This window comes from Schistocerca americana, chromosome 2 (genome assembly GCF_021461395.2).
Source record: "Schistocerca americana isolate TAMUIC-IGC-003095 chromosome 2, iqSchAmer2.1, whole genome shotgun sequence".
Lineage (NCBI taxonomy): Eukaryota > Metazoa > Arthropoda > Insecta > Orthoptera > Acrididae > Schistocerca > Schistocerca americana.
Genome location: NC_060120.1, coordinates 53108721 through 53180809, shown reverse-complemented (window position 1 = coordinate 53180809; position 72089 = coordinate 53108721).

Here is a 72089-nt window from a genome sequence, read left to right as displayed (position 1 = left end):
TTCAGCAGTTCTGTGGTGTGCTCCTCCCAGTTGAATTTATTATCAAGCTGTAATCCCAAGAATTTAACACTGTCCACTTCTTCTATCTGCTTGTCATCGTATGTTAGGCATATACTCGTGGGACACCCTTTACAAATTCTGAACTGCATATAGTGTGTTTTTTCAAAGTTTAGTGACAAAGAATTGGCTAGGAACCAGTGATTAATGTCCACAAATATTTTATTAGCCGATCTTTCTAAGACTACACTTGATTTGCTATTTATTGCAATGTTTGTATCATCGGCAAACAAAACGAACTTGGCATCTTTTAATGTTACTGATGAAAGGTCATTGATGTACACAAGAAAAAGTAAGGGCCCCAAAATGGAACCTTGTGGGACCCCACATGTAATTAGTTCCCAGAACATCTTCGTAAGACTCTCGCACTTTTTGTAAGATCCCGTGACGAACCGTGCCGCTCTTCTTTTTCCTCTTCTTCGCTACGGTATCACTGCCACCCAGTAAGTGTTAATCTTGTGGCTAAATAGCAGCAAAGATCTTCCCACTTTTTACCGGTTTGCATAATGTGAAGGAGCAGCGAGTGTGGCAGATCATCTGAAATAGAACTACTGATCTGCTTATTCACCAGTGAAATAACAGACGGCTTTCCAGGCCCGACTAAAGACGTTACTTGTCTCCTGGGAGGCTGAGGTGCGTACAGCTGCTGGACTATGGGCAGTGACGTCAGCTTGTGGAAACGTACAATGCAATATGAAGGCGCCGACAGTCACATTATCTGTAGCTACTTCATCTCGTTCTGCTGGAGTGGTGTTTTACTCATTACCTAGAAAAATGCTGTTCAATGAGAACACGAAGAGAATTTTTTGGGGCTGCGAATCTGATGTATGCACAGTTCATCTGATTAGAAGTTAATGACTTAAATTTTCATGATTTTTGATTTTCTGTGACTCACTCTGTAAAAACGGAGCCCTTATAGAAACACTTTATTGCCCGCCTGTCTGTCTGACTGTTAAAAACTCTTTTCCTAAGGAAGAAGTAGACGGATCAAGTTGAAATTTATGCCACATGCCACGGTCTACAATACCGTGGCAGTGTAAACATTGAGGTTTCTATGTCATTGTAATCAAAAGATACGACCATTATGTCACATATTTTGAACTCCCAAATTCACTCACCAAAACCTATAGAGTACTTCTCGTTGGTCTAGAATCATTAAATTTGGCAAGCAGCAAAATTTTACTGCAAAAAATAAAGGAGAAAATTCGAAAATGTGCATGTGTTATTACACCACACGAAAAACTTTTTGTCATTTGTTGCCTGACTGTCTGTCTGCACGGTTGTCTGTTAAGTCTCCTTTATCACAGGAGCGGGTACACGCAACGAGCTGAAATGTATGTAACATACTAAGGTTATGGTCCCTTGGCGGTATAATAAACGTTAGCTTGTAGGTCAATGCACTCTAACGATACGCCCATTTGTGTCACATATTTTGATACTCGCCAACTCACTCATTAAAACCTATGGGGTACTTCTCGTAGACGTGTTATCATGAAGTTTGGCAAGAATTAGGGTTTTACGGTCAAGCAGAGGAAAAAAAAATCCGAAAATTGTTAATTTGTAATTATATCACACGAAAAAAGTATTACTTTTATCAATTTTTTATCCGACTTCAAATTTGGAATTAAAGCAATCTTAAAAGTTTTGGAATCCCGGAGACCAATATGTTGCAAGTATCAATGTCGATAACAGATCAAAATCACCGAGATTCTCGATTCCCGGAATTGATGAACTGTCTACACGCATAAATAAGCATTTACGGATATCTCAGTGCGACAGTCCTAATTGCATCTGGACAGTTTTTTTTTTTTTTTTTTTTTTTTTTTTTTTTTTTTTTTTTTTTACGGCATCTGAGTTGATCTTACGCGATATTTTCTCGCCATTTAACGCTGAGCAATAAATATGTCAGCTTTTTCTTTATTTTTGAGACCCATTCCGACGTCACTAATTATCCAGAATGAGATTTTCACTCTGCAGCGGAGTGTGCGCTGATATGAAACTTCCTGGCAGATCAAAATATGTGCCCGACTGAGACTCGAACTCGGGACCTTTGCCTTTCGCGGGCAAGTGCTCTACCATCTGAGCTACCGAAGCACGACTCACGCCCGATACTCACAGCTTTACTTCTCCCAGTGTCTCGTCTCCTACCTTCCAAACTTTACAGAAGCTCTCTTGCGAACCTTACAGAACTAGCACTCCTGAAAGAAAGGATACTGCGGAGACATGGCTTAGCCACAGCCTGGGGGATGTTTCCAGAATGAGATTTTCACTCTGCAGCGGAGTGTGCGCTGATATGAAACTTCCTGGCAGATCAAAACTGTGTGTCCGACCGAGACTCGAACTCGGGACGTGCTTCGGTAGCTCAGATGGTAGAGCACTTGCCCGCGAAAGGCAAAGGTCCCGAGTTCGAGTCTCGGTCGGACACACAGTTTTGATCTGCCAGGAAGTTTCACGTCACTAATTATGTAGGGCAGTTGAACGAGGTGACTTATTCGGGCCTGGATGGGAAGCCAATGAGTTTCTATTTCAAGTCATCATGCACAGTGCCCAAACTTTGCCTAATATCCTTACGAAAGTAGCTTACTGCCTTTTCTTTGGCGCGAATGCAAATGGCGCCTACAAAGTTGCAGGATAATAATTCCTTTATGAAAGCAAGCAATATGGCACACATAACTGCCGAGGAAGTCAATATGAACTTTCTTTCGCAGCGGAGAGACTCGTTAAAATCACGATGACGTGGGAGGCTAGGGAACGGAAGTACGATAGGCTCCACAGATTTCGCTACGAAACAACAGTCCAGGAAGTTACACACGTGCACTCAGGGTCGGAAAAAATAGAAGAGCTTGAACAACTAGAGATAGGGCGTTCATGTTCTCAGGACATGTACATTAGTATGTTCCGCAGAAATTATTAACATTTTAACCATGTCGGCCCTCGGGTTCAAGGTCAACATCGATACTGCGGCGCGACACCACCTACCGGTAAAATGCGTGTGCGGCTTTCGTTGCCGCTATAAACCGGAGGTAATGGATCAGTGTGACTTGAGCAGACGTGGGGGATGCCTCGCAGACGTACAGGGTGTTTCAAAAATGACCGGTATATTTGAAACGGCAATAAAAACTAAACGAGCAGCGATAGAAATACACCGTTTGTTGCAATATGCTTGGGACAACAGTACATTTTCAGGCAGACAAACTTTCGAAATTACAGTAGTTACAATTTTCAACAACAGATGGCGCTGCGGTCTGGGAAACTCTATAGTACGATATTTTCCACATACCCACCATGCGTAGCAATAATATGGCGTAGTCTCTGAATGAAATTACCCGAAACCTTTGACAACGTGTCTGGCGGAATGGCTTCACGTGCGGATGAGATGTACGGCTTCAGCTGTTCAATTGTTTCTCGATTCTGGCGGTACACCTGGTCTTTCAGGTGTCCCCACAGAAAGAAGTCACAGGGGTTCATGTCTGGCGAATAGGGAGGCCAATCCACGCCGCCTCCTGTATGTTTCGGATAGCCCGTAGCAATCACACGATCATCGAAATATTCATTCAGGAAATTAAAGACGTCGGCCGTGCGATGTGGCCGGGCACCATCTTGCATAAACCACGAGGTGTTCGCAGTGTCGTCTAAGGCAGTTTGTACCGCCACAAATTCACGAAGAATGTCCAGATAGCGTGATGCAGTAATCGTTTCGGATCTGAAAAATGGGCCAATGATTCCTTTGGAAGAAATGGCGGCCCAGACCAGTACTTTTTGAGGATGCAGGGACGATGGGACTGCAACATGGGGCTTTTCGGTTCCCCATATGCGCCAGTTCTGTTTATTGACGAAGCCGTCCAGGTAAAAATAAGCTTCGTCAGTAAACCAAATGCTGCCCACATGCATATCGCCGTCATCAATCCTGTGCACTATATCGTTAGCGAATGTCTCTCGTGCAGCAATGGTAGTGGCGCTGAGGGATTACCGCGTTTGAACTTTGTATGGATAGAGGTGTAAACTCTGGCGCATGAGACGATACGTGGAAGTTGGCGTCATTTGGACCGCAGCTGCAACACGGCGAACGGAAACCCGAGGCCGCTGTTGGATCACCTGCTGCACTAGCTGCGCGTTGCCCTCTGTGCTTGCCGCACGCGGTCGCCCTACCTTTCCAGCACGTTCATCCGTCACGTTCCCAGTCCGTTGAAATTTTTCAAACAGATCCTTTATTGTATCGCTTTTCGGTCCTTTGGTTACATTAAATCTCCGTTGAAAACTTCGTCTTGTTGCAACAACACTGTGTTCTAGGCGGTGGAATTACAACACCAGAAAAATCCTCTGTTCTAAGGAATAAACCATGTTGTCTACAGCACACTTGCACGTTGTGAACAGCACACGCTTACAGCAGAAAGACGACGTACAGAATGGCGCACCCACAGACTGCGTTGTCTTCTATATCTTCCACATCACTTGCAGCGCCATCTGTTGTTGAAAATTGTAACTACTGTAATTTCGAAAGTTTGTCCGCCTGAAAATGTACTGTTGTCCCAAGCATATTGCAACAAACGGTGTATTTCTATCGCTGCTCGTTTAGTTTTTATAGCCGTTTCAAATATACCGGTCATTTTTGAAACACCCTGTATGAGTGAATGGTACCGTCAAATCAGTGAGTTTGAAAGAGGGCGCATTATTCTCGCGAGAGAATGTGATGCATCCATCCGGGAAATTGCTGCTCGCATGGGACGAAGTGTTTCGGCAATGCAACGAGTGTGTGCAGAATGGTTCACGGAAGGCTGTAGAACATGGTGACATGGATCAGGTCGCACCGCCCGGACCACCCGCCCGAGACGTTCGACACTTCATCCGAATGGCATTGCAGGACAGATCTGTGTCCTCCTCGGCTAAGACACAACAGCGGAACAGTTTAACACATCGTACACTATCAGGGGCGACAGTACATCGTCGTTTGTTACGGCATAGGTTCCGCGCGCGTCGTCCGCTTTTCCGCCTGGCTTTGACTTATATGCAGAAACAAGCTAGACGTCAACGGAGTACGGAACGACGGCACCAGCGACAGGAATGGCATCAGATACTGCTTTCGGAATAATATAGGTTCTCTTTGTTTGAAAATGATGGCTATATTTTTGTTCGTCACAGACAGGGGGGAGCGGTATCATGGTGAGTGCATTCGCACAAGACATACAGCGTCAACTCAAGGCTTTATAGTGTGAGATGCTGTTGGGTACAGCCATAAATCACAGTTGATGCATGCCCAGTGCACTCTGGCTAGTGTGACCTATGTGAATGATATCCTGCGACGCGTAGCCACACCCTTTTTGCGCAGCACCCCAGACGCCATATTTCAGCAAGACAATGCACGACTACATGTTGCTCTACGAACACCCTGGCCCGTGATCCGCCTGATCATCAGACTTGTCGCCAATCGATAATGTGTGGAAAATGGTGAAACGATGGGTGCAGCGCTGTGAGCCAGTGCCAACCACCACAGATGAAGTTTGGAACCAGGTGAATGCAGCATCGATGGCTATACCACAGGACGCCATTCGCGCCTTATACGCTTCGATGTCATCACTCATGGACCAAGTTATCAGGGCCCATTGCGGACCCGTTCCTTGTAGGCAACAGGACACATGCTGAACTGAGATGGTTGGTTCAAATGGCTCTGAGCACTGGGGGGCTTAACTTCTGAGGTCATCAGTCCCCTAGAATTTAGAACTACTTAAACCTAACTAACCTAAGGACATCACACACATCCATGCCCGAGCTGAGATGACAGAAATGCTAATCACTGCTGCAGAACAAACTAATGTACATGTCCTATGAATGTGAACATTCTATCTCTATTCGTTCAAGGTGTTCTGTTTTTTTTCTGATAATGAGTGTAATATATATTTTTAATGCCCTCAAGCGAGATACTAGTGGCCGTCACTTTAGAACGTACCGTGGCTTTTTAATTCCGTCACAGGCCTTAAGACATTCCTTAGAGGGAAACCAGCTATATTATCTCAAGTTGGATAGAAGTCAATAATAAGTACTTGGGAGGTTAGGTTAGTACGTCAAACGTCATAGTCAAGTTAACAGTTCTCTGCCCGAGAAAATTTACAATAAAACCTGACGCTTTCTGTGCATTCGATGAGCTTTTTTCTCTGGTATGTAAGTATAGCAAAGTTCAAAACATTGTGTATGAAACTTGTATGTCTGAAGAAATTAGGGTGGTACCACAAATTGCTTCAAATCTGATAGAGATGTGAAGTACATTTTACAAAAACATGTTTTGGACTTAGCCAAGCCAGGCATAACGTGCTACACTTGTTTGTCACAGGAAGAAGCTCAAATTTATCAAAAGTATAGAAAGGTTTTATCGTAAACTTTCTTGACCAAGACTATTAACTATTAACTTGGATATCAAGTTTTACGGGTTATCGTATTCTACCAACAGTTTTTATTGTAATGTATTTTTATGGTAGACTTGAAAATGGTATTTCGTAATGGAACTAGTCGTCAGTAAAGTAGCTTGGCACTGAAAGCAGTTTATGGTGGTAACATGAATTTCTCCAATAACAAGTACATAATTTATTTCGTAGATAACAAATTTACAGAAATGTTTTCTGGCGTTTGTTCAAGGTATGTTACACCGTTGACATCGATGGGCAGAGGCAAAAGTTTTATTGGTGTACGTACAGTTGAACGTATTTACGTGTTAACGTATTTACAGAAATGTTTTCTGGCGTTTGTTCAAGGTATGTTACACCGTTGACATCGACGGGGAGAGGCAAAAGTTTTATTGCTGTTCGTGCAGTTGAACGTATTTACGTATTAAAGTATTTACGGAAATGTTTTCTGGCGTTTGTTCAAGGTATCTTACACCGTTGACATCGAGGGGCAGAGGCAAAAGTTTTATTGCTGTTTGTACAGTTGAACGTATTTAAGCTTCAAATGTCATTGTAGAGTCTCCCTAACTGAAATTTCATCATATCTAACCGCCGTTCTTGCTCGAATTATCCAGTATTTACATGGTATACGCAGTGTTCAGCAAGTACCAGAATGGACAATGTATCTCGAATGTAGCTTCTGATTGTATGGGTAAGAGATGTTTACTACGTTTAACTTCACAGACGTCAGTTAAATGTTATTTTGGTCACTGTGAAAATTTTGTTTCTTACGTAAATGTCGATATGTGAAGCCCACACAGAGCAAAACCGTGAAGCTGAGTAATCTTTGACTGTTATTGCTACACCGCCTCTGCCTGAGAGCTCTAGCAAAGTTGCACGCATTCTAAGTTAAGCAGTGTTGAGTAGCAGGTGTGTTTTGGAGAATGGCAAGGAGATTTTCTTTGTAAGTGTGATATGAGTTTCATGAAACTGGAGTGTGAATATGTTTGATGCAATTATGACGAGAGAAGCTAAGGAGATTATTAATGTTGCTTTGGTGTCGTATGCTGTGCGCTGCTTCCGACAAATTTGCAAAAAAATGTTTGTCAAGACACGAGGTAAGTCAAAATACAGTTTAGGGCCAAGAACTTCTTTGTAACTTCAGTTGCGCATTTATTTCAGAAGTGAGGTTACATTCAGGATAGCACTGCATTTTAATAGAAACAGTTAGCTTCAGTCTGTAGACAGTGTCGAGCAAATCGTATTAAGTCATTGTATAATTCAATGTAGTCAGAGCTTTGCACAGTACACAAGTGCAACCAAGGAAGTTGTTTATTTGGTAATTATTTTTGAGAAGCTTTCGTGGACAGTTTTAGGAAAATTCACTCAGATAGAGAGAGGAAGACAAGCGGTTAAGTTACAGAGCTGCTTATGAGTTTCTCATCAAAATTCAAAAAAACTTTTAGCACAGCTGTAAATAAATTTTCTGTCCTCTGGAATCTCTAGAGATTTGTGAGGATAGTCACTGCTAACGATGCCCATCGCCTTCCCTGGTTTTCTCACCGATAATGTGGCCGATAGATTACGAACGTGGGGATAGCGGAATACGTAAACATGAAAACCCGTGGTGGGTGCAGCTGCTAATTATCTTACGTATCCAGTTGACTGCTTGTAAATTGTGTAGATCATTCTCAGGTGTTCCCAGGTGTGTCGTTTGATACAAAGATCAGTAACGTAAATATAACTGTCTCCCAGCTTTTCGGCACGAGAGGTTTCGTGTCATCTAGCTTCCACTTCAAGAGTAAATGTGAACACCACATGTTTCGGGGATAGTAAAGCGGCACAGTCACACAATGGTGATTTTTTTTTTCATTTCTGATGATGATGCGGTTATCAGCGCCTGTTCAATTTCCCAAACTTTACTCGGTCCAATCTCGCCACTTTCGTGAATGATGATGAAATGATGAAGACAATCCTAACACCCAGTCCGCGGGCGGAGAAAATCGCCAACCCGGCCGGGAATCGAACCCGGGACCCTGTGATCCAGAGGCAGCAACGCTAGTCACCAGACCACGAGCTGCGGACCTTTTTCATTTCTGTGCCGGTATTGGATGCTCTGTCATAAAATGAACACCTCTCCTGGGGGTGATGTGATTCATTTGTAGCCAGTGAAACGCCCGCTCACATGTCCAGTACTTTCGAGGCGGGTTAAATTTCACCTTTGGTCACATTGTAAGCGGAAACGCTTTTTCCCACCGATTCGCTTCCGTCTGCCTGTTCGCATTAGAGGCTTGTCACCGGCAGCAGTGTCTTCCCGAGCACCTGGCTTCGAAGCGCAGAGCCGCCGAGGCGCTATAGGAAGCGCCGCGCTGTGGCGGCTGGGTGCGTGGGGTCGACGCACGCCGCTCCACCCCGGCACGGGTGGCGCGTTTTTATGGCGTCCTCAGGGTCAACGCCTCCGCCGCCGCCTGCCGCCGCTCCCAGCCGCAGAGCCAGACGCAGGCGCCTGCCAGGGACATACGCTATAGCACCGCGATCTGCCGTTCCCACCGACCATCAAATACACTGCTTGACAATTGCCGAGGAACGACTGACACTTGCTAAAGAGCAACTGACAATTGCTGCGGAACAATCGACAGGCGGTGGTAAAAGGAAATGTAGAGGGCGGGACGTATTAACTGCAGTCAAGCCTCTGTGCGAACGCTCTGCACGCATTCCACAGGTCATACAGCACGGTATTTGACGCAGGCTGTTGTGGGACCGATTAGCGTGACATTCCGTGTGGCACGCAACATGTCTGCAAGACATCATTTGAGTGCTTACGATCGTGGTCTAGCAGATGAGCGCCTCGATGCCGATCAATGTGTCACTAATGTGACCACAGTAACGGGTGTGTCCAAAAGCGTCATCTCGCGATAAAAAAAGACCGCTGAAGGTCGAAATGCTGTGCGAAAGCATGTCGGTGGCCGTAGGTGGACCACGGAACGGCAAGAGGATCGATACGTATCCCTAGTGGCGATAAGGAACAGATATCTCACTCCTAGGAAGATAGCTACAAATGTTGCACGCGCGGCCGTTACACGTGTCTCTGGCAGAACCATTTCACGGCGATTGAATCAGGCTGGTTTGTATGCTTGGAGCCGGCCGCGGTGGCCGAGCGGTTCTAGGCGCTTCAGTCCGGAACTGCGCGACTGTTACGGTCGCAGGTTCGAATCCTGCCTCGGGTATGGATGTGTGTGATGTCCTCAGGTTAGTTAGGTTTAAGTAGTTCTAAGTTCTAGGGGACTGATGACCTCAGATGTCCCATAGTGCTTAGAGCCATTTGAAGCTTTTTTTTTTTTTTTTTTTTTTTTTTTTTTTTTTTTTTTTTTTTTTTTTTTTATGCATCCCACTTCAACCAGGCCATCGTCGAGAAAGAGTTCGTTGACGGAGGGAACATGAAAGTTGGGCTCAGCAACAGTAGTTCAGAGTGATTCTCTCCGACGAATCCCGCTTTTCTGTGGTAAGTTACTCTGACCACCAATTAGTGTGGAGCGAGACAGGAAGACGTTATACACCACAGAATCCTCCTTAACGTCGTCGTTATGGTCTAGGACTCTAGGCTATGGTGCGGGCAGCCGTTATGCACAATGGCCGAACACTGCCGCATATTTTTGCGCGAGATGCCGTCACAACACAGCGACTTTGCACGAAGATTATTCTGGATCATGTCCGTCTATTTAGGGATATCCACATAGGACCTCTGAGGTGTCATACACACTGGAAAGTGAAGAAATTCAACGTATGGAATGGCTTACATACAGCACTGGACCCAAGCCTGTAGACTATGCCAGAGATGCTCTTGGCAGTAGTGTTTCTCAACGAAACCCCCCTCCCAGACTGTGCAAGAACATAAAACCACCTGGAGAGAGGGGTCTCCAACGACTGCTCAACTGTTTGGTAGCCAGCATGAATAACAGGTGCAAAATGTTCCTCAATGCCCGAGCAGGGTATATTAGTTACTGAGAGTCCGATATCGACCTTTACGTTGGAAGACTCACCTGCATCAAACGTGAACGTTATAATCCTATTTTCCCATGTGATGAAATATGCACTACTTTTCGTTGTAAATACACCACTCCACCTTTTTACGCATGTACTGTGTTTCACGTCATCTATCATTGCCTGTGATTGTTCTTGTCCTACAATATCTCTGTTCCTTAGCAACTGACAAGCCGTGTATTTGCTGTATGCGATTAGCGTACTTGTATCGCGAATAAAAGCATGAAGATTTCCCTCTGCTCACTGCAAGAATTGATACCAACGCAGGTCTATTGCTGAACATTTTAGTGAACAAAACATTAGCACCAGATTTGTGATTCGATTCAAGACCTCCTTGCAGATAGAAATCAGCACGTCGTCCTTAACGGAACAAAATCGACAGATGTGAATTTCAGAGGTAACCCAAGGGAGTGTTACGAACCTCCACTGAGTTTATATGAATGATCTAGCGCATAAAGTCGGAAGCTCCATGAGGCTGTTCAAGAACGAAGCTGTGGTGTGTAGGATGGTGACGCCAGAGTGTACCGAAAGACAAGAAGGCGAGCAGGGACAGGCGGGTGACGCAGAACGTAAATACTCTTAAATGCAACGCATTCCGCATAAATAGGTGAGGGGATCCACTACTGTTCGATGGCACTGTTGGCGATAAATCACGGGAAGAAGTAACCGTCATAAAATGCCCGGGAGTATGCATTCGGAGCGACCTACAGCGGAATGATCACATAAAACGATTTTAAAAGATGCAAATGCCAGACTGAGGTTCATTGGGAGAACCTTAAGGAAATGTAGTTCACCCATGGTAGAGGGGGCTTGCAAGACGCTTGTTCCACTGATATCGAGTACGTTTGAAGAAAGTGTATACCAACAGCCGAAACTTTATTTAATGATTTTATTTAGCTACCAGTTTCGGTGCCTTATTGGCACCATCTTCAGGTCCTCAGGTACGTCATCTAAACGTTTGTGCTATTATAGGGACCACTTCATAAAACTGGTTTACATATACTTTTTCTCGGTAGACACGGACCCTTCACACCCCTAACGACAACTAGAGTTCTTAGTGGTCATTATAATAGTGCAAACGTTTAGATGCTCGGCGGAGCTACTAGTATCCTACCGAGCGCCACCACGGCTGACGGATAGGGGGATGCTCACCAGATGTGATGGGTACCGGGGAAATAAAATACATGAGGTGGACCAAAACTAGTACCAACGGCACGACGGTTCCACATGTCAGTGGTAGTAACCAAACGTGTTAGTAGCGACTGATTAATATCCTCTGTGGCTAACAACCACAGTTGTAACACGGAGCTAGCTCTACTCGATGCTGATAACCTCCGACAGGTAAACATGAAAAGATCTTCTAGAGAAAAATTTCCGCCGTCCAATACAGTAGGAGAGGAAAAGGCTACATCGGATTCAGTGCGTAGCCAACTGGAAGAGTCAAATGAATCGGAGCATGTGAAATCACTCAACTCTCATCAAGCGCATAATGCCAAAATAAAACATACACATGTTAACTACATTGCAACAAATAACATAAACTCTTTACTGAAAACTGGAAAGCTCAAAAACTTCACAGACGAATTGGACAGACAAAACACCGCAATAGCAGGACTCCAAGAAATGAGAAATACAACAGGACAACCATTTAACTCTCACGGTTGTAGAATTTAGAATCGAAAACCAGGACAAAGAGTTATGAAACAGTGCCCACAATTTGGAATAGAATTTATAGTAAATCTGAAAATGATAACTGATTTTAAAGCTATTTCTCCACGAATCGCAACTTTATCTCTGAAAACCACAAACAAGATCTATACTATCATAAACGCCCTGCCCCTACCAATGAGAAAAATTGCCTAACAAGACCTGTGGTAGTAGTAGAAAAAATTTGGTATCTTTTAATAGATCAGACAATAAATCAAGTCAATAAAAACAACGTAAAGATCTTAATAGGGGATGTAATGCCAAAATGGGACAGGAAAAGAATTACAGAGATGTAATTCGGAAACGGGCTCCACATAAACATCCTAATAGAAACTGACAAAGACTAGTTGAAATTTGCAGAACACTTGGGCTCACCTCTAAATCTACGTATTTTAAAAGAAAACCAAGCAAATTTATGACATGGAAACATCCTGATTGGACAAGAGGAGACTGGCAGCTGGACCATGTCTGCATGTCTCGTTTGTGACGAAATTCGAAATGTTAAAGTACTGAGAGGAAGAAACTCACTCTCACATCATTATTTGGTCAAAATCAAAATAAAATTGCTCCCATTAAGGAAAAAAAGACAAAGAGCAATCGGATATAAAAGAAAGTTATGAGCCACATAAAATAATAAAAAATGACAAATATCAGAAAAACACACAAAATACGATAGTAACGGATAATCTTGTGGAACTAGTACCAATTATAGAAGAACATGCTGAATAATCGGGCCCAGTAAATCGACGTAAAAGACATTGCATGGTGGACTACGGAATGTGATGAAATTCATGATGAAAGATATCAAGCTTGGGAAAAATTTGAAAGACACAAAACAGAAGAAAACGAAACTAACCTCAGAAACATCAGAGAAAAATTCTCTCAAATTATCAGAAAAAAGCGGCAATGTCAAAAGGCTGTACTGAGTTCTATTGAAGTAAACTACTATAAAACCAATTCCAGAGATTATTTCAAAGCCTTTGATAAACAATTACGTAATTACAACACTTTCACGCTATTGCTGAGAAACAAAGATGGATGAATAGCCCATAATAACAAGGCAAACGCAGATATCATAGCAGAAGCATTCAACAAGTTCTTGAACAGTGATGAACCTGAAAAGCTGTTAACAATAGATATGAGCACCCCTGTAAAAACCAACCCAGAAAAAGTGAGCTACCTACAGTACAAGAAATAGAAATTTCACTTAAAGAAATGAGAAATTACAAAGGGTGTTGTTAAAATCAAGCGTTTGCGGGAATGTGGAAGTATGCTGATGAAACAACTCAGACACATTTACATATTATATAACAAAAAATTTAGGAAACAGAAAAATTCACAGAAGAATGGACCACAGCTATAGTTAACCCACTTCATAAGAAAGGAGACAAAAGTGATCCAGACAATTATAGAGGAATTGGATCTTGGACTGTACCTACAAGATTTTTTCCAAGATTTTACACAATAGGATCAAAGAACAACTGGATAAGGGACTGGCAAATAGCAAAGAGTCTTCAGACCTTGGGAAAGGTTTGGCAAACAAATAATTACACTGCAATTAATCATAGCTTATTACTGCAAACGAAACAAGCCTCTCTTAGTTACATTTATAGATTTTAAGAGAGCGTATGATTTTATCCATAGACCCACACTGTTAAAAATTTTGAGACGTTTCGGACACCACCCAAAATTAATTAAATTGAACTTACATTAACAAATACAAATTCGAAGATTAAGTTCAGTGGGGAACTTTCTGAAACGTTCTTGGTAAAAACTGGTTTAAGGCTGGGAGACAGCCTGTCACCATTTCTTTTTAATTTATACATAATGAGGGAATGGTACAAGGACAATCCAAAGAACATTAAGGTTGGAACACAAAAAGATGACATACAGTCGAACTCATTAGGATTTGCTGATGACCTTGCTCTTCTCACGAACAACATTCAAGGAACCAACCAAACAACAAATACAGTCGAGCTCAATGTATTTGCCTTAACATATCTTTTGAAAAAACAGGAATAACGCTAACGGAACCGTCACTGGCAAACAAAATTAGAACTGGAGAACACGACATTAAAACTGTTGAAAAGTTTAAATACTTGCGAGAAATAATAATACACAACCTGAATGAGAAGCCATCATGGCAGAGTTGAATAAACAAATTGATTAAAACACATCATGTTACCATGAACAAGTATAACAAAAATACCTATCAATAGCCACAAAACTAAAAGACCACAAAACAGTCACACAACCGCAAATACATATGCTAGCGAAACTATGTTTAAAACAACCAACACTGTAGCAATAGGCAGATTACTCAAAATAGAAAGGATAGTCAGAACATGCATAAATAAAAAACACCAAAAAGACGGAATTTGTAGAATAGCTTCAAATGAAACAATTTATAAAGAAATAGAACCAGTGACAAGTACAATGTAAAAGAAACGGATCTCTTTCCTGGGACATTCGTTGAGGACAACAGAAAATAAAATTATCAGAAGAATAATTGACAAGTCATGGAATAATAAAAGTGGCATTAGATGGCTCGAAGAGATCAAGGAGGACGTGATGAAATTACAGATTATGAAGGAGGATTTGAAAAGCAAGACAAACGCGCTCAAGATACTTCAGGACCAACATATCACACTGCCAATAAAAATTAGCAAACAGAGAATGGGAAGGTTGATTTCGCATGAGGAGAGAGTGGCACGATCTGAAAGAGTGAAAAAATATTGGCGCAACAAAAAACAGAAGAACCTTATTCATAATACTGAATGAAGTGGTCCAATGTTGGCCATAAAATAAAAAAAAAAAGAACTAGAAGAAAACGTTTAGATGACTTATCTAAGCTACATGTATAGGGGCGTGAAGATGGTGCTAATAAGGCACCGAACCTGGTTGCTAAATGAAATTATTAGATTACTAAACAAAATTACATCTGTTGGTATCTGCTTTCTTCAAGTCTTTGACCAGCCGCAGTCCCACTCCATTTATACAAGATGGAATTACAGGATCTCGAGTATTTTTCATCTGTCTGCGACCTTTCCCATGTATAATTAGTAGAAGAGGTAGCGGACACCGAACGAAGAGCCGCACCTTTCTTGGCGCGAGAATGTTACAGAACTGCTCAAAAATCTGCTGGTACAGAAACTGCAAGAGAGATGTTGTACTTCATAGGATGTTTGCAGCTCATGTTCCAGGAAGTTTCGTACAATATAGCACTTCTTCCTATAACGTCTCTTGAGATTACCTTGGCGAGAAAATCAGAGAAATTAGAACTCATATGGAGGTTTATCGACAGTTGTTTTCCCACGTATCTTTCGTAAATCAAACAGAGTCGAAAAGCTACTAGTATAAGAAGTGCACTCTACTTGCGGAGAGTAGATGTAGAAGAATTATTGGTAGTGGTTAGTTCTATGGGACCAAACTGCTCAGGTCATCGGCCCCTAGGCTTATGCACTACTTAATCTAATTAAACTAAGTTACAGTAAGGACACACACCCCAAGGGAGGACTCGAACCTCCGACGGGGGAAGCCGCGCGACCCGTGGCAAGACGCCTGATACCGCACGGCTACCCGCGCGGCTAGAAGAATTAATATCGCTCGCTAAATATTATCGAAAATTCAGCAACATGAAACAGTAGTACGATATGGAAAAACGACAGCCCCGGAAATCTTATGAAATCAGACGAAGTCAGTTATTTAACGAATCACTCGCTTCGGACTACCACGTTTCACTACTTTTCTAAATCACTTTGGTTAGAGTTGACTTAGTTCTTGCAACAAAGCCACTGATGGTTGCCCGAAATTGCACGGCTAATATATCTTTCTCTCTTCCGTTTTTCATGAGGCAGACGTCTGGCGTTTATCCACCTCTCGTAAATCGCCGTTACATGCGTACTGAAGCAAGAATGATAGGGATTAGCTGTCATGTCCACGACGAGGTCCTAGAGATGAAGCAGAATCTCAGACAGGGCACGTCTGGGAAGGAAATTTGCAGACTCCATTGTCCAGCGTAACAGCTTCTTAATCTATTTGCAACATGCTCCATTACAATACGTATTTGTGTTTGTGATACTACATGTATTTATTATGTGTGTGTGTGTGTGTGAGCGTGTTGTGTGTGGAATGTAGTGTAAGGTTTGTGTTGTATAATGCAAAGTTTGTGTTGTATAATGCAGCTGCTGCTGATGATGTGAGAGAAGGGAGAGCGTCAAACACGGTGCCCGCACACAGTCTACTTCCGGGGAATCGCATAAAGGGGGCTGTCAAGCTTAACGTCACCGTTGGACGCACGAATCACTGTCAACGTCACATGCCCTCACTTCATCAGACACTGCGGAGAGGTTTGGTATTTAAACCAGGACAAGGCGCAAAACCTGGTGATCAGGAACTTTACGCCGCCGCCGCTCCTCCCCTTGCCCCCCCCCCCCCCCCCCCCCAAATACTGGAAGTGAAAACTTTTTCCACTACCAGCACTCGAGCCGGCTCACCCCCAGGTCGAGCAGCACCGCATCAGATTTCGTTAACGACCTCGGCCACGGAGAGCATCAGCAGTTAGAAAGAGTTAAACGACCTACGAGGGGCGTTTGAAAAGTCTGTCCAAAAATAAGAACTACTTACGTGTTTGAGGTAAACCTTTTTTATTTTTTCGACATAGTCTCCTTTTATACTTACACACTTCGTCCAACGCTGTTCTAATTTCTTGATCCCTTCCGAATAGTAGGAATTGTCAAAGTATATAAAATAGCTATTAATTGCTGCAATCACCTCCTCATTTGAATAAAATTTTTGTCCCGAAAGCCATTTCTTCAACTTTGGGAACAAACAGTAGTCCGAGGGAACCAAGTTTGTGGAATGGGGGGATGTGAACCGAGTTGGAATCCTGTTTCCATTAATTTTGCGACTACAGCTGCTGAGGCGTGTGGTGGTGCATTGTCGTGATGGAAAAGGACTTTTTCGCGGTCCAATCACCGGCGTTTTTCTTGCAGCTCGGTTTTCAAACCGTCCAGTAACGATGAATAATATGCACCTGTAATAGTTTTATCCTTCTCCAGATACTAGATGAGGATTATCCCTTGCGAATCCCAAAAGACAGTCGCCGTAACTTTCCGGTCGAAGGACTGGTCTTCGCTTTTTTGGTGCAGATTCTCCCTTGGTAACCCTGTGTTTAGATTGTTGTTTGGTCTCAGGAGTATGGTAATGTATCCATGTTTCATCCACAGTGACGAAACGACGCTTAAAGTCCTGCGGATTCTTCCTGAACAGCTGCAAACCATCCATGCAACACTTCAAACGATTCTGTTTTTGATCAAGCGTGAGCACTCGCGGAACCCATCTTGCGGATAGCCTCCTCATGTCCAAATTTTTATGCTAAATATTATGTGCCCGAATATTCGTGATGCCCACAGCACTAGCAATCTCATGCACCTTGACTCTTCTGTCACCATCACCATATCATGGATTTCTGGAGTCGTAACCCCCACAGGGTGTCCAGAACGTTCAGCATCACTTGTGTCCATATGGTCATTCCGAAAATTTTGGCTCAAATGGCTCTGAGCACTATGGGACTTAACATCTGTGGTCATCAGTCCCCTAGAACTTAGAACTACTTAAACCTAATTAACCTAAGGACATCACACACATCCATGCCCGAGGCAGGATTCGAACCTGCGACCGTAGCAGTCGCGCGGTTCCGGACTGCGCGCCTAGAACCGCTAGACCACCGCGGCCGGCCCGAAAATTTTGAAACCGCTTATAAACTGTTCTAATCGAAGGTGCAGAGTCACCGTAACGTTTATCAAGTTTCTCTTTAGTCTCCTGAGGCGTTTTGCCTTTCATAAAGCAATGTTTAATCACCACACAAAATTCTTCTCCGTCCATTTTTTGACAATCACTCGACTTTCCTTGATTCACACAAATGCCAAACACAAAGGAGTAGACCAATATGGCTGAAACTTGGTGTGCGTTCTTTCCAAAGATGCTACTAACTAAACATCACCTCCATACGCGCCGGTGGTGCCATTTCTCAGACTTTGCACGGACTTTTCAAACGCCACTCGTATTTCCTACATAATAATCTTATAGCTTCGTCGACATGTACAGGCACAAACACAAATAAAACCAGGACATTATTTTGCGGCAAATATTACATAACCTCTGGATTACAACACGTCACGTAAAATACTGTGTACAAGTCGCGTGTCTTCGCAAATCGTGAATCTATTAAAGCAATTTTTGAACATTTTTCGAAATTGTGGAATCCCAGTGGAGCTGAAATAAAGCAGCCGCTCTCATCCGTTAAGCTATTACTTTCTGCTCTGTGACATGACATGTGGAATGGATCTCGAGGACATCCGTCGTGTGAAGCCCAATTCGCGCTTTTCTCACATGCTGAAATCCATGGAGCGAGGCAGTCAGGTTGATGTAGCATTCGTCTCTTCCCAACAGCATTTAACTCAGTACAACAACAATGCGTATCAACGAAAGCACCCAAATATGGGGTAACATACGACGTTTGTGACTGGATTTCAGGAGTTCCCGGTAAGAAGGACGCAGCGTCATCGACTGCAATAGAAGAAATTCTAGGCATGCCCCAGGGAAGCGCTTTATTACCAAGTATATGTCGCTCACCGGTCATGGCTGGATACACTGCATCAGAAACGAAAAAAATGGTATATTACAACACAAATTATACGTAACATTACTAAAAATTAGAACAGCTTAAGCAGTTTAGTTCTATGACAGATTTACTAGTTTTGAAGAAATTCAGTAAACTTTCTTCACCGAGAGAGGTGGTGCAGTGGTTAGCACACTGGACTTGCATTCGGGAGGAAGACGGTTCAAACACGCGTTCGGCCATGCTGATTTAGGTTTACCGAGATTCCCCAAAAACACTTCAGGAGAATGCGAAGATGGTTCCCTTGAAAAGGCACGATCGATTTCCTTCCCCATCCTTACCGATGACTTCACTGTTTGTTCCCCTCCCTCCCCTTAACCAAGCAACGAAACTTTCATCACAGTAACAAAATTTCTGGAAAGAGTATAACGAACGTAGTCTTAAGTATCTTGAATTTTTTTCCCATGTTCCCCTCTATGGTGGCAGGAACTATATAGTTCCGTAGGCTGTGATGTGAAGGTTATCAGGGCAATCGTCGAAAAGCTGTCTCTTGTTTTGGACAGTCGGATGGTTGGTACGTTTATTTTCTCTTTGTTGTGGATGTTGTGATCGTGTATCTCATGCCTCTTGCTGAAGGAATCCACATCTTCCTTAACATGAAGGAGGCACAAAGATACGTAATGTCTGAAAACATTATTGCTTCTTTTGTGAATAAGGGCCTTCAGTGCTCCTGTATCCTACTCGATGTAATAATTTTGACTGCCTGAAGGGGGACTCCAGACCTGTTGATGTTCACGTCGAACGTTAATAACCTCGCAGACAATATCAACAGTAACCTTAGACTTCTTCAAATGGTACTGTTGTCTATATGTCAAGTAATGTCTGAAAAACACTACTCTAATATTCAGATCTTGATAAGATTTCAAAGTGGTCCAACGACTGGCAGAAGTCAGAATCATTTGACGAGAAAAATAGTCTTCATTGTTACTTGGGACTCATCAAGAAAACAAGATACAAGGGATATAGCATAAAGGCGATATTTGCTGCGTTCTAGACATTGTATGACATATTTGCAAATACCGCTACATGTTTTCTCGAGCAAATGTACATGCTCTGACATGTTTGAATGACACTTTTCCTATTCTTTCAGTTCTCAGGAGTGTGGTGAACTTATCACATGAGCTTTAACAAGAACGTCTACTGTGAATTCTGCTTTGGTTATTAGCAAACTCTATTATCACTGCTTGTTCCTTCATTTTGTCACTACCAGGTGTTTGCATTTAAAGCGCGCCTTCTCTCAGAGCTGTAATTATCATATGGCAGCGAAATTTAGTATACATTCTAATGCGTTAGTGCACGACCGATTTACGTTGAAAAAATTTAGTACCAGTTTTGGCCACTAGGTGTAAATCTGGCGCTCTGAATGCTCGAAATACGTATAGGAATATTTCCATATGTAATGGATTAGGGATGGGATGCAAGCGGCAGAAAATATCAGACAAGTGAGAAAGGTATAATGTTAATTTTATTAATAGCTGCCACTTTCATAATTTGTTCAATATGAGCGTCGGTGAATGTCGTTATGATGCTGAAGAGCGCCAGTTTTGCTCCCGTGGCCAAAATTGGGATAAATTTTTTCCGAGCGTAAATCGGTTCCTCGTTAATGCTTTAGAAAATTTACTCAAGTTACAGCTGACAATGGACCTCCGTGAATAGCACTTCAGTTATAACCACCTGGTATATTCTGATTTTTTGTGAAAAGGATAGTTCCCCATAACTACCCTTTGGCCGTTCAGATGCCAAGCTGCAGAGCAGAGAGCTCTTACAACACACGCAATTTTGGCGCTGACGTGAGAACTAAAATGATCACTAGAAACAGACGAGACTCATTTTTTTTTCTTTTTTTGCGGGTTACCTATTGCTGGCGCCGCTTCTTCGCCCCTAGTCGCAATCTTCTTCTGACTTTGCTTTCCTCAGCATTCATATTCCTTGCTTGCATTGCCTCCTCCATATCATTTAGCCAGTTGCGTCGTATGCTACCCCTTTTCTTCCGTTGCGATGGTATCTATCATAGTACCCTATTTGGTATCATGTCTCCACTCATCCTATTCACGTGGTCAAGCTACATCAGCTGTTTTTGTTGGATATCGTCAGAGATATAGAGATATCCCTATCCATTTCCGTCCTTTGTCGGACTACGTCATCTTTTATGCTATCCGTCTTAGTACAGCTTGCGTTTTTTTTTTTACTAATGTCCGAAGCTTCTGGTCCGTACAGAACTGCACTCTGGACCATAGCCTTATACATTCTTGTCTTGGTCGTTCTTGTTACCTTTTTATTCCAGAGAAAAGAGGTCATTGCCCTTGTTACAGCTCGTCCTTTACCAATCCCACTAGTGATTTCATCATTGCCTGTGCCCTGTTTATTAAATAATACCCGAATATATTTTGCCATTTCCACACCATCTACCGCCACATTATTTTATTTTACCATTCCAATGTTTCAGATTTCGATGTACAATGGGATAGGATTGATGATGGAAATAGGGTCACATTCGAGGAAGTGGAGAAAATGGTCAAAAGACTGCAGGGAAATAAAGCGGCTGGGGTGGATGTAATTAAGTCGGAACTCATCAAATACAGTGGAGTGTCAGGTCTTAAGTGGCTACACAGGATAATTGAAATAGCGTGGGAGCCGGGACAGATTCCATCAGACTGGACGAAAGCAGTAATCACACCAATCTTTAAACATGGAAACAGAAAAGATTGTAACAACTACAGAGGTATCTCTTTAATCAGCGTTGTGAGTAAAATCTTCTCAGGTATTGTTGAAAGGAAAGTGCGAGTATTAGTTGATGACAAATTGGAGGAAAATCAGTGTGGTTCAAATGGCTCTGAGCACTATGCGACTTAACTTCTGAGGTCATCAGTCGTCTAGAACTTAGAACTAATTAAACCTAACTAACCTAAGGACATCTCAAACATCCATGCCCGAGGCAGGATTCGAACCTGCGACAGTAGCGGTCACGCGGTTCCAGACTGAAGCGCCTAGAACCGCACGGCCACACCGGCCGGCAAAATCAGTGTGGGTTTAGGCCTCTTAGAGGTTGTCAGGACCAGATCTTTATCTTACGGCAAATAATTTAAAAGTGTTACGAGTGGAACAGGGACATGCATCTATGCTTCATAGACCTAGAAAAGGCATATGACCGGGTTCCTAGGAGGAAGTTATTGTCTGTTCTACGAGATTATGGAATAGGAGGCAAACTTTTGCAAGCAATTAAAGGTCTTTACACAGTCAGGCAGCAGTTAGAGTTGACGGTAAATTGAGTTCATGGTTCAGGGTAGTTTCAGGGGTAAGACAAGGCTGCAACCTGTCTCCACTGTTGTTCATATTATTTATGGATCATATGTTGAAAGCGATAGACTGGCTGGGTGAGATTAAGATATGTGAACATAAAATAAGCAGTCTCGCATATGCGGATGACTTAGTTGTGATGGCAGATTCGATTGAAAGTTTGCAAAGTAATATTTCAGAGTTAGATCAGAAATGTAAGGACTGTGGTATGAAGATTAGCATCTCCAAAACGAAAGTAATGTCAGTGGGAAAGAGATATAAACGGATTGAGTGCCAAATAGGAGGAACAAAGAAGAGGTGGACGGTTTCAAGTACTTAGGATGCATATTCTCACAGGATGGCAACATAGTGAAAGAACAGGAAGCGAGGTGTAGCAAAGCTAATGCAGTGAGCGCTCAGCTCTTCTGAAAGACAGAAGTCAGTACCAAGACTAAGTTATCTGTGCACCGTTCAGTCTTTCGACCAACTTTGTTGTATGGGAGCGAAAGCTGGGTGGATTCAGGTTAACTTATCAATAAGGTTGAGGATACGGATATGAAAGTAGCTAGGATGATTGCAGGTACTAGTAGATGAGAACAATGGCAGGAGGGTGTGCACAATGAGGAAATCAAAGAAACATTGGGAATGAACTCTATAGATGTAGCAGTCAGGGCGAGCAGGCTTAGATGGCGGGGTCACGTTACACGCATGGGAGAAACAAGGTTACCCAAGAGATTCAGGGGTTCAGCAGTAGAGGGTAGGAGGAGTCGGGGTAGACCAAGGAGAAGGTACCTGGATTCGGTTAACATCAGAAGAGGCACCAATGTTAGCACTGAATAGGGGATCATGGAGGAATTTTATAAGGGGAACTATGCTCCAGACTGAACGCTGAATGGCATAATCAGTCTTAAATGATGATGATGATTCCAATTGCCGTTCAGATGCCAAGCTGCAGAGCAGAGAGCTCTTACAACACACGCAATTTTGGCGCTGACGTGAGAACTAAAATGACCACTAGAAACAGTCGAGACTCATTTTTTCTTCTTTTTTTGCGGGTTACCTATTACTGGCGCCGCTTCTCCGCCCCTAGTCGCAATCTTCTTCTGACTTTACTTTCCTCAGCATTCATATTCCTTGCTTGCATTGCCTCCTCCATATCATTTAGCCAGTTGCGTCGTATGCTACCCCTTTTCTTCCGTTGCGATGGTATCTATCATAGTACCCTATTTGGTATCATGTCTTCACTCATCCTATTCACGTGGTCAAACTAACTACATCAGCTGTTTTTGTTGGATATCGTCAGAGATATAGAGATATCCCTATCCATTTCCATCCTTTGTCGGACTACGTCATCTTTTATGCTATCCGTCTTAGTACAGCTAGCGTTTTTTTTTTTTTTCTAATGTCCGCAGCTTCTGGTCCGTACAGAACTGCACTCTGGACCATAGCCTTATACATTCTTGTCTTCGTCGTTCTTGTTACCTTTTTATTCCAGAGAACAGAGGTCATTGCCCTTGTTACAGCCTCGTTGTATTCCTCTGAAACAGACTCAATACAGGAATAAAACGCCAGGGTAGCTGCAAGGAGACTGACTTGTCTCGAGTAGTCAGTTGAGACAAGAAAGTCGACCGAGAAAAACAGGCTTTAAGGTGACGGGGATAGTTCGCAAGGAGTCTGAGTCTGAGGACGAAACTGGCCGTGCGCCCAAGCAGAATGTCGGCGACAGACACGAGCAGTGCCGCGAGTAGGGAGCGCCTGCCGGCGGCCGTACAGTAGCGCGCGACGCACCCGCCGTCCAGCGTTTGGTGGGCCGCGCTGCCGCGCTCTGCCGCTGTGCGTGGCCAGCCACCGCCTCCCTGTCCTTGACCGCCCCCTAACCCCTGCCGGGTCAACGTCCTGCCGGCCGCCCTCCGAGCCGGGCCGGAGGCGCGCGCTGGGGTGCGCTGCTGCCGCGCCGCCACCACGGCCGCACCGCCCTCGCCGCACCACTTCCTCCGCTCTGCCACACACAGCGATCCCTTCAAACGTGAAACGTCTCACAACATTCCTATTAATCTCGTCCACGGCCTCAAAGTGCAGTAAGAGGGTAACAAACTCTTTCCGAAATTCTGGAGCGCTTATTGTGATCACTCGATCAGTTCTACATCTACACCTACAGCCATACTCCGCAAGCCATCTGGCGGTGCGTGGCGGAGGGTACCTTGAGTACGTCTATCGGTTCTCCCTTCTCTTCCAGCCTCTGTGTCGGCTCTAATCTCTCTGATTTTATCCTCATGGTCTCTTCGCGAGACATACGTAGGAGGGAGCAATATACTGCTTGACACCTCGGTGAAGGTATGTTCTCGAAACTTCAACAAAAGCCCGTACCGAGCTACTGAGCGTCTCTCCTGCAGAGTCTTCCACTGGAGTTTATCTATCAACTCCGTAACGCTTTCGCGATTATTAAATGATCCTGTAACGAAGCGCGCTGCTCTCCGTTGGATCTTCTCTATCTCTTCTATCGACCCTGTCTGGTACGGATCCCACACTGCTGAGCAGTATTCAAGCAGCGGGCGAACAAGCGTACTGTAACCTACTTCCTTTGTTTTCGGATTGCATTTCCTTAGGATTCTTCCAATGAATCTCAGTCTGGCATCTGCTTTACCGGCGGTCAACTATATATGATCATTCCATTTTAAATCACTCCTAATGCGTACTCCCAGATAATTTATGGAATTAACTGCTTCCAGTTGCTGACCTGCAATATTGTAGCTAAATGATAAGGGATCTTTCTTTCTATGTATTCGCAGTACATTACACTTGTCTACATTGAGATTCAATTGCCATTCCCTGCACCATGCGTCAATTCGCTGCAGATCCTCCTGCATTTCCGTACAATTTTCCATTGTTACAACCTCTCGATATACCACAGCATCATCCGCAAAAAGCCTCAGTGAACTTCCGATGTCATGCACTATGTCATTTATGTATATTGTGAATAGCAACGGTCCTACGACACTCCCCTGCGGCACACCCGAAATCACTCTTACTTCGGAAGACTTCTCTCCATTGAGAATGACATGCTGCGTTCTGTTATCTAGGAACTTTTCAATCCAATCACACAATTGGTCTGATTCTCCATATGCTCTTACTTTGTTCATTAAACGACTGTGGGGAACTGTATGGAACGCCTTGCGAAAGTCAAGAAACACGGCATCTACCTGCGAACCCGTGTCTATGGCCCTCTGAGTCTCGTGGACGAATAGCGCGAGCTGGGTTTCACACGACCTTCTTTTACGGAACCCATACTGATTCCTACAGAGTAGATTTCTAGTCTCCAGAAAAGTCATTATACTCGAACATAATACGTGTTCCAAAATTCTACAACTGATCGACTCTAGAGATATAGGCCTATAGTTCTGCACATCTGTTCGACGTCCCTTCTTGAAAACGCGGATAACCTGTGCCCCTTTCCAATCCTTTGGAACGCTACGCTCTTCTAGAGACCTACGGTACACCGCTACGCGAATCGTACCGTTTCATCCTCCGAAAACATTCTGGGCTTCCGATTATCTTTTATTTTTCTTTTTCTTTTTTTTGTGGTGGTGGTGCTGAAGTCTGATCAAATTCGTTGGTTTTTACTTCTGTAGGGAATGGAAAGGGTAAAAATTTTCGCTTTATTTATTTATTCTTCTTTCAGCTTTAGTTTGGGCACATTGAAGGGTCCTTTAACTCGCTGCTTTTGGTGTGTCTTTGAAAACATGTGTGCAGAAGTGCTAAAGGACTTGATGTCCTTAAATTATGGAGAATTACTTAGGGATAACATTTACGGAGGCTCAAATACTATCGCCTTCGGTACTTTGTATTTGTGGTTGCGTAAGGGTTCTACCGTACCTACTGTGGTGAGTTGTGATGTACTGTCGCGTATCATGTCCGACTTCCGAAATAAGGTTCGTGCCTTCTCCTTGACCTTGTCTGAGAGGTAAGATTCGCTTAAGGCTCGATGAATATCATGATTCCGGATCCACCATTGGGCTCCAGTGATCCATCGTAGGCATCTGCTTTGTATAACCTGTAACTTCTTGTAGTTAGTGGCACATGTAGTACCCCAAGAGGTCGATCCATACAAAATAGATGGTTCGACTGTGGCGTGGTACAACTGGAGTTTCGTGCGTTGGCTGAGGTACGAGCTCTTCAGAAATGGGAGGTGAGCTCCCAGCATTTTGAGGCCAGACGTCTTCTTCTCCATAATGTGATGACTATACAGCAGTTTGGCGTCCAGATGCACTCCGTGGTGTTTTACAGTTGTTGTCCAGGTGAGTGGCTGGTCTGATATCCGTAGGCGTTCATTGACGATGGGTCTCCTACGTATGAAGACAATAACTTTGGTTTTCTCTGCATTGACCGTTATTTTGTTACTGTGGGTCCAGTGGTCCACTAAATCTAGTTGGCGCTGCATCCGTGTGACGAGGTGGTCCATTCTGGTGCCCGCAGTCAGGAGCGCTGTGTCGTCGGCAAAGGAACTGGCAGTAACATGTGGCACAGTCGGGAGGTCGTTAATGTATAAATTAAACAGCAGTGGAGTTATGGCTGATCCTTGTGAAAGTCCTTCAAGGACAGGCGATGTTGTTGAATTCCTGTCATCAATGCGAACATATAATCTGCGATCCTGAAGAAAATTGTCGAGAAGTTTTAAATAGCAGTCTGGTAGGGGAGTGGTAACCGATTATCGTATCAACGTTGCAAAAAAATTCAGGGCATTTTACGTTTTTCATTAGTGAGATCTTGCATTCTGAGCCGGGTGATATTTGTGGTAGACTTGTCAGCTCTAAATACTTCTGTCCGTTGACCGCGAGAGCGCAAACAAGACGCGCACGTTTCGTTATTTTCCCTGCATTCTTCCGTTTCTTCAGACAAAGACTACTGCCGTACACGGAGTACAACCCCTTTCCGCTGTACCGCCCCATCCGGTGCCGACAATGGCTGTGGCAGCTAGTTACCCGGTGCGCCGGTAGATGGAAGCATTAGTCCGTTTCGTCAGTTACTCGATCAGACGTAGGAGCTACTGGAAGAGCCTGAGTAACAGGGAAATCGCCACTTGGCGCTCACAGACTGGAGTCTCTAATGAGCCGAACTACGTCATCTCGCGGCAGCGCTGCCGCATTGTAAAGCGTAGGTCGCTGGTTCGAGTGTTGTCTGGGGCGCGTGTGTTTGCTTGACCGGGTTTCAAACTCGCACACTCAATGTTTACCCTACTTACACAATGAAACAAGACATGTAAATACAGACGGTGCTATGAGTGATTAGATAATTTCTTTATTTACATGAATTAGTTTTTGAGCCTTTTCAGTTTGATGTTCATAGTAACTTTTTTTTAGCACGACCATGTGTATTGGAGGTTGCTTCATAGCACAATGCATGTGCTAAACACATGAATATCTAAACTTCTGAAGATGAGCCTAAAAGGCTCGAAAACTGATTGATGATGACTAAAAAAATTATATCGTAAGTGATCAATCGCAGCTATCTGTATTTACATTTCATTTAATATACAATCACGGGTTTCTATCGCATCCATAACGGATAAGCTTAATTAGTTGAACATGAATTGTCAAAAACGAAAATTTTTAGTAACAGGCAACGTGAATATAGTGTTTAAAGATGACAGCTTACAACGCCACATTGCTGCATGAAAAGCTTATGGAGCCATAGGTTAACTGATAAACAATAGAGATCCAATCAGAGTTTCATCAGAGATACGACTCGAAGAAACCATGAAGAAAACACTGCAAAATTTTGCTGCTTCGTGTTCAAACGACAAAGAAACGTAAGAACTACTGGCCCACTTGGTAAATGTAAGTGGAAGGGTAAATAATTTCCTATAATAAATTTTCTATCCTTGTACTTTGATTTTTATTTCTGAATAGTCCTCAGGTCATCTCACGGGTTTCTATCGCATCCATAACGGATAAGCTTAATTAATTGAACATGAATTGGCAAAAACGAAAATTCTTAATAACATCACATAAAATTGTAGCGAGTCTTTCTAAACCTATTCGACAAAATATCCTAAAAACAAAAGAAAAATCCTGAAAAAAGTCTCCGCGCTTCAAATTTTATTATTGACAACGAATTTTAGTTGCAGGCTTTTCTGTTCCTATTACAAGTGGGAAAATATACTCCGGAACATTGCTAAGATACATAGAATAATAACGCTAAGATTCCAGTGGTAGGCAGACAATTGTCCGTTTTTCAGACACTCAAAGTGTCTTCGATTCTTAGACCATATAAGCGTATGTGAAAACGTCTAAATTGTACTAGCACCATTTAGAATCTTGGGATTCCACAGCGAAACGTAGTTTTTCAGCTTGCTATAATGAGTCGATGCACACAAAAGGCATACCGTCTTCATTAGGTGTACAATAATTAAGACCCACAATGTTAAAAACTAGTGTTCACTATGAAACTGTTGAATAGAACAATTATAATACACGAGGCTGACGCGAAACTTCTCGTTGTTGACAATTTTAAAATTAATCTTTCAAGAGCAGAAGAGTAGCGTTTCACTGAATATCTACGTTTTGCCACGACGGGTAGCGTCGGCACAAAATGATCTTCCTGTCCCTACGCTCAGAAAGGAAATTCAACAGAGCCGACGGGATTACGTTGGCTAACTTTTTAACTTTGATTACTTGTGCTCCCGGGATTGGACGATTTAAATGTTCAGACAGAGCTTATGACAACGTAAATGATAAAAGAATCAGAAGCGCACGTTGCCTCGATTTTACGTTGACTTATTTGTAGTTGGTTCGCGTTACTACCAACAACACTTTTATTAAGTTGTTACTGTTTTTTTCGTTTCCTTGCAGCCCTGCAGTTAATGCTGTCACTTGTGCGAATTATTTGCTGAAGAGCATGCCATTTCTTTCTCACAGCATGAAGTTTGGGGAAAAAATTAAGGTGTCTGAAAGTAAGACGAATATTGGGTTTGCAAGGAATGAGCACCAAGTGTTGGATCCACCCTGGCAGCCGGCTTGGGATGATATCGCAGGTGGCACTGGCGGTGAAATTAATGGCACACAATGACATTTGTCTAATTTGTAGGCCCTACATCTTGCTTTCTTTGACGGAGGAACACTAATAGTATCCTTCTGGTTACACCACTAAACTGTCGAGCTACATCCACGTCAGTTCTTTCTTCTTCCTCTCTTCTCTACTTTTTAGGCTCCTTTACTTCACTGGTATTCCCAAAACTTCACTAGATATTCCATACGCTTCTAATGTGCAGAAAAGAAGTGGTTATTTTACCGTCACGTGATCAGGGTTTGAAAACTAGTTTACCAAGACCGCTGACTGTCATTATTACTCGGATGTTTACTATCCTTATCTGACCTAAAAAAAAACTCAACGACCGCTTCAATGATTTCGTTGTTTATTTGCCCCATTTTCTTTCTGGCAGTTTACTTTGGTTGGGAGTCTCCTTCCCTTACTCCTCTTTCATTTCTTAAATTTTCAAATTTTCTTCTATCCTTATGACATCTACTGGAAGCTGTACTAATGGCGTAAACACACTGAAGTAGTTAGAATCAAGGCATTGTTTCTCAGAACCTGCTGCTACAGATTTTCTTGAAATTGAGTCAAAAGCTTTCTCGAAACTAGTACACCTATCCAAAGTGGCCATTCACGCACGTTGCTCCGTCCCGTAATTTAGTTTATTTGCTAGTGGGCCACCGTGGTATATCCGGATGGTCCACTTGATTCCAATACACAGAAAAGAAATGGTTGCCTTACCGTCACATGAGCAGGGTTTGAAAACTATTTACTTTACCGTAACCACTCATGGTCATTATTACGCCAATGTTTGCTCTCATTGTCCATCTGGTCGTTGTCTTCAGCTGCCTCAAACAAAAAACTCGATAACTGGTTCATTGATTTCATTGTTTAGTTGCACTATTTTCTATCTAATAATTCCTTTGCTTGACTGTAAACGAATGTCTTTTCTAGATAGTTGGCGATAATTCTGGTGAATCTCTTGTAAATTACGGTGAGGAGCCTGATAGTGTTCCTGTTTTGTTTATATCGTGTGTTGTGAAGTGGGACACTTCTAGTTTTGCTCCAGTTATGTGGAAATATCTTTCTTCACTGACTTCCTGCAAATAATTTTATATGTTCCTTTAGTATCACTTTGCAACCAGCTTTAATCAGTTTTGTAGAAACATCACCATTTTGAAGTGACTGTCCTTTATACATACGAAAAGCTGCATACACCATGCATGACTTTACTTCCGAAATGTCGTTGTATTTATTTTTAGCTTACTTGCGTTTCCGATTTGGATCTTGAACGATTTTGTGTTATTGCACAACTTTTCCCTGTGTTAGTCACTATGCCATCTGCTATCTTCTGTCCTCAAATCAGCAGGGATTTAGAAAGAATTGCTCATACGAAACTTACATTGCCCTTTTCTCACACGATATCCTGCGAACCATGGATGAAGCTGAGCAGGCAGATTCCATATACCTAGAATTTCGGAAACTGTTTGACACAATGCCCAGCTGCAGACTTTTGACAAAGGTTCGAGCATACGGAATAGGTTCCCAGGTATGTGAGTAGCTAGAAGAGTTATTAAGTAATAGAACCCAGTACGTTTATGTAGACGGAAGAGACAAGGGTACCGTCGGTTTTTGTTTTTTTTTGTCATCAGTCTTCTGACTGGTTTGATGTGGCCCACCACGAATACCCTCCTGTTCCAGCCTATTCATCTCAAAGCACCACTTGAAAACCTACGTTCCCAATTTTTTGCTGTATCTATTCCAATCTCTGTCTTCCTCCACAGTTTCTACTCTCTGCCGGTCCCTGTAAATACCACGAGAGTTATTCCCTGATGCCTTAACACAAGTCCTATTATCCTGTCCCTTCTTCTTTTCAGTATTTTCTGTATATTTCTTTCCTTGCCGTTTCTGCAGAGAACCTCCTCATCTCTTGCCTTATCAACCCACCTAATTTTGAACATTCTTCCGTAACACCACATCTCGAATGCTCTTCTGTTTCGGGTCCCCCACATTCCACGTTTCACTTCAACGGTTAAGGTATATATTTCCCACGAGTAGTCTTCTCTAGGCCAGGAATGCCATTTTTGCCAGTGCAGTCTACTTTTTATGTCCCCCTTGCCCCGTCCGTCCTGGATTATTTTCCTGCCTGGGTGGCAGAATTCTCTAACTTCGTCTACTTTGTGATCCCCAATTCTGATGTTAAGTTTCTCGCTGTTCTCATTTCTGTTACTTTCTCATTACTTTCACCTTTCTTCGATTTATCCTCAGTCCAAATTCTGTACTCATTAGACTCTTTATTCCAATCAGCAGACCCTGTAACTCTTCTTCACTTTCACTGTGGACTGCAATGACATCAGCGAATCTTAACATTGAGGTCCTTTCACCTTGAATTTTAATCCCAGTCCTGAATCTTTCTTTTATTTTCGTCATTGCTTCTTTGACTTATAGACTGAACAGTACGGGCGAAAGACTACATCTCTGTCTTACACCATTTTTTAGCCGAGCACTTCATTTTTGGTTTTCCAGTTTTATTGTTATCTCTTAGTTCTTGTACATATTTTATATTACCCGTCTTTCCCTATAGCTTACCCCTGTTTTTCTGATTTTCGAACATCTTGTACCATTCTATATTGTCCAACGCTTTTTCCAGGTCGACAAATCCTGTGAAAGTGCCTTGATTTTTCTTTAGACTTGCTTCCATTTTCAATCGCAACGTGAGAACTGCCTCTCTGGTGCTTTTACCTTTCCTAAAGCCAAACTGATCGCCAACTAACATATCCTCAATGTTTTTCTATTCTCCTGTATATTATTCTTGTCAGCAGCTTCGATGCATGAGCTGTTAAGCTGATTGTGCGATAATTTAGAAAAGATATCTGAATGGTGTGAAAATTGGCAGTTGACCCTAAATAACGAGAAGTGTGAGGTCATCCACATGAGTGTTAAAAGGAATTCGTTAAACGTCGGCTACACGATAAATCAGTCTAATCCAAAGGCCGTAAATTCAACTAAATACCGAGGTATTACAATTACGAACAACTTAAGTTGGTAGGAACACATAGAACATGTTGTGGGAAAGGCTAACCAAAGACTGCGTTTTATCGGTAGGACACTTAGAAAATGTAACAGATCTACAAAGGAGACTGCCTACACTACGCTTTTCCGTCCTCTTTTAGAATACAGCTGCGCGGTGTGGGATCCTTACCAGATAGGGCTGACGGAGTACATCGGAAAAGCTCAAAGAAGGGCAGCACATTTTGTATTATCGCGAAATATGGGAGAGAGTATCACAGAAATGATACAGGATTTGTGTGGGCTGGACATCATTTAAAGAAAGGCGTTTTTCGTTGCGACGGAATCATCTCACGAAATTCCAATTACCAACTTTCTCCTCCGAATGCGAAAACATTTTGTTGACACCGTCACGATCACCACGATAAAACAAGGAAAATCAGAGCTCGTACGGAAAGATATAGATGTTCGTTCGTTCCGCGCGCTATGCGAGATTGGAATAATAGAGAATTGTGAAGATGGTAAGATGAACCCTCTGCCAGGCACTTAAATGTGATTTGCAGAGTATCCATGTAGATGTAGATGTAGATTCTCGCACTTGTCAGCTCTCGCATTCTTCGGAATTGTGTGGATGATATTTGTCCGAAAGTCAGATGGTGTATCGCCAGACTCATACTTGTTACACACCAAAGCGAATAGTCAAATGGTTGAAATGGCTCTGAGCACTATGGGACTTAACTTCTGAGGTCATGAGCCCCTAGAACTTAGAACTACTTAAACCTAACTAACCTAAGGACATCACACACATCCATGCCCGAGGCAGGATTCGAACCTGCGACCGTAGCGGTCGCGCGGTTCCAGACTGAAGCGCTTAGAACCACTCGGCCACTCCGGCCGGCAGCGAATAGTCATTTTGTTGCAACATCCCCCAATGGCTTTAGAAATTCCGACGGAATGTTACCTATCCTTTCTGCTGTACTTGATCTTAAGTCTTCCGAAGCTCTTTTAAATTCTGATTCTAATGCTGTTTCTTGTTCGGTCACGTCATCAAACTCGTCCTCTCCCTCACAGAGCCCTTCATCGTTTTCTTTCCACCTATCCGCTGCCTGCACTGCATTTAACGGTTGAGTTCCCATTGCGCTCTTAATGTTGACGCCCTTGCTTTTAATTTCACCGATGGTTGCTTTACTTTTCTTTTTCGATTTGTTAACATTTTTCATGCAGCCATTTCATCTTAGCTTCCCTGCATTTCTTATTTATTTCATTCCTAAGTGACTTGCCTATCTGCATTCTTGAGTTTCCCTGAACATTTTAGCACTTCCTTCTTTCGTCGATCGACTGAAGTATTTCGTCAGTTATCCATGGCTTCTTCGCTGTTACTTTTCTTGTACTTACGTTTTTCTCTCCAACTTCTGTGATCGCCCTTTTTAGAGACATCCAATTCTTCAACTGAATTGGCTATTGAGCTGCTCTTTATCGAGTATATATAGCCTCAGAGAACTTCAAGCTTATCTCTTCATTCCATACTATTTCCGTATACCACATCTTGGTGCACTGATTCTTCCTGACTAGTCTCTTAAACTTCAGCCTACTCGTCATCATTACTAAATTGTGATCTGAATCTATATCTGCTCCTTGGTGGCCTTACACTCCAATAACCGATTTCGGATTCTCTTCCTGACCATGATGTAATTTAACTGTAATCTTCCCGTATCTCCCGGCCTTTTCCAAGTATACCTCCTCGTCATGTGATTCTCCGACAGAGTATTTTCTATTACTAGTTGAAATTTATAGCAGAACTCAATAAGTATTTCCCCTCTCCCATTTTTACTACCAAGCCCGTGTTCTCCTGTAACCTTTTCTTCTACTCCTTCCCCTACAATCACTTTCCAATGCCCAATGACTATTAGATTTTCCTCTCCCTTTACGTACAGAATTACCCGCTCAGTATCCTCATACACGTCTATATCTCTTCCTCTTCAACTTGCGAAGGCGGCGTACCTGAACTATTGTTGTCGGTGTAGGTTATCAGTCGATACTGATGAGAACAACCCTATAACTGAACTCACTCTCTGCCTATCTTCCTGTTCGTAATGAATACGACTCGCGTTACACCATTTTCTGCTGCTGTTAATATTACTGTCTTCTTGTCTGAACAGAAATCCTTGCCTTCTTTCCCTATCACTTAGTCTTCCTCCTCTATATCTAGATTTTGCATTTCGCTTTCCAAATTTTCTAGCTTCGCTACCACGCTCAGCAGTCGACCTCCCGACTCGTAGAACGTTATTCTTTCTTTGATTATACAATCTTTTTCTCACGATCACCTCCCCTTTGCCCTTTGGCAGTCCCCTCACTGAGATGAGAATGGACGACTTTCTGAATCTTTTGCCAATGGAGAGATCGTGATGACACTTTTCAATTACAGGCAACATGTGGTGTGGAACACGTTATGCGTGTTTGATGCAGTTGTTTCCATTGTCTTCTGCTTCCTTACATCGTTGATAATCGCTGATTCTTTTGCCTTTAGGGGCGGTTTCCCACCCCAAGGGCAAGAGAGTGCCCTGAACCTCTGTCCGTTCCTCAACCCCCTTTGAGAGTGCCATTGGCAAAATAAGGGTGACTTCTTATGCCGGAAGTCTTCTAACGCCATTGCTGATGAATTTTGTTCAAAATTTAAGCGGTGACGGGGTTCTAAACCGGAATCGAGGACGTTTTGGTTACTAATCAAAGACGCCACTCCAAGATTACAGATCTTTGTACGTGATTAGCGTAACGTTTAGGGTGAGTACAACTCTATGATGTTCCTTTCGCGAAACACTGTTTAGAAAGTTTAGAGAATCTGCATCTGCAGCTGACTGCCGATCGACCCTATTGCCGCAAACGCACATTTCGTGTAAGGACCGCGAAGACAAGATACGAGATATTAAGACTCATCCGGAAGCATACAGACCGTTGTTTTCCCTCGCTCGATTTGCGAGCGGAATGGGAAAGGAAATGACTACTTGTGGTAAAAGGTCTTTTCTGGAAGTCTCTCCCAGTTTGGCCTACATAGAGCGCCTTGCATGTACAACACACCGTTTGTAAAAGCTCGGCTATGAGTGTTTATCTTTCTGAAGGTTCGTGTGGATCTTCTCACATAATGCCTGGTAAATTTTCGAACAGGTTATTTCAATTTAGCGTTTTCTATCATGTACCTGTTGATGATTGCTTGAAACTCTCACCTTGTGTGTAAAACTAACCTTGTTCAACTTCAGTTTTTTTGTTTTTTTGCTTTCTTTGTACCTACAACTGGTTTTGCTGTTTGCATTTTCTTACATGCTGTTCTTTGTTGCTGAATTGAATTTCACGTTCCACACAGTTCTTCAATCAGCTTATCATGTTTGCGTTTCTGACATCTGGCCTAATGAGTTTTATTCCTTCTACCTTTGTATCCATTATTACTCAGCATCTTAAGTGTCTACGATCGCATAGTCAGTTTTGTATGTAGTTCTAGTTGGCACTTGCAGATACATTTTGTATTTATCTTCTTCAGGAAGAGAGCATTAAGGACAAACATGTTCTTCTCGGTAATTTCTACTAAAGTATGACTCCTGTCATTTGTCATATTCTAAGTTTCCCAATGAAGGATCATTCGTTAGCTTTTGTCCCAGTTTCGCTTTAAAATCACCCATTTTCACATTTTAGGGGTTGTCAGACTGTAAAATCAATAGCTGAATTTTGCTGTTTGAGTAGCAAAAAACTGATGGTGGCCGAAGTAGAGAGGAGGGGTCAGGAATTTTCTCTGCCTCGTGATGACTGGGTGTTGTGTGTTCTTCATCATCGTTTCATCATCATTGACTCGCAAGTCGCCGAAGTGGCGCCAACTAAAAAGGACTTGCAATACGGCGGCCGAACTTCCCCACATGGGGCCTCGCGGCCAACAATGCCATACGATCATTTCATTTTTTTTTTCGTGAAGGCATTTGTCTGGAATGTAGCATTGTGTGGAAGTGAATTGTGGACAATGAGCAGTTAATACAACAAGAAAATAAAAGCTTTTGAAATGCGATATTACAGAAGAATGTGGAGATGAGATTGGTAGATCGAGGAACAAGTGAGGACGTACTGAATAGCAACGGAAAAAAAGAAATTTATGGCACTACATTACAAAAATATGTGATCGATTGAAGGGACAAACCATAAGGCTTCAAGGAATCATTATTTTGGTAATGGGGGGGGGGGGGGGGGAGGAGTGTAAAGGACAAAAATTGTAGAGGATGAATACAGTAGGAAGTTCGAAGTCATCTAGGTTACGGTAGTTATTCGGAGATAAAAAGACTCGCCCTCGACAGACTGGCGTGGAAAAAAGTCTTGCTGTTTTGTCTGAGATACCTTCAATCCCTGTAATATTTTCATTGCATTTGGGTTTCCTGCCTGCTCTTTTACTCTGCTAAAAAAGAGGTATATCTTAATTTTAATTCTGTTTGGTCTAGGTGTTTTCAGCACTCTTCTGATAACCTTATTATATCTCATATGATTTTCTTTAATTGCTGTGCGAACTCAACTAACCTATCTTTTAATAACGTGCTAGATACTTATACAATATTCTAAAACATTTAAATACGACTTACATTATGTAGCTAAACTTTAGTGACGTAATGAAAAATCCTTTGCGCACAAGATCATAATGTTCTGTTGCCTCGTGTTTTTGCGGTTTTTTGTGACTTTACTAGAAACAAACTAAGTATGTAGAGAAACCTTGGCAGAACCTCCATACTACATAGAAGTCACCACTCCAGCGAGTTATCGTCAGCGGCATTGTGCCGTCCACGTGTCCTCGTTACACGAACACATACCAGCTGTTAAGTGTGGCCCGCAAATGTTATCACTGTCTGGAACAGGCAGTGGTAACCCTTATCGTACCTTCCATGCAAACAGTTGTCGCTCGCAGTACATACGTATCTGCAGAGTGGACCTGGCGCAGTCCACCCAAGCAGAGATGCGTCTATCAGAGTCTACGTTCTAGAGCAACAGCCACTCCTAAACTGGAAATAGCTTTTCAACAGAGCAGAACCAACGACTGTTTTGAATGCTAGCTTATTCTTTTTTTAATGTCGGATTTTACCGCCTAGTTGGCCTCTTTCTTTGGCGCTAAAGGTCAACGAGTTCATTAGATACGGAGCGCATGCTCAAGTTACACATTAATTGCGAAGGGAATCGACTGTGGCCTTGATGGAGCAACCACTTCGCCGTCTGCGTGCAGGAAGTCTGGAATTCACGCAAAACCTAAATCAGAATGGCAGTTGGATTTCGGAATCACGTAAGTCAGTGCGTTCCTTGTCACGTGTGACTTACAGTATCGGAAAGCGTTACACTTATTAACATCAGACTTATTCTAGGTCATCTCTAAGAAGCTACGGTATTTCTAATAAAATAAAGTGTTGATCTAATTACTCAGAGTTGTGCACCTGTTACTGTGCTGCAACTGCGCACATTGAATAGGATATCTAAACAACAACAAGTTTCACGTCAATTTGTCACGTACTTGAAACTCATTTCGTTGCTCCTGAAATACAATATATCTCATGCAGTACAGGCTTTTATTCTCTTACATTACGTGGGATATGACCGACTCCTGGTGGTGCTGACTGGTGATGATGTATCAGGCAAAGATAAAAAGCCTCGAGGAGGCACCCAATAATTCCTCTGCCCTCGGAGCACGTAAGACACACTTAAGTCGTACGCAATTCACAACCGATACATTGTTCAGCTGCAGTATGACGTAACATTTTACCTAGACGCAAACGCTTGTTGCAAATTTCTCTTATGCAGACACCGATGTCAATGTAACAACCGTTTGGACATGGATGGAGACTGCGCTATATGACGTCACTGCGAGTAACGTGTACCAGTGGCATTCTGTACCACAGTGATTAACTGAGGAGCCTGCAGTAAGAATGTGAACTCTGATACTACATATCTGCGTAGTTTCTGAATCATTCTCGTAGTGAGATAGCTCCGAGGGCATGAATAATGATACGTGAGGCGTGTAGACTTTTATGTTTGTTTTGTTGTAGCCTGTCAGTGAGTCTTACAGATTATTGAGCGCCCTTTGTACGCGTGCTTAGAGAGATATAGATGAGAGTTTTCTTTATGTGCTACCCTGTAGCTCTCTGCAATATTACACAGTGTAAACGCAAAGGATAAGAACAGTGCATTTAGTGTATAGCACATCACATGCTCGCGAGACGCTCGCTTATATGTTCGAACAGTCATCGTTACATTTTATTGTGGTTTTAGGAATATGTCTATCGCGCAACTATATACAAAATGAACGTGGAAGAACAGCTCGTTTAAGGAATATTTTCGTCCACGTGCGATCGTTATTGGAAAGGAATGAACGCTTCTTTGTATGTGCATAGGCTTCGACGACTCAGTTTGAATGAAAAGTCTTGATTTCGTGACTAAAACCAAAAACACTATTTTGACACATTATTGGATTTAGCTGTGACTGATATCTCGTCGACTTCGACGACATCAAATTGAGCCACTAGCTCAGTATGAAAAACGTGATCGGATTAAAACCTTCCAACCAGTTTCTCGTAAACCAGTCCGGTGTGAAAATACAAACCAAGAGACAGGAATCAGAACTATTGTTTAGTAGTAATAAAGGCATTCGCGTAAGGGATTACTACCGGCGTACTACCGTTTGGGTGCTACACGAACACATGGATCAGTAATATGGAAATATACAAACCCAGTACTGAAACGTCATTTGTACTAATGACAGTTACCAGAGCGCAGACATGAAGGAAAGTTTACTAGATCTGACACGGAATATGTTGCGCGATAACTAGTCATTAACTCATTTTAATCGAAGGTAGGTTAAGGAGAGACAAATGTACTTTTATAGCGTTTGTATTCATAGAGAAAGCTTTGACAATGTTGACTGGAATACTCTCTTTGAAATTCAGTAGGTAGCAAGGGTAAAATGCAGGGAGCGAAAGGCTATTTACAACTTGTACAGAAACCAGACGGCAGTTATGAGTCGAGTGGCATGAAAGGAAGCAGTGGTTGAGAAGGGAGTGAGACAGGGCTGTAGTCTATCCTCGATGTTATTCAGTCTTTACATTGAACAAGCACTAAAGGAAACCAAAGAAAAAAGTGAGTTAAAGTTCCTGGATTAGAAATAAAAACTGCAAGGTTTGCGGATGAATTGTAATTCTATCAGAGACAGCCAAGGACTTGGAAGGGCACTTGAATGGAATGGGCAGTGTCTTGAAAGGAAGACATAAGGTGAACATCAACAGAAGCAAAATAACGATAATGGAATGTAGTCAGATTAAATCAGGGGAAGCTAAGGGAACTAGATTAGGAAACGAGGCACTTTAAAGTAGTAGATGGGTTTTGCTATTTCGGCAACAAATTAACTGATGATAGCCGAAGTAGAGATGATATAAACCATAGACTGGCAATGGCAAGAAAAGTATTTCTGAAGAAGAGAAGTTTGTTAACATCGAATATAGATTTAAGTGTTAAGAAGTATTTTCTGGAAGTATTTGTCTGAAGTGTAGATATGTAATGCAAGTGAAACATGGACGATAAACCATTCAGACATGAAGAGAACAGAAGTTTTCGAAACGTGGTGCTACAGAAGAATGTTGAAGATTAGATGGGTACATCACATAACTAATGAGGAGGTACTGAGCAGAACTGATGAAACAAGAGATTTGTGGCAGAAATTGACCAAAAGAAGGAATCGGTTGATAGAACACATTCTGAGACATCAAGGGATCGCCGGTTTAGTACTGGAGGGAAATGTGGGGGGTAAAAATCATAGAAGGAGGGCAACAGATGAACACAGTAAGCGGATTCAGGAGAATGTAGGCTGCAGTAGTTATTCAGAGATGAGATGCTTGCACAGGACAGAGTAACATGGAGAACTGCATCAAAGCAGTCTTCGGACTGAAGACCACAGACCACAACAACAACAACAATCGAGAGCCTCTTGTCCAACGAACAGTTTTCTGTAAGAGGACGTATTCTAAGCCCGCATAAACCATTCCTCGAGCAAAGCAGGATCGGCATGGGTTCAGGAAAAACCACTATTGTGAAATATAGTTCGCGTGTTTCACTTCCGACGTTATGCAAATATTAGTCACAGGTGACGATGTTCATTCCTGGCAACTAGCTGTTCAAAAGGCATTTGTCTCTTTCCTACAATATTTAGCGATACCCGTCCGATTAGCTGTGCGTGTTAAAAGCGCTGCTTTCAGGACGAAGAGGTACGCTGGTCCCGGATGGAGTCTGTCCGGCGGATAAACGACGAAGGTCGGTGTGCTGGCCAGCTTGGATTCTTTTTTTTCTCCACTATGTGAATACCGGGCTGGTATCCAAATTGCGCCTAGTTACACGGTTCGCAAACGTTAAGAAAACTTTTGTCCACTTTCACATGAATAACATTATACTAGACAGAATGAGATTTTCACTCTGCAGCGGAGTGTGCGCTGATATGAAACTTCCTGGCAGATTAAAACTGTGTGCCCGACCGAGACTCTAACTCGGGACCTTTGCCTTTCGCGGGCAAGTGCTCTACCATCTGAGCTACCGAAGCACGACTCACGCCCGGTACTCACAGCCTTACTTCTGCCAGTATCTCGTCTCCTACCTTCCAAACTTTACAGAAGCTCTTCTGCGAACCTTGCAGAACTAGCACTCCTGAAAGAAAGGATATAGCGGAGACATGGCTTAGCCACAGCCAGGTCCCGAGTTCGAGTCTCGGTCGGGCACACAGTTTTAATCTGCCAGGAAGTTTCATATCAGCGCACACTCCGCTGCAGAGTGAAAATCTCATTCTGGAAACATCCCCAGGCTGTGGCTAAGCCATGTCTCCGCTATATCCTTTCTTTCAGGAGTGCTAGTTCTGCAAGGTTCGCAGAAGAGCTTGTGTAAAGTTTGGAAGGTAGGAGACGAGATACTGGCAGAAGTAAGGCTGTGAGTACCGGGCGTGAGTCGTGCTTCGGTAGCTCAGATGGTAGAGCACTTGCCCGCGAAAGGCAAAGGTCCCGAATTCGAGTCTCGGTCGGGCACACAGTTTTAATCTGCCAGGAAGTTTCATTATACTAGACAGTTGCGATGTACATTTTGCGTCCTGGAGGTAAAAGTGTGACGACAGGAAGTGCATCCGACCATCCCTCAAACTAACCACGCGCAAGCTCGTCAACAACCATGCCGACTCCGCGCTGATGCTAGAGAAAGGCGCAAAAAAAAAAAAAAAAAAAAAAAAAAAAAAAAAAAAAAAAAAAAAAAAAAAAAGACTGCAATGTCGAGGGATAACCAAGACACAATCATATCGACTAATTCATCAGCTATATGATTTGGTTGTTGAATTTTTGACTGGTGGATCGGAGTAGCTGCTATTGGATAGCGAATACTCAAGTGAAATTAACATCAACTGCATACTCGGATTGTTTGCTGACGATGTTGTGCTGTACAGGAATAGTTCTGAAGAAACAGAGAATAATCTGGGCGGTATCTACTTCGTGAACTGGCTAGGAGCCCTATTTCGATGTGGACAGAGACAAGATAATGTCTGGAAACATAAAAATGAACCCTGATAGCATCTACTTGTGAATCAGTGGCGACCAGTTGGACAAGTCTCATCCTTTAAAGAACGATGGGTAATACTAAGAAGACGTATGAAATAGACCGAAAATGTGAAATTGAGTGTAGGCCTATGGTTGGTAAATGGGAGGCATTTTTGAAAATTCTAGGAAAGAGCATACGCTAATGAAATCACATACAAGCGATACGGTGACCTGTGCTAAATTAATGCGGCAGTAGAGGCCTTTAGCAAGATGGTTCGACAGCCAATTCATAGAAATCCAGAGACGCTTTGTAGCGATCGTAAGATACGGTATAACTCGTAAAAAACTGTAACTTATGAGCTCAGAGAAGTTGAATGGGAAATGCTGGAGGAGCAGCTACGTTCATCACTCTGCAGTGTCCATAGTTTATGCTGGTTCTGAAATGCGAGTTTCACATTTTCGTGGCTGGAGTGTGTACAGAGACAAACACAATTTCTTTTACAGCAAACAAAAACGGAATAGGAACGAAACCAATTAACATCAGTCCCAAAGTACCTTCTTAAACGCACTGTGCACTGGCTTACGGATAGCTAGGTGCAAAGGTTATCTGTTGTGACAGTCATGGTGGAGCGAGTATTACACTCTTGACAGAGTTCGCTGTTTATTCCACCTGTTACATTCTCAAAGCTGTGGCGCATTGTCAGCTGTAAGTGTTACTCCCGCCTTGTTAGTGCCACAGAATCGTGGGAGAGTACCTGTGGAGTTGACAAGATATGGAGAGAAATCAGAGGTAATCTGAAGACATCAGTAGCTACTTGAAGAAATGGAACAGCTAGAAGGGAGAGTGAGGTGAAAGCTTTTTGTCAACAGTTTAATAAGAGTCGGATCGCCTTCCAGCCTTCCTTTGTGTAGAAACACAGACGGCTCAGTTGTCAACAGTGATGAAGCAATATGTGAAAGATGGGCTCAACACTTTGACGCACTGCTGAACGAGAACAATGCCAGTTCTGGTATCCAGAAACTAATACTGACCGCCAACAAGCCAACCATAGCCTCGCAAATGCATTTGAAATCTAAGATACTGTTCAAGAAACTTAAGGCTATGATGTACAAAGCTTTGGTGAGACCGGTATTGACATAATTTCTTGAAACCCGGACAGGGCCGAAATTCGATGAAGAGGAACTTGGTTTATCTGGAAGAAAGCTGTTGAAACAAATTCTTGGGCCAGTGGAAGAAAATGGTATCTGGAGGAAGAGATTCAACTACGAATGATATAAAGAACCAGAAATTGTCAGCTGCAGTAATATAAAAGGCTGGAATGGGCAGGACATTTAGTAAGCGCTGATGCCAGTATGATCAGGAAGATATTCAACGCACCGCCTGAAAGAAGCAGTAAGTTTCAAACACCAAAGCTAAAGTGGGAGGAAGGTGTAGTAGAGGATATTAGGAAAATTGGAATTCATAATTGGAGAAGTTTATCACTAAGCAGAAAAGAATGGAATAATTTTCTAGAGAATGCCAAGCTCACAAAGGGTTGTTGTAAGGTCTACATCTACATCTACATATATACTCCGCTAGCCACCAAGCGGTGTGTGGCGGAGGGCACAATTCGCGCCAAAGTCGTATTTCCCCCCCCCTCTGTTCCACTCGCGGATCGCACGACGGACAAACGACTGTCTGAACGCCTCAGTGCGAGCTCTAATTTCCCTTATCTTTGAATGGTGATCATTGCGCGATTTGAAAGTTGGTCGTAATAATATATCCTCAACATCCTCGGTGAAGATCGGATTTCGGAATTTAGTGAGCAGCCCTTCCGTTTAGCGCGATGTCTATCTGCAAGTGTGTCCCACTTCAAACTTTCTATGAGATTTGTAACGCTCTTGCGATGGCTAAATGTACCAGTCACGAATCTCGCCGCTCTTCTTTGGACCTTCTCAATCTCTTGAATCAGACCCGTCTGGTAAGGGTCCCATACAGACGAACAATACTCCAAGACTGGACGAGCTAACGTATTGTAAGCAATGTCCTTTGTTGAAGGACTGCATCGCCTCAAGATTCTACCAATAAACCGCAATCTAGAGTTCGCCTTGCCCGTTACTTGTGTAATCTAATCATTCCATTTGAGATCATTTCGAATAGTCGCACCCAGATACTTGACGGATTTTACCGCTTCCAAAGACTGGGCATTTATTTTACACTCGTACATTAATGGGGATTTACGCCTTGTTATACACGGTAGGTTACACTTACCAATATTGAGGGATAACTGCCAGTCATTACACCACCCATATATTTTCTGCAAATCCTCATTGATTTGTTCACAACTTTCGTGTGATACTACTTTCCTGTAGAGTACAACATCATCGGCAAACAGTCTAATGCCGCTGTCAATATCATCAACCTGATCGTTTATGTAAATCGTAAAAAGCAGCGGACCTATTACGCTGCCCTGCGGCACATCTGAAGTTATGCTTGTTTCTGTTGAAGTCGCCCCATTCAGGGCGACATACTGCTCTCTGTCTTTTAGAAAACTTTCTATCCAACCGCATATGTCATCAGATTGACCGAAAGCGCCCACTTTTTGGAGCAAGCGACAGTGCGGAACTGAGTCGAACACTTTTCGAAAGGCGAGAAATATGGCATCAACCTGGGAGCTGGTACCTAGAGCCTGTTGTATATCATGCACCAAGAAGGCCAGTTGTGTCTCGCATGACCGCTGTGTCCTAAAACCGTGCTGGTTTCTGCAGATGAGCTTCTCAGAGTCTAGAAAGGTCATTATGTCTGAACACAAAATATGTTCCATGATTCTACAACAAATCGATGTCAGTGAAATTGGCCGGTAATTATGTGCATCCGATTTTCTACCCTTCTTATAGATTGCTATGACCTGGGCCTTCTTCCAGTCCCGTGGAACTTGTCGCTGTTCCTATGATCTATGATAGATAATGGATAAGAATGGTGCTATATTTATAACATAGTCAACATATACTCTTACGGGGATACCGTCTGGGCCAGATGCCTTCGTGGCGTCTAAGGATCTTAACTGTTTTACGATCCCAGATACACTAAACACTATGTCAGCCATCCTTGCGTTTGTTCGATAATTGAAAGGGGGAATGGTGCTGCAGTTCTCTACCGTAAACGAGTTTTTGAAAGTTAACTTTAGATTTCCGGCCTTCTGTTTATCACCATCCGTTACATTACCCGTACTGTCAGCAAGAGAAGGTAATTGAATTATTTGTAGCGTTCATAGGTCTGTACATGAGACGTGATCGGCTGACTTAAATGGTAGAGAAGAGCCCGTGAAAGAGTACCCGAAGCAAGGAAGGAAGATCATCTTTCTAACGTTCGATCAGTTTCGAGTCATTAGAGACTGGAGAAGGCATGGAGCAGGAAATTGACTATGGTATGTTTAAAGGAACTGTATTAGCATTCATCTGAAATGATCCGAGAAAAGTAAGAAAAACCAGAGAAAGATCTGGACACCAACCCCAAGTCGAATTCATAAAATAATGCACTATCTTTCTCAGGAAGGTACCGTATACATTCTGTAACGCAGAGGCTTTGTGAAACACAAAACGCACGTGGCAAGGCCATAGGATCTGTCCACACCAGGCCTCACCCCAAAGGAAGAGACAGTAATAAAATTAATCCTTTAATTCTGATGACAGATTCGAACTCCAAATAAAATTTCTAGTAAATTGATACCTAACTCAGACCAGTCGATTCATTAATTAATTAACAATTCATCAAACTTAATTGCTGAATTGATACAACTAAATTAAATTTCCCGAGTCGACAGACGTACCGAGGTATTGTCTACATAGAGGACCGTCGGCTGGAAGGGGCAGGACAAATTTAACATTCCCTGTTTAATTTACATAGAAAACTCCAAGGATGACGAAATCTACGAGGGCAGTTCAATAAGTAATGCAACACATTTTTTTTCTCTGCCAATTTTGGTTGAAAAAACCGGAAATTTCTTGTGGAATATTTTCAAACATTCCCGCTTCGTCTCGTATAGTTTCATTGACTTCCGACAGGTGGCAGCGCTGTACGGAGCTGTTAAAATGGCGTCTGTAGGAGATGTGCGTTGCAAACAACGGGCAGTGATCGAGTTTCTTTTGGCGGAAAACCAGGGCATCTCAGATATTCATAGGCGCTTGCAGAATGTCTACGGTGATCTGGCAGTAGACAAAAGCACGGTGAGTCAATAGGCAAGGCGTGTGTCATCATCGCCGCAAGGTCAAGCAAGACTGTCTGATCTCCCGCGTGCGGGCCAGCCGTGCACAGCTGTGACTCCTGCAATGGCGGAGGGTGCGAACACACTCGTTCGAGATGATCGACGGATCACCATCAAACAACTCGGTGCTCAACTTGACATCTCTGTTGGTAGTGCTGTCACAATTGTTCACCAGTTGGGATATTCAAAGGTTTGTTCCCGCTGGGTCCCTCGTTGTCTAACCGAACACCATAAAGAGCAAAGGAGAACCATCTCTGCGGAATTGCTTGCTCGTCATGTGGCTGAGGGTGTCAATTTCTTGTCAAAGATTGTTACAGGTGATGAAACATGGGTTCATCACTTCGAACCTGAAACAAAACGGCAATCAATGGAGTGGCGCCACACCCACTCCCCTACCAAGAAAAAGTTTAAAGCCATACCCTCAGCCAGTAAAGTCATGGTTACAGTCTTCTGGGACGCTGAAGGGGTTATTCTGTTCGATGTCCTTCCCCATGGTCAAACGATCAACTCTGAAGTGTATTGTGCTACTCTTCAGAAATTGAAGAAACGACTTCAGCGTGTTCGTAGGCACAAAAATCTGAACGAACTTCTCCTTGTTCATGACAACGCAAGCCCTCACACAAGTCTTCGCACCCGAGAGGAGCTCACAAAACTTCAGTGGACTGTTCTTCCTCATGCACCCTACAGCCCCGATCTCGCACCGTCGGATTTCCATATGTTTGGCCCAATGAAGGACGCAATCTGTGGGAGGCACTACACGGATGATGAAGAAGTTATTGATGCAGTACGACGTTGGCTCCGACATCGACCAGTGGAATGGTACCGTGCAGGTATAAAGGCCCTCATTTCAAGGTGGCGTAAGGCCGTAGCATTGAATGCAGATTACGTTGAAAAATAGTGTTGTGTAGCTAAAAGATTGGGGAATAACCTGGTGTATTTCAATGCTGAATAAAACAACCCCTGTTTCAGAAAAAAATGTGTTGCATTACTTATTGAACTGCCCTCGTAGCTTTTTTTTTTAATGGCCGTTATTTCGAATCGTCGTTGAAGCCACGCGGTGGCGGAGGCACACACAGTTATCCCGCGTTCTGAGAATTCACATCAGTTCAGGTCATCCAACATGAGGGCCGGTACTCCACCACTCCAGCCGGCCAGGACAGCAGGGACGGACCCAGCTCTGACCCCTGTTAGGTTGATTACAAGGAGCTTCTTGAGTAGCGCGAAGGAGCACCATTACTCATCGACTGAGACTTTAAATAACCTGGGGAACAGCTCTCCGCCCCATTCCGTTGCTGTTTCTACAGGTGTCAATATCGCGAGGTTCAGCCTACGGCAGTTACCTCCATTAAGTAGCTAGTGCAGTTACTAAGCACATCGCAATTACAATAGTTGCAATTCCGCTAGGTCTGCGCCGTAACATATTGGCGCTCAAGATCGACATGCAGCATGGTCAGCTGTTTTGGCCGACCCTGTTACTGGTGTGGCAACGGCCTTGCCGCAGTGGATACACCGGTTCCCGTGAAATCACCGAAGTTAAGCGCCGTCGGGCGTGTTCGGCGCTTGGATGGGTGACCATCCAGCCGCCATGCGCTGTTACCATTTTTCGGGGTGCACTCAGCCTCGTGATGCCAATTGAGGAGCTACTCGAGCGAATAGTAGCGGCTTCGGTCAAGAATACCACCATAACGACCGGGAGAGCGGTGTGCTGACCCCACGCCCCTCCTATCCGCATCCTCCACTGAGGATGACTCGGCGGTCGGATGGTCCCGGTAGGCCACTCGTGGCCTGAAGACGGATTGCCTGTTACTGGTATCACAAGTGTGACCCATGGTTAGTTTCCTCTGTTATAGTGATATCTGTTATTTCATTTCGTTGCTCTCTCTGGGAACTGGTCTCTATTCTCAAGAAGGTTTTGTTGTGTGAACTTGTATACTTTCAAGTTGTCCTGATAACAAGCCTATTGCCATCTGTGGGTGATAATTTAATTAAATTTGTAACAGGGATACCTCTCATTTGTGTGTTCATTTTTGAATACATGGTTCTCCAGATTTTCCCGACTTGCACTGCCTGTAGCTTCCCTACTGTCCCTTCTGTAAATCAATTTCTTACTAAGCGGTGGAACAGCTGCTGTAAGAAACAAAGTCCAATGCCTGAAACAGAAGATCCGCGGGTGAGTGATCAGCTAGGAAACAATGGTTGTCGGTGAAATGCTAGTCGGTGCTTCTTTGCCAATCTGTTACAGTTACATCGATCAACATCCAGCGGCTATAATTCTGGCGTACAAGAATTCCTGCACGGGGCCAAAGTTGAGTCAGACTGGCCTACAGGCGAGGTCGTTTCATCCAAGAGTGCTAATCACAAGTGATTCATGTAACCATGGTAAGCCGCGCGGGATTAGCCGCGCGGTCTTAGTCGCTGCAGTTATGGACTGTGTGGCCGGTCCCGGCGGAGGTTCGAGTCCTCCCTCGGGCATGGGTGTATATGTTTGTCCTTAGGATAATTTAGATTAAGTAGTGTGTAAATTTAGGGACTGATGACCTTAGCAGTCAAGTCCCATAAGATTTCACACACATTTGAACATTTGAACCATGTTAAGAGACGGTATTTTTCTTATGCTCCGTTTTAGTGTGTCTGAAAGGAGCCAAATGTTCCGGACTTAATACTGGCGTAAATATCGTGCCCGCCGCTGTCGTTGACCGTTCCCGTGCAGCAGAAGCTTCGCCGCTACGTAATTGGGCCTTGGCGGCTCAGACAGTCACTACCCTTTGCACTTTCGGCGGCCTCGATCCGCCGGCGGAAAAATGCCCACAGCGCCGGTGGCTTATCTGACCGCCGCCCCCTGCCAGATAACAGCGGCGCAATGCCGCCACCTGTCGCAGGCACCACGCGTCCGCTTGGCGCCTGGATTTGTACTCCAGAGACAAACTGACTCGGACAGTTTGAAGTTCCTCCCAGCTGGAAATCTTCCGTATGCAGGGGGAAACACAGTAAGCTAATCAATTTAAGAACAATAACAATGTTCCAATCCCAAAGAAAACAGGTGTTGACAGATGTGAAAATTACCGAACTATCAGTGTAATAAGCCACGGCTGCAAATTCTAACTAACGGGAATTCTTTACAGACGAATGGAACAACTACTAAAAGCCGATCTCGGGGAAGATCAGTTTGGATTCCGTAGAAATATCGGAACACGTGAGGCAATACTGACCCTACGACTTAGAAGCTAGATTAAGGAAAGGCAGACCTAAGTTTCTAGCATTTGTAGGCTTAGAGAAAGCTTTTGACAATGTTGACTGGAATACTCTCTTTCAAATTCTGAAGGTGGCAGGGGTAAAATACAGGGAGCGAAAGGCTATTTACAATTTGTACAGAGCCCGCAGCTCGTGGTCGTGCGGTAGCGTTCTCGCTTCCCACGCCCGGGTTCCCGGGTTCGATTCCCGGCGGGGTCAGGGATTTTCTCTGCCTCGTGATGGCTGGGTGTTGTGTGATGTCCTTAGGTTAGTTAGGTTTAAGTAGTTCTAAGTTCTAGGGGACTGATGACCATAGATGTTAAGTCCCATAGTGCTCAGAGCCATTTGAACCAATTTGTACAGAAACCAGATGGCAGTTGTAAGAGTCGAGGGGCATGAAAGGGGAAGCAGTGGTTGGGAAGGGAGTGAGACAGGGTTGTAGTCTCTCCCCGATGTTATTCAATCTGTATATTGAGCAAGCAGTGAAGGAAACAAAAGAAAAATTCGGAGTAGGTATTAAAATCCATGGAGAAGATATAAAAACTTTGAGGTTCGCCGATGACATTGTAATTCTGTCAGAGACAGCAAAGAACTTGGAAGAGCAGTTGAACGGAATGGATAGTGTCTTGAAAGGAGCATATAAGATGAACATCAACAAAAGCAAAACGAGGATAATGGAATGTAGTCGAATTAAATCGGGTGATGCTGAGGGAATTATATTAGGAAATGAGACACTTAAAGTAGTAAAGGAGTTTTGCTATTTGGGGAGCAAAATAACTGATGATGGTCGAAGTAGAGAGGATATAAAATGTAGACTGGCAATAGCAAGGAAAGCGTTTCTGAAGAAGAGAAATTTGTTAACATCGAGTATTGAATTAAGTGTCAGGAAGTCATTTCTGAAAGTATTTGTATGGAGTGTAGCCATGTATGGAAGTGAAACATGGACGAAAAGAAATAGTTTGGACAAGAAGAGATTAGAAGCTTTCAAAATGTGGTGCTACAGAAGAATGCTGAAGATTAGGTGGGTAGATCACATAACTAATGAGGAAGTATTGAATAGGATTGGGGAGAAGAGAAGTTTGTGGCACAACTTGACCAGAAGAAGGGATCGGTTGGTTGGACATGTATTGAGGCATCAAGGGATCACCAATTTAGTATTGGAGGGCAGCGTGGAGGGTAAAAATCGTAGAGGGAGACCAAGAGATGAATACACTAAGCACATTGAGAAGGATGTAGGTTGCAGTAGGTACTGGGAGATGAAGAAGCTTGCACAGGATAGAGTAGCATGGAGAGCTGCATCAAACCAGTCTCAAGACTGAAGACCACAACAACAACAACATTGTTCGATTGACTCTGACGAATAGAAGGATGTAAACTGTTGAAATCCGTGAAGAGGCTACAATCAGAGTGTCGCCTCGAAGCGTCGCCAGAGGATTACTGAAAGCTCTACGCTTTCACCTGCCTCTACATCTACATCTACTACTATATGATTAGTCTGCAGTTCACAATGAAGTGCCTGGCAGAGGGCTCATCGACTCACCTTTAAGCTGTGTCTACATCTACATCTGCATTTATACTCCGTAAGCCACCCAACACTGTGTGGCGGAGGGCACTTTACGTGCCACCGTCATAACCTCCCTTTCCTGTTCCAGTCGTGTATGGTTCGCGGGAAGAACGACTGCCGGAAAGCCTCCGTGCGCCCTCGAACCTCTCATTCGTGATCTCCTCGGGAGGTATACGTAGGGGGAAGCAATATATTCGATACCTCATCCAGAAACGCACCCTCTCGAAACCTGGACAGCAAGCTACTCCGCGATGCAGAGCACCTCTCTTGCAGAGTCTGCCACTTGAGTTTGCTAAACATCTCCGTAACGCTATCACGCTTGCCAAATAATCCTGTGAAGAAACGCGCCGCTCTTCTTTGGTTCTTCTCTATCTCCTCCATCAACTCGACCTGGTATGGATTCCACACTGATGAGCAATACTCAAGTATAGGTCGAACGAGTGTTTTGTAAGCCACCTCCTTTGTTGATGGACTACATTTTCCAAGGACTCTCCCAATGAATCTCAACCTGGCACCCGCCTTACCAACAATTAATATTATACGATCATTCCACTTCAAATCGTTCCTCACGCATACTCCCAGATATTTTACAGAAGTAACTGCTACCAGTGTTTGTTCCGCTATCATATAATCATGCAATAAAGGATAGTTCTTTCTATATATTCGCAATACATTACATTTGTCTATGTTAAGGGTCAGTTGCCACTCCCTGCACCAAGTACCTGTCCGCTGCAGATCTTCCTGCATTTCGGTGCAGTTTTCTAATGCTGCAACTTCTCTGTATAATACAGCATCATCCGCGAAACACCGCATGGAACTTCCGACACTATCTACTAGGTCATTTAATATATTGTGAAAAGCGATGGTCCCATAACACTCCCCTGTGGCACACCAGAGCTTACTTAAAGTCTGTAGACGTCTTTCCATTGAGAATAACATGCTGTGTTCTGTTTGCTAAAAACTTTTCAATCCAGCCACACAGCTGGTCTGATATTCCGTAGGCTCTTACTTTTTTTATCAGGCGACAGTGTGGAACTGTATCGAACGCCTTCCGGAAGTCAAGGAAAATAGCATCTACCTGGGAGCCTGTATCTAATATTTTCTGGGTCTCATGAACAAATAAGGCGAGTTGGGTCTCACACGATCGCTGTTTCCGGAATCCATGTTGATTCCTACATAGTAGATTCTGGGTTTCCAGAAATGACATGATACGCGAGCAAAAACCGTGTTCTAAAAGTCTACAACAGATCGATGTCAGAGATATAGGCCTATAGTTTTGCTCATCTGCTCGACGACCCTTCTTGAAAACTGGAACTGCCTGTGCCCTTTTCCAATCATTTGGAATCTTCCGTTCCTCAAGAGACTTGCGGTACACGGCTGTTAGAAGGGGAGCAAGTTTTTTCGCGTCCCGGACTGAGACTCGAACTCGGGACCTTTGCCTTTCGCGGGCAAGTGCTCTACTATCTGAGCTACCCAAGCACGACTCACGACCCGTCCTCACAGCTTCAACTCCGCCAGTACCTCGTCTCCGTTCTTCCAGGAGTGCTACTTCTGCAAGGTATGCAGGAGAGCTTCCGTGAAGTTTGGAAGGTGAGAGACGAGGTTCAAAATGGTTCAAATGGCTCTGAGCACTATGGGACTTAACATCTATGGTCATCAGTCCCCTAGAACTTAGAACTACTTAAACCTGACTAACCTAAGGACAGCACACAACACCCAGTCATCACGAGGCAGGGAAAATCCCTGACCTCGCCGGGAATCGAACCCGGGAACCCGGGCGTGGGAAGCGAGAACGCTACCGCACGAGAGAGACGAGGTACTGTCGGAATTGATGCTGTGAGGACAGCTCGTGAGTCGTGCTTGGATAGCTCAGATGGCTTCCTATAAAATGCTCACAGTGCCCTCGAACGCACACCGAGATACCGTACGCTCTTCGCAAATTATTTAAGCAGTGTTTTCGTTAACCCCCCACTCAGTTGGCGAGTGCCAAGCTGCGGTTAATGTTCTGTGCCGCACCACACTTACGGCTGAACGTCCTGCCTTATCAGCGATGAGAGAAGGAAGAGACAGTCTACTTCAACGATTGCTGTTTTCCTTGAGGCACTGGCGAAGCAGAATGCCTCCGTTGCAGATACCCCTCAAAGGCGCTGTTGGAGATATCAGATAACGATGGCGAAGTACCAAATGAAATCAGTTACGTTTATTGAAGAACTTTTTTTAGCTGGAATTGCATTAGTGATTTACATTTTTATTTTTTTGTTTACTCTTCGAATGCCACCTTTGTTGTTGTAACAACCAATTTCTAGAATTATCATTTGTACACGTTTCCTAAATGTAATCATGTAAAAATATAAATAAATAAAAAAAATTGAGGGAATAGTTAGGGGCAACGCCTGAAAAGGGTTAGTTTATTTCTTTTTTATGGCAGAGTTAAAGTGGCGGTGTGAAGTAGGTGTTGATTTGATTTTGTTTGCCGGCCGAAGTGGCCGTGCGGTTCTAGGCGCTGCAGTCTGGAACCGCGAGACCGCTACGGTCGCAGGTTCGAATCCTGCCTCGGGCATGGAAGTGTGTGATGTCCTTAGGTTAGTTAGGTTTAACTGGTTCTAAGTTCCAGGGGACTAATGACCTCAGAAGTTGAGTCCCATAGTGCTCAGGGCCATTTGAGCCATTTGATTTTGTTTCTATAATTTTTGGAGATTAAACTTGTCTAAATGAGAAGATAGCAAGAAAGGATGGTGGAGCACTTGCCCGAGGAAGGCAAAGGCACCCACTTTTAATCTACCAGGAAGTTTCGTATCAGCGCACACTCCGCTGCAGAGTGAAAAATTTCATTCTGCACCTTTAAGCTACTTTTCTGTCGGTCCACTCTCGAACAGCACGCGGGAAAAACGAACACTTAAATCTTTCCGTGCGACCTATGATTTCTCTTATTTTATTATGATGATCATTTCTCCCAACAAAATATTTTCACGTTTTGAAAAGAATGTTTGTGACTGAAATTTTCTGATAAGATCCTGCCGCAGGGAAAAACGAATTTGTTTTAATGACTGCCACCTTAACTCGTAACTCGTGCATCATATCCGTCGCAGAATGAGATTTTCTCCCTGCAGCGGAGTGTGTGATGATATGAAACTTCCTGGCAGATTAAAACTGTGTGTCGGACAGAGACTCGAACTCGGGACCTTTGCCTTTCGCGGGCAACTGCTCTACCATCTGAGCTACCCAAGCACGATTCAAGCTCCATCCTCACAGCTTTAGTTCTGCCAGTACCTCGTCTCCTACCTCCCAAACTTTACAGAAGCTCTCCTGCGAACGTTGCAGAACTAGCACTCCTGAAAGAAAGGATATTGGGGAGATATGGCTTAGCCACAGCCTAGGGGATGTTTCCAGAATGAGATTTTCACTATGCAGCGGAGTGTGCGCTGATATGAAACTTCCTGGGAGATTAAAACTGTGCGCCGGACCGAGACTCGAACTGGCAGAAGTAAAGGTGTGAGGAGGGGCGTGAGTAGTGCTTTGGTAGCTCAGATGGTAGAGCAGTTGCCCGCGAAATGCAAATGTCCCGAGTTCGAGTCTCGGTGCGGCACACTGTTTTAGCCTGCCAGGAAGTTTCATATCCGTCGCATTCGCTCCATTATTTAGCTATAATACAAAACGAGCTGCCCTTCTTTGTTATTCAGTGTCCTCCGTCATTCCTATCTGATGGATTCCATGCCGCACAGCAATAGTCGAGAAGAGGGCTGAGAAGCGTAGTGTAAGGAGTCTCTTTAGTAGACCTGTTTCGTTTTTTAAGTGCTCTTCCACATAAATCGCAGTTCTGGTTTGTTTTCCCCACAGCATTACCTATATGATCGTTCCAATTTAATTAATTCGTAATTGTAGTCCCTAAGTATTTAGTTGAGATTACAGCCTTTAGATTTGTTAGATTTATCGCGTAACTTTTTAGTGCGCATGTGGATGCTTTCACACTTTTCACTATATAGAGTCGATTTCCACTTTTTGCATTTAACTTTTCTAAATTATTTTGTAGTTCGTTTTGATCATCTGATGAATCTACATGACGGTAAATGACGCCATCATCTGCAATCAATCTGCTCAGATTGTCTCCTAAATCTTTTATGTAAATCTGGAACGACAGAGAGCCTGCACACTTCTTTGGGGAGCGCCACATATTAATTCTTCATCAGGTTGCCCTCCATTCAGAGGCTGTTGCACGTACAGACCGTTATTTTTATTTGTAAATAATAGATTTCAGCTATCAGTCATCCTATTGGCAGGTCTACACTCCTGGAAATTGAAATAAGAACACCGCGAATTCATTGTCCCAGGAAGGGGAAACTTTATTGACACATTCCTGGGGTCAGATACATCACATGATCACACTGACAGAACCACAGGCACATAGACACAGGCAACAGAGCATGCACAATGTCGGCACTAGTACAGTGTATATCCACCTTTCGCAGCAATGCAGGCTGCTATTCTCCCATGGAGACGATCGTAGAGATGCTGGATGTAGTCCTGTGGAACGGCTTGCCATGCCATTTCCACCTGGCGCCTCAGTTGGACCAGCGTTCGTGCTGGACGTGCAGACCGCGTGAGACGACGCTTCATCCAGTCCCAGACATGCTCAATGGGGGACAGATCCGGAGATCTTGCTGGCCAGGGTAGTTGACTTACACCTTCTAGAGCACGTTGGGTGGCACGGGATACATGCGGACGTGCATTTTCCTGTTGGAACAGCAAGTTCCCTTGCCGGTCTAGGAATGGTAGAACGATGGGTTCGATGACGGTTTGGATGTACCGTGCACTATTCAGTGTCCCCTCGACGATCACCAGTGGTGTACGGCCAGTGTAGGAGATCGCTCCCCACACCATGATGCCGGGTGTTGGCCCTGTGTGCCTCGGTCGTATGCAGTCCTGATTGTGGCGCTCACCTGCACGGCGCCAAACACGCATACGACCATCATTGGCACCAAGGCAGAAGCGACTCTCATCGCTGAAGACGACACGTCTCCATTCGTCCCTCCATTCACGCCTGTCGCGACACCACTGGAGGCGGGCTGCACGATGTTGGGGCGTGAGCGGAAGACGGCCTAAGGGTGTGCGGGATCGTAGCCCAGCTTCATGGAGACGGTTGCGAATGGTCCTCGCCGATACCCCAGGAGCAACAGTGTCTCTAATTTGCTGTGAAGTGGCGGTGCGGTCCCCTACGGCACTGCGTAGGATCCTACGGTCTTGGCGTGCATCCGAGCGTCGCTGCGGTCCGGTCCCAGGTCGACGGGCACGTGCACCTTCCGCCGACCACTGGCGACAACATCGATGTACTGTGGAGACCTCACGCCCCACGTGTTGAGCAATTCGGCGGTACGTCCACCCGGCCTCCCGCATGCCCACTATACGCCCTCGCTCAAAGTCCGTCAACTGCACATACGGTTCACGTCCACGCTGTCGCGGCATGCTACCAGTGTTAAAGACTGCGATGGAGCTCCGTATGCCACGGCAAACTGGCTGACACTGACGGCGGCGGTGCACAAATGCTGCGCAGCTAGTGCCATTCGACGGCCAACACCGCGGTTCCTGGTGTGTCCGCTGTGCCGTGCGTGTGATCATTGCTTGTACAGCCCTCTCGCAGTGTCCGGAGCAAGTATGGTGGGTCTGACACACCGGTGTCAATGTGTTCTTTTATCCATTTCCAGGAGTGTATATTTCAGCTAGAAACTAGCCATTCTCAATGCACTACCCTTTTTTGGTCAATGCATGTAATGCCTGTTGGTCTGGCTTTGTACACAGTTCATTGAGTATTCAATGAACTGTGTACAAAGCCAGACCAGCAGGCATTACGTGCATTGACCAAAAAAGGATAGTGCATTGAGAATGGCTAGTTTCTAGCTGAAATCTAGATCTGCCAATATAAATTCCAAAGGACGACTGATAGCTGAAATCTATTATTTACAAATCATGTTAATTCTGTTTTACTCGATGACTTTCCGTCAGTTATTTCGAACTGTGGCCTTTCGGACAGTAAATCAAGAATTCAGTCGCACAATTGAAACGATACTGCGTATGCACGCAATTGAATTAGAAATCGCTAGTGAGGAACAGTGTCGAAAGCCTTCTGGAAATCTAGAAACATGAGACCAATTTGACGTCTCCCGTCGATAGCACCCATTACTTCGTAAGAATAGAGAGCTAGTTGTGTTTCACAAGAACGATATTTTCTAAATTCGTGTTGCTTGTTTGTCAATAAATCGTTTTCTTCGAGGTGATTCATAATGTTCGAACACAGAACATGTTCCAAAATCCTACTACAAATCGACTTTAGTTATATCGGTCTGATATTCAAGGCATTACTCCTATTTCCTTTCTTGGGTGTTGGTGTGATTTGTGTAACTTTCCGGTCTTTGGGTATGGATCTTTCTACGCGCAGACGGTTGTATGTGATTGCTATATGGAGCTATTGTATCAGCATACTCTGATAGGAACCTGACTGGTATGCAATCTGGACCGGGAGCCTTGTCTTCTTTAAGTGTTTTAAGCTGCTTCACTACACCACGGAAGTCTACTGCTAAGTTACTTATGTCAGCAGTTGTTCTTGATACAGAGCTGTGTCGTCTATTGCTGATGCAATAGAGACTAGCATAGTGTAAGGCTAGTGTCAGTTGGGAAACTGAGTGGCACTCGGTGGTGCCCAGCGAAAAGCATCGCTTCTGGTTACGGCTTATGGCGGTCAGATCGATATCAGTGTGTCTGTAGACGACAAGTGAAAGGTCACAGCAAGCAGCGATTCTCGAGATCCACACGTATCACTTTCTGGGATGATGGTGCTGAGAGCTATTCGATATGACAACAGTATTCATTTGGTAATTAGCGATGGGGGGCTAAATACTCTCCAATATGTAACAGAATGGTAAACTCTGTTGTCATGACTAGGGCACCAAGTGACATATTCCAGCAGGATAATGCCAAACAAATGCAGTTTACTTCACAAATGGCTTGAGGAATTTTATTTTATTGAAGCTGGATCTTGTGAACTCCGCGACCACTAGTGACAAGTTATTGAACGACGCAGTATTCATTTGGTAATTAGCGAAGGGATGCTAAATGCTCTCCAATATGTAACAGAATGGTAAGCTCTATTGTGGGGCACCAAGTGACATATTCCAGCAGGATAATGCCAAACAAATGCAGTTTACATCAAAAATGGCTTGAGGAATTTTACTTTATTCATGATGGATCTTGTGAACTCCGCGGCCACTAGTGACAAGTTGTTGAACGACGCAGCCAATGAGGAATATACAGATCACAGACGAACATGCCTGAGCCGGCCGCGGTGGTCTAGCGGTTCAGGCGCTCAGTCCGGAACCGCGCGACTGCTACGATCGCAGGTTCGAATCCTGCCTCGGGCATGGATGTGTGTGATGTCCTTAGGTTAGTTAGGTTTAAGTAGTTCTACGTTCTAGGGGACCGATGACCACAGATGTTAAGTCCCATGGTGCTCAGAGCCATTTGAACCATTTTTTTTGAACATGCCTGAGTTCATAATTTTCGTCACCCGTAAAGTGTTTTGAGACGCACTGGTAAAACGTACACCTCTATACCAGCAAGCAAAATAAATGATATGATACAGGTGTTTCATACTTGGCAAGTAATTTCTCAGGATGGCATTCGGTAGTCGTTTAGTTTCGTGCCGCAACGAATGTAAGAGTGTATTCGTGTCTGTGGGGGTATCACCTCATTCGGACGTTGATAGTAAAATTCTCTTCGGAATGCAATGAAAGTTTAATCATTTAATACTCGTTATCTGACGAACAATTCTACAAAGTTTGATAAATATCAAACTGGTGGCTCGTAATGTAGTACTTTCCATTTCCCTCAGTGAAAATAACTAAACAAAATAATAACTGAGATTAAAGTTGAAGCTAGGTGTAAGCATGTCCTACTCATTTTACTAATGTCATGAATATGCTTGCCGCCTCCGTAGCTGAAAGATGGCGTACAGGATTTTCATGTGGAGCTGGGTTCGATTACTAGGGACAGCACCAGTTTAAACTGAAACGTCCGTCAATGACATGGTTTCAGGTGGAAACAATTGCATCAAGATCTGACACATATGAGGTTTGTTATTTACTGACGTACAAACATTATAATCAAATGTTCGTTATTTAATTTACGAGGTGGATCATAATTAACAGGCGAAACCGATACGTGTGAAAATATGTGATAAAGGAAGCGAAAACAATGCAGTATACAAAGGCCCGCTAACGAACTGTTTGCGAGATAATAGCGGATGTTTGGTTACGAGCTGCCACTGACTTGATTACGTAATATTGTCCTGGTTACTATAAATATACATGAGATGTGTGCTTCTCGATTAAGTCCCCGTCGAATTCGATTCAAATTGCGCCTAAGGCCAGCCATACCTTACGCAACGTTGGGGAATGTGGTACAAGCAGGATGTGGCTCAGGCACACTTTTATGCTGATGTAAGAAGACCTCTAACGCGCCAGTATGATGTAAGATGAATAGATCGAATAGGACCCGAGGAGCGGCCTCCAGGGTCACGTGATCTCAATACTCTAGATTTTTCTGTCTGCTGTCGTCCTGAAAGTTAAAGGTATCAAACTCCCCTTGATACGTTTGGAGAACAGGAGGAGCGTGTCGTACGGTCTAGTCGAGATTTAAAAGATGATTAAGGGATGTGGAAAAAATTCGTACCTCACTGCACATGTTAGCGCAGTATTAGATCCAAATGCGTGGACGACACGTGGGTCACCTCATTTAACGGGTACGAATGTACACTTAGGTGGCAGAAGTCTTGGGATACCTCATAATATCGTGTCAGACCTTCTTTTGCCCGACTTAGTGCGGCAACTCAGCGTGGCATGGACTCAACAAGTCGTCCGCCCCGATTGCCGGCACGGTAGCTCAGCGTGTTCGGTCAGATGGTTAGGTGCCCTCTGTAATAAAAAAAACACTGAGTTAATGGATCAATGACGAGCTGAAACGGGTGTCTTGCGACGTCCGCCCCGAGCAGTTGGAACGAGCAAAAAATTTTTCTCCGCTCAGGGACTGGGTGTTGTGTTGCCTTCATCATCATTTCATCCCCATCCGGCGCGCAGGTCGCCCAATCTGGCGTCGAATGTAATAAGACCTGCACCAAGGCGGCCGGACCTGCCTCCTCGCTAGGGGCCTCTCGGCCATTGACGCTAAACGCTCATTTCCATATATAACCGTCCACAACTGCGAAAGTACTGCCTTTGCAGCATGTTGCGCACGAAATGTTCTCTAGATTATGTCCCATAAATGTTCGATGGGCTTCATGTCGGGCGATCTGCGTGTAAATCATGTGTAGAATGTTCTGTCAAGCAAACGCGAACAGTTGCCGCCCTGTGAGATGACGCCATTGTTTGGGAACATGAAGTCCATGAATGGCTGCAAATGGTCTCCAAGTAGCCGAACGTAATAATTTACAGTCAATGATCGGTTCAATTGGACCGGAGGACGCAATCCATTCAATGTAAACACAGCCCACACCATTATGGAGTCACCACCACCTTGCACAGTGCTTTGTTGACTACATGGCTCCATGGCTTTGAGTCCCACTCGAACCCTACTATCAGCTCTTACCAACTGAAATAGGGACTCATCTGACCGGGTCACGGTTTTCCTTTCGCCTAGGATGCAACCAACAAGGTCATGAGCCTAAGAGAGGCACTGCAGGTGATGTCGTGCTTTTAGCAAAGGCTCTCGCGTAGGTCGTCTGCTGTCATAGCCTATTAACTTCAAATTTCACCATACTGTCCTAACGGATATGTTCGTCCCACATTGATTTCTGCTGTTATTTCACTCAGTGTTGTTTGTCTGCTAACACTAGACAAGCGCCGCTGCTCTTCGTCGTTAAGTGAACGCCGCCATGCCACTGCGTTGTCCATAGCTAGAGATAATGCCTGAAAATTGGTATTCTCCGAACACTCTTGGCACTGCGGATCTCGAAATATTGAATTCCATAACGATTTCCACGACGGACTGTTCCACACGTCTAGCTCCAACTACCATTCCTTGTTCAGAGTCTGCTATTTCCCGTCGTGCGGCCCTAATCGGGTCGGAAAACTTTTCACGTAAATTTATTGAGTACAAAATGACAGCTCAGCCACTACAATGCCCTTTTATATCTTGTGTACGCGATATTACCGCCATCTCTACATGTGCACATCGCTATCCCATGACTTCAGTGTACAGTACATTGTAACATGTTAACGTGCTGAGGCAGTGTTGCAGTTCTCTTTTAAGCTAGGCCTTAGGTGAAATTTGAATCGAATTAGGACCCTTGATCAAAAAGCTTATGTTTCGATTATATTTATATTATCAAGGACAATACATCGTGCTGAATCCGGTGATGGTTCACAACCACAGACTGGCAAATATTTCGCAAACGGCGTTTTTCATTTTCGAATCCATGTTTACTTCGTTTCTATTATCATATATTTTTGTGAGTCTTCGCTACTAAAGTACACAAACGTTGCACTTGGCCGCCTCTGGAACCCCCGTCGGCTTTTCGCTACAGGCGGCAACTCGCGTCTTTTGGGCCTTAAACCGGCCCTAGGTATATAATAGCGATTTTAACTGGCGTCCACACTTTAGACCACCTCTCAGCGTGCAGAGGTAATAAAACATTGCCACTCGTGGAAGAGAGCGAGTGTTTGCGTGTGGCGTGGAAGCCGCTTCCGGCGCCGCGTGTGGCATATCGCTGCGTGCCTTAAATACTGCCAGACGCGGCGCCATATGTTTCCTGTCGCAACAGACACCGTCCACACATCACATCACATCCGTCAATGGGCTCGCGGCCTGCTGGCTCACGGTTGTTAACTCTCATTCCGTGGTGCAGGTTTCATCAGACCTTGCATCTCCTCAAACATTTTATGAAAGACCTGTTATTCCTGTTAACGATTAACTTCTGTCGAAAACATACTCAGAACAGAACAAAACAATAAAGAATAGGTTTTTAGCACAGTTCAAGGAAACTTGTGAGCACTCGTTTGAGGTCAGGTAAGAAAACCGAGCAATCCAGGAACAAGATGACGGGACCTCTATTTGCTGTGGGGTCCGTCAACATAAGCGTCTGGTTCTGGAAGTGAACAGTATTTAGAGACGACTAAAAAGCAAAATATTAACGGTTACAGACCACGGGGAATACAGACAGTACAGCTTTAGCTATGCAGATACAAAGAGAGAAGTTGTTTCCTTCATCAGTTGGCTTACTTGAAAGTGCTGTTGAATGATTATTACTTATTTTAGAGTAGCCGAAGAAAAGATGAGGTGCACTTCATTTACATACATAAGTAGCATGTCAATTTTGGCTCGATTCGGCTTGTGTCATGCCATTTAGTCCAATATGCGACAGGTGAAAGAAACGTGAAACGGATGTCTGCGTTGTTAAAAACCTCGAACGTCATAAGTGACTAAAGATGTCAAAGGGTGTTATTTACAAGAAATGGTACCTTCCGTTTTCATTAACGTGGAAGGAGAAGCATATTTGGTTTTTCCTGTTAACTGTAGCGTTTGTCATCTATGAAAAAGAAAAGAGGAATGTGATGATATACGTCTTTTAACCCACGGTTATTTACTTTTATTGGAAAAGAAATCCCCCAATCTAGCAATTTAAAAACTTGTTATAATGTGTCTTTCGAGTTATAATTGTAGAGGAATTGAAATTATATTCAAATTAAAACTAGTCTATGTTTTCTTGTTCTCGCTGTTGCTTTACGAGTTCTGAATACGTAACTTAAATTTCAGTACATAAATGACGGAAAGATTGCAGCAGATCCAGTTGATATAATTTATACTTAAAGATGTTATTAAGAGATGCCGTCTGAAGTGTTCCAGTTGATGCAACGCGTGAAACAACGAACTATTCTTTTCTACGAGATCAGCTAAACGTTATGGATGTTCCACTACATTTTTTCAACTCATAAGAATTGATTCTCAGCGAAGTACTTGATATTTAGTATTTTAATCTGCAAGAATACGGTGATGAGGCTGAGGTAAAATATAACAGCTCACAACCCGAACGTTGATCTGAACGCCACAGTAATGTCTTAGCGTAATCCTATTGGAGGATGTTGTTATTGTTGTGGTATTCAGTTCGAAGACTAGTTTGATTTAGCTCTATATGCTAGTCTATAATGTACGAGCTTCTTCATCTTCATCTCCGAATAACTACTGCAACCTATTTCGATTTGAACCTGCTTACTGTATCTATCTACAATATTTATCCCCAGTACTACCCTCTAATACGAAATTGACAATTCCTTGATGTCTCAGAACGCGTTCTATCAACCGAATCTTCCTTTTAGACAAGCTTCGCAATAAATGTCCAATTTCCATTCAGTACCTCCTCATTAGCTACTCGATAACCCCATATAATCTTCAGCATTCTTGCATAGCACCACATTTAAAAATCTTCTATTCTCTTCTTGTCTGAACTGCTTATCGTCCACACTTCCCTTCCGTACAAGGCCACAATGCAGACAAATATCTTCGGAAAAGACATCTTGCCACTTAAACTTATGCACTTTCTTCATAGCTGGTACCACAGCAATGCATTTAGTTGCTGACAGTGTCATCTTCCACTTTTGCTGTATTAATTTTATTTGTTCATAGCTAGTTTCAGCCTTCTATACAGGCTTTGGTGATTCTGCGGTACTGCAATAGAAAACTATGCTGTCCAAATAGCAAATCTTATCTACTACTTTTAGGTTCTAATATTACAATCTTTTTTCAAAATACTATCCATTGCTTTCAAATGCTCTTTCAAATCTGGCGTCTCTGAATTATAATGTCCTCAAAAGTTTTTATTCTTCTTGAAATTTACTTCCTTCTCCAAATTTTCCTTTAATGCCCGCTCAGTGTACAGACGGAACACCGTCAGGAATAGTGTACAACCCTGTCTCACTCCCTTCTCAAATTTTGTACCCTACTCGGCTACATCAGTGGATAGTATTGATGGAAGCAAATGACGATCGTCCTTTAATCAGCGACAAAATTCAGATTGTGTAGCAGTGTCGCCAATGTGAAGATCGCAGACACGCTGTATGCTAAATGGGTACAAGTCTTCCCGAAGTAATTTTCGACACACACGTGTTCATGGCACTCTGATACAAGGAGGAAGTGGCCGTGTGCTGGTGGTAGCTCTGCGCTGCACTACTTGTGCGAAGTGTTGCTGTTCCCGCACAGCTTGTTGAATTACAAGTTCAGAAAGAATGGGAACATGGAAGAATACCTGATTCGCACAGTGTGCTGAAAGGTCTGGTAAACACTATACGATCAGCAATTTGACGCGTGCGAAAGCGCCAATGCAAGAGGGGCAACTGCATCGCAAGAGCCGTAAACATGCACCACATCTGTATATATTTCATTAGTGTAGGTGTGTGGCATTTTATCCACCGTGTGTACAATCACAATTAACTGATGCTTCTGTCTGATACACCCTCATTCCCCCGCACTATTTCACTCACATGGTAGGATCGGCTGGAAACACCAAAGAGGATGGGTGGGTAAGAGACATTCGTACGGCACCCAAAAACAAATATACATTAAATGTCTTCTGTCTCGGAGTAGGGGATATGCCCACATGAGGTTTTTTGCTTCAAATACGCGTTCATGTCATATCCGTGGATACTGACGGTTCCTCACGTGTATTCTACATGAATGGAGGTAGAAACTTGGCGTTAATTGTAATTTACACATAGTACTACAAAGTTTTTAGTCCCTAAAGAACCATGCGATTTTTAAAATTACGTTTACTATGAAAGTTTTCATTTACCTCATATAAATATTCAATGTGGTCTATACCGTTCGCGTGACAAACGTAGTCAGTAGTCAAAAATCGTCCCACATTCTTGCGAACTGTCTGGAGTTGATGCATTCACTGGCGCTGCAAGTGCGCAGTTCAGACAAAGTTGTCGGAAGGGGCGACAGGCATGTCACTGATTTGTCAGTCAGCCTGAGGACGATATTTTGGCGAATTGTTCACTCCCGTTCTCTGCATCTGAAATTGCTCACCCTCATCGTCAGTTAAATGATGAAAAAGATAAAAAACAAATTACTGTACGGTAAATATACTCATATTCTAAGGAATTTCACAGCTTAGCTCTAAGAAGTATGAATTCCAATGAAGACGCGCTAATCGTACTTCTCCTCTTCCTTCACTAAATTACTCGCGCTCCATGATCACTTTCAGAAAGGAAAGAAGCGCTAATTATGTCATTGCAACCCATGGTATAGGGGTTGCGTCTTTAAGTAGTACTCAAAACGTCTTCGGACCCTGGTTGAAACGCGCCACCGCTTGAATTTTGATTAATAATCAGCATTGGAGGCCGAAGGCTTTCGGCATCAGAAGTCAGCCTCATTCTGCCAACGGCCTTGTCAAGGAGGGCGGAGGAGCGCACAGAGGTTCAGGGCACTCACCTGTCCTTGAGGTGGGAAACTGCCCCTAAAGGTGGAAGAACCAGAAGTGGTCAACGGCATGAGGCTGCAGAAGGCAATGGAAACCACTGCATTAAACACAACGTAACAAGTCTCCACAGGACATGGGGCTTCTAATTGGAAAAGTGTCATGAAGATCTCCATTGGCAAAAGACTCCGGATTACTTCACCATTCGGATCTCCGGAACGGAAGTGCCAAGGGGGAGGTGACCATCAGTAAAAGATGGAATAATCAAATAAAGGATAACGTTTTACGAGTCGGGGCGTTGAATGTCAGAAGTTTGAATGTGGTACAGAAGCTAGAAAATCTGAAAAGGGAAATGCAAATGGTCATCTAGATATAGTAGGGGTCAGTGAAATGAAATGGAAAGAAGAAAAGGGTTTCCGGTCAGATGAATATATGATAATATCAACAGCAGCAGAAAATGTCTAACGAAAGTAGGATTTCTTATGGACAAAAATGTAGGACAAAGCATGTGTTACAGTGAACTCTTCAGTGATAAGGTTGTTCTTGTCAGAATCGACAGCAAACCAACACCGACAAAGATAGTTCAGGTATACATGCCGACATCGCAAGCTGAAGATGAAGAGGTAGAGAAATTGTAGGACGATATTGAAAGGGTAATACAGTACATAAAGCGAGATGAAAATCTAATAGTTATAGGGGACTGGAATGCAGGTTTATGGGAAGGAGTAGAAGGAAAGGTTACAGGAAAATATGGGCTTCAGACAAGTAAAGAGAGAGGAGAAAGACTAATTGAGTCCTGTAATAAATTTCAGCCAGTAAAAGTGAATACTCTGTTCAAGAATTACAAAAGGAAGAGGTATACTTGGAAAAGACCGGGTGATACGGGAAAGTTTCAGTTAGATTACATCATGGTCAGACAGAAATTCAGAAATCAGATAATAGATTTTAAGGCTTACCCAGCAGCAGATATAGACTCAGATCACAATGGGGTAGTAGGCTGAAGTACAAGAGATTAGTTATAAAGAATCAGTACAAAAAGAAACGGGATACAGAGGTACTAAGAGATAATAACATACTCTTGAAGTTCTCTAAGGCTGTACATACAGCAGTAAGGAATAGCTTAGTAGGCAGTTCAAGCAGAGGTAGGTGTAGACAGGACACAACAAACTTTCAATAGGAAATTGAAAAAGAATGTAGCAAAGTCATCGAAAAGGAAGAAAGTTTTGTTGTTAGGCAGTTCTCATGCCAGAGGTGTAGGCCAACTTCTGCAGGAGGAATTAGGACCAGAATACCAGGTCACAAATTTTTTCAAACCAATTGCTAGTCTGGATCAGGTGACAGAGGATTTAGGTTCACTCTGTAAAGGATTTACCAGGGAAGACACCATGGTTATTGTGGGAGGGCCAGGGAACAGCATCGACAGAGATCCTGGGTACAGTATAGAGTGTGACCTGGTAAAGATTGCGTCGGCATCGAGACACACCAATGTTGAATTTGTATCTGTCCTGAGACGCCATGACCGGCCTCATTTGAACTCTTCTGTTGGAAGAGTTAATTTGGAGTTGGAACGGCTGCTTGGGTCGGGTGTGGGGGCTCATATTGGTGTGGTTCCTGTTGATTATCTCAGTAGGTGGGACTATACCAGGCACGGCCTACATCTCAACAGGAAAGGGAAGGGGAAACTGGCTGAGGTAATAGCAGGAAATTTAAGGGGGGAGGCACTGCCATGAATGGTAAAATACCAGTGGTTACAGGTGTTGGAGCAGCACCTTTTTTAGGATAGGTAAGACAGAAAGATGTCAAGTTCTACGAGAGGTCAGGATTGAAACAAATCTTCAGTTTAGGAAAGAAATTAAACAGCACAATTCTAGCACATTGGATCACCAATCACAGCTACCAATTATAAATTTTCACCAATCACCAGAAATTTTATCTCCACCAAGTTGTATCTCAGTCCTAGGTAATTGCATTGATAAATTAAAGTCACCCAACCCAGTTGACATAATCTGCCTCTCTGAACACCATGTGACCACTGGTATAGGAACTAGGCCTAAGCACAATGAGAAACTCAGACAGGAGAGTACTGCAAATGTTAGAATAAGGAAAGGTTCTCATAAAAGTATAATTAAAAATAATGTAAGTATATTTTATCAAAATATTGGGAGTTTAAAGAATAAAGTAGATGAGCTTCTGGTTTGCTTAGAAGATTTAGAAGCTGAGAATGAAATAGATATACTATGCCTGTCTGAGCATCACATTGTTACCGATATGGATAAAGTAAATGTAAGTGGTTATAAGCTCTCTGCACATGTAATGAGAGAAAATATGGAGAAAGGAGGAGTTGCCATATATGTCAAAAGTTATCTTTGTGCAAAAAAGTATAGAAGCAAAAAAGTTTTGTGTAGAGAAACATATAGAAGCATGTGCCTGTGAGCTTAAATTAAATAAAGGCACATTTATAATTGTAACTGTATATAGGTCCCCATCAGGAAATTTTCATCTATTTCTGAAAAATTTGGACTCCTTGTTGTGCTATCTGTCAGACAGGGGGAAGCAAATTATTATTTGTGGGGACTTCAATGTAGATTCTCTGAAAGAGGGTAATAGGAAAAATGACCTTGAAGTATTACTCGGTTCTTTCAATTTGACACCCGTTATTGATTTTCCTACTCGGGTGGTAAAGGATAGCAGCTCACTGATAGATAACTTCTTTATAGACCAAGATAAGTTTAACCAGGTAAATGCTCAGCCTGTTGAGAATGGTCTTTCTGATCATGGTGCACAGCTAGTTACAATATGTGACATAGCTCCATTCAGCAATACTAAACAGTCCTCCAAAGTAGTATGTTCAGTCAACGATTTAACAATTGCAAATTTCAGGGAAAGCCTACAGCAGTTAGACTGGGATGAGGTGTACAGTGAAGCTGATGCCAATTTAAAATATAATTTATTTCATGACATTTTTGTAAATGCATTTGAAAACTGCTTCCCCAAGAAAATAGTTAAATATACTCGTAAGAAACCTTGTAACAAACCATGGCTTACTAAGGGTATAAAAATATCTTGTAACCGGAAAAGGGAAATGTATCTGACAGCAAGAAAGAGTAGTGACCCAGAAACTATAAAAAATTATAAAAACTACTGTGTTATATTAAGAAAAGTTATTAAAAAATCCAGGAGTATGTGTATCATGTCTGAAATCAGCAACTCTGATAATAAAATTAAAACAATTTGGAATATTATTAAAAGAGAAACAGGTCAACCAAGAGCAGAGGAAGACAGTATTACCATCAAATTGAATGAAAGCTTTACGAACAAAAAGTCAGAAGTTGAAAATATTTTTAATAATCATTTTCTAAATGTTGTGGATATAGTAGGATCCAGGTGTTCATTAGAAGATGCTAGGCTGTTAATGGAAGAGGCCATACCTATGCAATTTGATACAATTGAAATCTCACCCACTTCTCACTCTGAAATTAGGAAAATAATAAACTTGCTTAAAAGCAAAAACTCACATGGAATTGATGGCATTTCCAGCAAAATACTAAAAGCTTGTTCTCAACAGATAAGTAAGATTCTCAGCCACCTGTGTAATAGCTCTCTGGAACAGGGCATTTTCCCTGATAGACTGAAATATGCTATTGTTATACCTTTCCATAAAAAGGGGGATAGATCTGATGTCAACAATTACCGTCCAATCTCCCTTCTAACAGCTTTATCCAAAATTTTTGAGAAAGTAATGTATTCAAGAGTAGCTTCACATATCTGTAAAAATGAAGTACTAACAAAATGTCAGTTTGGTTTCCAGAAAGATTTTTCAACAGAAAATGCCATATATGCTTTCACCAGTCAAATTTTGAATGATCTGAATAACCGAACACCACCCATTGGGATTTTTTGTGATCTCTCAAAGGCTTTTGATTGTGTAAATCATGAAATTCTGCTAGACAAGCTTAAGTATTGTGGCATGAGTGGGACAGTGCACAAATGGTTTAATTCGTACCTAACTGGAAGAGTGCAGAAAGTTGAAATAAGTAGTTCTCGTAACATGCAAAGATCAGCACATTCCTCAAACTGGGGAACTATCAAGAATGGGGTTCCACAAGGGTCAGTCTTGGGTCCTTTGTTGTTCTTATTATATATTAATGACTTGCCATTCTATATTCATGAAGAGGCAAAGTTAGTTCTCTTTGCTGATGATACAAGTATAGTAATCACACCTGAGAAACAAGAATTAACTGATGAAATTGTCAATACTGTCTTTCAGAAAATTACTAAGTGGTTCCTTGTAAACGGACTCTCACTGAATTTTGATAAGACACAGTACATACAGTTCCGTACAGTGAATGGTATGACGCCATTAATAAATATAGACCTTAATCAGAAGCATATAGCTAAGGTAGAATATTCCAAATTTTTAGGTATGTCCATTGATGAGAGATTAAATTGGAAGAAACACATTGATGATCTGCTGAAACGTTTGAGTTCAGCTACTTATGCAATAAGGGTCATTGCAAATTTTGGTGATAAACATCTTAGTAAATTAGTTTACTACGCCTATTTTCACTCATTGCTTTCATATGGCATCATATTTTGGGGTAATTCATCACTGAGGAATGAAGTATTTATTGCACAAAAGCGTATAATCAGAATAATAGCTGGAGTCCACCCAAGATCATCCTGCAGACATTTATTTATGGATCTAGGGATATTCACAGTAGCTTCTCAGTATATATACTCTCTTATGAAATTTGTTATTAACAACCAAACCCAATTCAAAAGTAATAGCAGTGTGCATAACTACAATATTAGGAGAAAGGACGATCTTCACTATTCAAGATTAAATCTAACTTTGGCACAGAAAGGGGTGAATTATACTGGCACTAAAGTCTTTGGTCACTTACCAAATAGTATCAAAAGTCTGACAGATAACCAACAAGTATTTAAGAAGAAATTAAAAGAATTTCTGAATGACAACTCGTTCTACTCCATAGAGGAATTTTTAGATATAAATTAAGAAAAAAAAAGAAAAAAACAAAACAAAAATAAAAAAAATAAAAAAATAAAAATAAAAATAAAAAATAAAGAAAAAAACACAAAAAAATAATGTTGTTATATTAACTTAAGTATGTTGTTAAATTAACCTAATTATGTCATGTATTGGAAAATTCAACTCGTTCCACATCATTACGAAATATCGTATTCATGATCCATGGAACTAGTATTAATCTAATCTAATCTAAAGTTGAAGAGCAATGGACATTTCTAAAAACGGCAGTCACAGAAGTTGGAAATAAAAACATCAGTACAAAGAAGGTAACTGCCAAGAAACCATGTATAACAGAAGAAATACTTCAGTTGATCGATGAAAGAAGGAAGTACAAAAATGTTCAGGGAAATTCAGGAATACAGAAATACAAGTCATTGAGGAACATAGTAAATAGGAAATGCAGGGAAGCTAAGACGAAATGGCTGCATGAAAAATGTGAAGAATTAGAAAAAGAGATCATTGTCGGAAGGACTGACTCAGCGTTCAGGAAAGTCAAAACAACCTTCGGTGACATTAAAAGCAATGGTGGTAACATTCAGTCTGCAGTGGGAATTCTTGGTGAGAACCCAAGAGAATTCTGGTCCTATGTAAAATCGCTAATTAGTCACACATCGATCAATCTGAGTGGCAATAGAAGACACCAAAAGGAAAACTGAAGTTTTAAATTTTGCGACTCAGAAATAATTCACGCAGGAGTCTCGTACAAACATCCGTCTTTTGACAGCGTGCTGTGTCAGTGGCACGGTGTTGAGTTCGCCTTTACTCTTGTTCGGCGTCCGAGTGCATGTGGGTCTTGAAACAAGGTTTGTTTATGGAAAAATATGCGTATTGTACAGTATATTGTGTATGTGTTGTTGTAACAATGTTCTAAACACAAGGTTCGCTGGAGGTCAAAAAGAGATTAATCCAGGAAGCAGCAGAGAGGCAGCCACTGGCCAACGCTCGAGCTCGTTGAAGGCCAACGATGATAACGAATTCATTGTCGAAAACGACGTTCTGTTTGTTCGCAGCGATGGTTCCAAATGACTTGTACTTCACAAGATCGAGCAGTCTACGTACGAGCTTCTTAGCAGTCAGTTCGTCAAAAGACGTCAGGTTTGGTGGGACCAGACTTACGGGTTCGATAAGTAAAAAATTCTGAAGAGACTACCGTCAACTGGCGTGGCTGCAAGATTTTTTCTTCCAAGGTCGAGTGGGTTGCGCTGGTAGTATTCGCTCCTACGAATTGTTTAGTACTAGCAAGGGAGATCTTTATTGATTAACAGTATTTTGTGGGAAGAAGTAACGAATAATTGTTTACATGTAACGTGAAAGGGACTGTAGTAGGCAAGTCTTCGTTTTGGTGGTAGCCATTAGTGTAATTGTATCGGAAATGATCCGAATTTTGTCCGTGCCGTCCAGCTACTTATCTGAAAGTGTTCACAGAAGAGCATCTGTGTAGTTGTTCTTATTTCGGTGAGAACTGGTTGGTCTTGTTGTGCCGCGAGGTGCCGCGAGAGCGTATAGGCGCTAGCAGATTACGACCAGAATTACTTGGCTTGTTAATACTGCCTTTACCCACAATAATTTGAGTTGATCCTGTCCTTGACCGTTATTTAAAGTAAAACCCAGTAAAGAAGAACCATCGAACGAACAGCACGTAGCAAAACTGATACTAGATTGAATATTAAAGATGAGTGGTCAAATTTAATTTCAGGAACTGTAGTGGCTCGCCAACGCCTGAAGAGACATAGCTTCGCTGAATTGAATAGTTTTCAGGGACCAAAGAGAGGGCGGCAAGTGGGATTTATGCTTCTTTTTTTGT